General features: G+C 46.5%; 1 protein-coding gene and 1 long non-coding RNA gene across 6 annotated transcripts; one reads left to right on the plus strand and one right to left on the minus strand.

Annotated features, from left to right (window-relative positions):
• Positions 1-16,248: 16,248 nt before the first annotated feature.
• LOC123102340 (uncharacterized) lies at positions 16,249-22,415 on the plus strand. 2 transcript variants are annotated; one of them, XR_006448916.1, is made up of 6 exons: positions 16,249-16,906; positions 16,991-17,935; positions 18,065-20,423; positions 20,641-20,731; positions 21,495-21,608; positions 21,754-22,415. XR_006448916.1 is itself a non-coding variant. In XM_044523650.1 (3 exons), exons 2-3 carry the CDS (start codon positions 17,506-17,508, stop codon positions 18,596-18,598), a joined length of 942 nt encoding a protein of 313 aa, XP_044379585.1. In that variant the 5' UTR covers positions 16,269-16,906; positions 16,991-17,505; the 3' UTR covers positions 18,599-18,851. The 2 variants fall into 2 exon arrangements, 1 of the variants encoding a protein (XP_044379585.1); XM_044523650.1 differs by lacking the exons at positions 20,641-20,731; positions 21,495-21,608; positions 21,754-22,415 and having other exon boundaries at positions 16,269-16,906; positions 16,991-17,913; positions 18,065-18,851.
• Positions 22,416-22,499: 84 nt separating this feature from the next.
• On the minus strand, positions 22,500-28,164 carry LOC123102341 (uncharacterized). Of its 4 annotated transcripts, none has more exons than XR_006448920.1 (4): positions 27,848-28,164; positions 26,646-26,749; positions 23,592-23,766; positions 22,500-23,332 (listed from the first exon to the last, which is right to left on the minus strand). It is a non-coding gene; the product is annotated as an uncharacterized lncRNA (long non-coding RNA). The 4 variants fall into 4 exon arrangements; XR_006448919.1 differs by having other exon boundaries at positions 22,507-23,332; positions 23,592-23,763; XR_006448917.1 differs by lacking the exon at positions 22,500-23,332 and having other exon boundaries at positions 23,414-23,763.
• Between the last annotated feature and the right edge of the window lie 43,925 nt (positions 28,165-72,089).

Raw genomic sequence — 72,089 nt, forward strand, 5'->3', positions numbered from 1 at the left:
CTACCAAACGTCATAGGTGTCTCTACAGGTGTCTCCGAAGGTACTTGTTGGGTTGGTGTATTTCGAGATTAGGATTTGTCACTCCGATTGTCGGAGAGGTATCTCTGGGCCCTCTCGGTAATGCACATCACTTAAGCCTCGCAAGCATTGCAACTAATGAGTTAGTTGCGGGATGATGTATTACGGAACGAGTAAAGAGACTTGCCGGTAATGAGATTGAACTAGGTATTGAGGTACCAACGATCGAATCTCGGGCAAGTAACATACCGATGACAAAGGGAACAATGTATGTTGTTATGCGGTCTGACCGATAAAGATCTTCGTAGAATATGTAGGAGCCAATATGAGCATCCAGGTTCCGCTATTGGTTATTGACCGGAGACGTGTCTCGGTCATGTCTACATAGTTCTCGAACCCGTAGGGTCCGCACGCTTAACGTTATGATGACAGTTTTATTATGAGTTTATGTATTTTGATGTACCGAAGGTTGTTCGGAGTCCCGGACATGATCACGGACATGATGAGGAGTCTCGAAATGGTCGAGACATGAAGATTGATATATTGGAAGCCTATGTTTGGATATCGAAAGTGTTCCGGGTGAAATAGTGATTTTACCGGAGTACCGGAGGGGTTACCGGAACCCCCCGGAGGCTATTGGGCCTTATGGGCCCAAGTGGAGGAAGAGGAGAGGCGGCCAAGGGGCAGCCGTGCGCCCCTCTCCCCCTCCCCCAAGTCCGAATTGGACAAGGAGGGGGCCGCGCCCCCCCCCCCTTTCCTTTCCCCTCTCTCCTCCTTCCCCCCCAAGTCCTAATCCAACTAGGAAAAAGGAGGGGAGTCCTACTCCCGGTGGGAGTAGGACTCCTCCGGCGTGCCTCCTCCTATGGCTGGCCGCACCCCCCCCCCTTGCTCCTTTATATACGGGGGCAGGGGCACCCCATAGACACAACAATTGATCATTGATCTCTTAGCCGTGTGCGGTGCCCCCCTCCACCATAGTCCACCTTGATAATACTGTAGCGGTGCTTAGGCGAAGCCCTACGTCGGTAGAACATCAACATCATCACCACGCCGTCGTGCTGACGAAACTCTCCCTCAACACTCGGCTGGATTGGAGTTCGAGGGACGTCATCGGGATGAACGTGTGCTGAACTCGGAGGTATCGTACGTTCGGTACTTGATCGGTCGGATCGTGAAGACGTACGACTACATCAACCGCGTTGTGCTAACGCTTCTGCTTTCGGTCTATGAGGGTACGTAGACAACACTCTCCCCTCTCGTTGCTATGCATCACCATGATCTTGCGTGTGCGTAGGATTTTTTTTTGAAATTACTACGTTCCCCAACAATAATGTAACGCCCTCGATGCGGCTTTATCTCCCACGTGTCAAAGCACGACTTAGAGGCATAACCGCATTGAAAGCAATGTTGCAAGTGAGGTAATATTCACACAACCCATGTAATACATAAGCGAAAGAGAAACGTAGTTGGCTTACAATCGCCACTTCACACAATTACATGAATAAAGCATTACATCATCCAGATACACACAAGGTCCGACTACGGAACCCAAAATAAAAGAAGACTACCCCAAATTCTACAAAGATCCCCGATCGTCCCAACTAGGCTCCACTACTGATCAACTGAAAAACGGAACAACATATGAACACGATCTTCATCGAGCTCCTCCTTGAGATCGGTTGCGTCAACTGTACGGTTTCATTGGCACCTGCAAACTGGTTTTGGAAGTATCTGTGAGTCACGGGGACTCAGCAATCTCACACCCTCGCGATCAAGACTATTTAAGCTTATAGGTAGGGTAAAAGGTATGAGGTGGAGCTGCAGCAAGCGACTAGCATATATGGTGGCTAACATACACAAATGAGAGCAAGAAGAGAAGGCAAAGCACGGTCGAGAAACTATGATCAAGAAGTGATCCTAGAACAACCTACGCCAAACATAACTCCAACACCATGTTCACTTCCCGGACTCTGCCGAGAAGAGACCATCACGGTTACACACGCGGTTGATGTATTTTAAATAAGATCAACTTCAGGTTTTCCACAACCGGACATTAACAAATTCCCATCTGCCCATAACCGCGGGCACGGCTTTCGAAAGTTCAAATCCCTGCAGGGGTGTCCCAACTTAGCCCATCACAAGCTCTCACGATCAACGAAGGATATTCCTTCTCCCAAGATAATCCGATCAGACTCGGCTTCCCGGTTACACGACATCCTCGACAATGGTAAAACAAGTCCAGCAAAGCCACCCAGATGTGCCGACAAATCCCGATAGGAGCTGCACATATCTCATTCTTAGGGCACACTGGATGAGTCAGATGTCGGGTGGGCCAGCCCAGAGTTGCCCCCGGTAGCTCCGGACATCGCTCAGTTTGGGCCAACACTTAGACAAGCACTGGCCCGGGGGTTTAAAATAAAGATGACCCTCGAGATACGCGACTCCCAAGGGAAAAAGGCTAGGTGGCGAATGGTAAAACCAATGTTGGGCCTTGCTGGAGGAGTTTTATTCAAGGCGAACTGTCAAGGGGTTCCCATTATAACCCAATCGTGTAAGGAACGCAAAATCCGGGAACATAACACTGATATGACGGAAACTAGGGCGGCAAGAGTGGAACAAAACACCAGGCATAAGGCCGAGCCTTCCACCCTTTACCAAGTATATAGATGCATTAATTAAATAAGAGATATTGTGATATCCCAACAAAATATCCATGTTCCAACAAGGAACAAACTCCAATCTTCACCTGCAACTAACAACGCTATAAGAGGGGCTGAGCAAAGCGGTAACATAGCCAAACAACGGTTTGCTAGGACAAGGTGGGTTAGAGGCTTGGCTTAACAAATATGGGAGGCATGATAAGCAAGTGGTAGGTATCATGGCATAGGCATAGCAAAAGAGCGAGCAACTAGCAAGCAAAGATACAAGTGATTTCAAGGGTATGGTCATCTTGCCTGAGATCACGGAAGGAAGAACAACGAGTCCATGAAGAAGACAAACGGACGTAGTCAAACGAATCCTCACAAACGCAACGTTATCAGAACCAACCCGAAGAAGCAACACCGGAAAGGAGTAAACAACATAGTAAACAACCATCACATAACATGGCATGATGCACAATCAAGTATGATGCATGTCCGGTTTAAATGTGCATGGCAAAGTAAAGTGCACAAACAACACTACAAATTAAGTGGAGATCAATATGCTACTCCGTTGCATATTGACGAAACACCACATTCAGGTTATTTAGTTTGATCTCGTTTATGTACCCAACAATATTAAATGTTGTTAAGCATGGAAAGAGGTGAAGCATAAAGAAACTATCTATCTAGGCAAGTTTAAATGAGGCCGGAACAACAAAACAACAAGTCCGGAAAATCCTCATGTGCATATATTAGGTTTGGTAATGTTCTGCCCTAAACCATATTTTATAGTTGTTAAACATGCAAGGAGATGCCACCATGTTAAACTAGGCATTTTTCTACCCCATTTACATATAAAGTTTGTTAAGTTTGGAGCTACGGTTAATTTGTTATGAATTAAAGCATTTTAGCATGGCATTAAGTAAAAATTACACAAACAGCATTTTAAACATTTTAAACATGGATGAAAATGACATATTATGAAACTAGACAAAATTCTAAGCAAGTTTCATATATAAATTGTTTTAATCCGATGCACGGTTATTAAGTTATTATATGCATGAAGTTTAGGGACCTAACTGCAAAACAATGTTCTCTGAAAAAAAAGGAAAAACGTTCTATGTAAAAGAACACGATACGGGCCGGAACTGGTTGGCCCATCAGTGCACGGGAGGGCTTGGGGGTCTCACAGCGGGTCTTGGGCCGGACGGTGGTGAGGTAGGCCGGATTTGGGCTTGGAAGCTGTTGGGCCGCGGCTGGAGAGGAGGCCGGCCCAGGCGAGTAGCGAGGCTGCTCGGTCAAAATGGAGGGAGTCAACGCGGGCTCCGCTAGCTCGTCTTCGGCGCAGAGGAACCAGGGGCGCGGCGGCTGGGAGTCGAACTCCGGCGAGCGAGGCATAGGGGCGGCGAGGCGAGGGACTTGGCGACGGCGGCGGATTACAGGTGCGGCGGCCTGGAGCGGCAGCGAACCAGTCGTCGCAGCGGGCGTTGGAGCGGCTTGGCTTGATGCAGAGGAGGCGCGGGATGAGCAGGATGGAGAGGATGCAGCAGTGGGCACTTGACGACGAGGCAGGCGACAGCAGCTTGGCACGGCGCGGAGCTTGGCTCGGAGTCGAGGTCGCTGGAGGGGGCGAGGATGGGGCCTTGGGCGTCGCGGTTAGCAGAGGAGGCCGAGGCTCCATGGACGGAGAACGACAGCGCGGACGGGAACTTGGGGCTCCAGCAGCGCCAAGAACGGCGAAGGTGGGTGGATCCGGTCGGTCGGCGCCGGGTCCGGGCAAACGGCAGCGCAGAAGGAGGAGTTCTTGGGCGGAGCTGCTTGTGGTTCCCCATGGCGGCTCCTGCGAGGAAAAACAGCGAGAGGGAGCGAGAGATCCAGGGGAAAAATGAAGGGAGAAGGAGGAACGGGCGGTTCCTGGTGACTGCGGGTCGGTCGCGGACGGCGAGGGCTCCGATGGCCGGCAAGGGTTGGTGGAGAGGTGCTCGGGCAGGATTGGTGGGGATGGATTTTGGATCGGGAGGAGCTGTGGCGGCTGCAGAGTTGATTTGGTGGCGCTGAAAACAAGGGGAAGATGGCGGCGGCGGGGAGGAATGATGGGACAGACTCCCTAGATGTTAGGGTTGGCCTAAATATATATAACAATGAGATAAAGGGCTATTTGGACCCTCTGATTTAGATCGGACGGTCGAGATAAAAAGGTTGGTGAGTCCAAATAAAGAAACAGTGACGTTTTGTAGATGTTCGGGGGTGATCCGGACACAACGGTAGCGACAGTCCGAGTCGGGTCCGGGACAGCTTTCGGGCGCGCGCGCGAGGAGGGTCGCGGGCTGATGAGAGAGGTTAGGTAGGGCCTGGCGGTGAGTAGTGAGCTGTGTAGACGGTCTCGAGCTGAGAGAAGAGAAGAGAGGGAGCCCCAGCGACTATTTCCAGAGACGGAAAACATCCGACGTTAGACCGGCTATAATGTCGCTATAGTTTAATGGTTGGGCTATCAAACGAACTCCGAATGCGATGAAACTTGACAAGCGGTCTATCTATACTATAATAAGACCGCACGCCAACTTTCAACCCACTCCGAGAACATTTTCCGGCCACTTGTAAAATAATATTTCGGACATGCCGCGGGCGCGTGCAAGTGTGTCTGGGCTCAGAACTGACAACAGAAAGAACTGGGGGAAACCCGGACGGATGCAGGTTTTGAAAACATGATGATGCAACGCACATGATGACATGACAACATGCAACACGCAAGCAAATGACATGGCAATGACGGCGAATAACTGGAAGACACCTGGCGCATCGGTCTCGGGGTGTCACAAATAAGGACCTTCATGTATGGAAGAAAAATGGCTCCCACCCCACCTCCACCCACGCCGATAGGCTCTCCGGTGATCTCCCTCTCTAGCCACTAAACTCCCAAACCAATCCACTCATCCTCTCCGGCGTCTCCTCCTCTCTACAAGGATCACCATCTTCGATGGATCAGGGTTCTGGTTCTACCCTTGGCTTGGATTTCTCCAAGGGGCTGGTTTTTGCAAATGAGATCTATAGATCTTGTGGCGTCTCGGTTCATCCTTCAGATGGCACGGATTCTTTCATCATGGTGGTCTCATTTAGTAGGCATGATTTCCGCCTTTTAGAGGATTCGGTTGCAGCAGCTCTTGAGGCCGCTATTGGTGGATTGGCGATCGAGTTCATGGTTTCCATTATACGTGACAAGGTATTCTCCTTTCATGTTTCATGCAAAAAAGTTGGTTTCCATGTTCTTGCTCTTCGGTCTTTCGCTTGTGAGCATTTTAAGTGTTTCTTCCACCTTTGGGGCCATGGTGGTCCAAATTGGAGACGTGAGGTCTTGATTTGGAGAAAAGAGTGTGATGCTGAATGGATTTTTGTTAGTCCTACCAAACGTCGCGCTACAATGGGTATGATGGCCATGCATAAACCCCCTGTTAAATCTTCTTTGAAGTCTGGCCCTAGTTGCAGGAAGAAACTTTCATTTGCTACTTTTCAAAACTATCCTGCCTGCAAGGGTTATCAATACCCTGCCACACAAACATGCATTGACACTGTCCAGGATGTGGGTTATGTTCTTAATCAACGTGAGCGTGTCATTATTCATTCTCCTCCGGCATCGGAAGTCCGGTGGATAGTGGCCACCCCACCAATCTGTTTTGGTACGGTTCCTCCGCCACCCGCTCGATCGGCGTCAATCTCGCCTGAGCTGGTTCCTCAATCTTCGGAGCATCTGTTGGGCGGGTCTGGGATTTTTTTCAAATCACCACCTTCCTGACTTACCAGCAATTGATGGGCCCATTGTGTCATCTAGGGCCGTTCCTGCCCAGCCCAGCAGCCCACCTTCTGAGACATGCGTAAGCTCTCTGAACCCAGTCAATGCCGAATCTCCCAGTGCATGGCAAGTCAATCAGAATCGTAACTTATCGCCCACCCGGATTTTGGGCCAGTCTGTTAAGGATTTGGATGGATTTTCTTCTATGGTTGATGAAATGGCGTTTAATGTCTGGAAATGCCACAACTGCTTTTCTATGGCACATATCACCTCCAGTTGCACCAATCAAACATGCTGTCACCGTTGTTTTCGGCCAGGCCACAGGGCAAAATCTTGCACAGGATCTGCACCGGCAGGAGGTTTTAGGTGGGTCCCGCGCGTCATTGAGAGTCCATCTGACAGCCCACCACCGGTTTTACGGCTTGACGCCTCGAGTTCCCTCCACCCTACCGCTGCAGCCTGCCCATTGATACGTCCCATCGACAAGTTACATCTAGCTTCGTCATCAGATCCTACTTCGCCTCCACCTCCGCCACCCCCATTACCTCCATCCCCTCCAGCTCCGCCTCCGCCACCACCATTACCACCATCTCCCCTAGCTCCACCATCCGCCCCGTGACCAGATACGCTGCCACCTCCAATCACAACACCTCCATCATTGTCGTGCACACCATCAGCACCTTTGCTGAAGATGGCCAACTTTGAGCTGGATCCTCTACCGTACATGCCGCCGGGCTTCGAGATCATCGATGGAGGGCCGCTCCGTCTCCCTCGCACCTTTTTTGCTCCAGCTGCTGCGCCGGACAGAAGACATGAGGAGTATGCGATTGGCATCGTCGAGCCAGCGCCGCTGCCTAAGGAGATTCAACTCTACTGTAACATGGTTAGTGACTTTGTTGTTAATCGGCTGGAGAGAGACGTTCTTGATGTTCAGCCATGGATTCAGGGAGTTGGATTGTTCCGATTCCGTAGTGCAATCTCTAGGCAAGTTATGGTGGATCATCCACCCTTTGATTTAGGCAACGATCGCTTTGTTCGTTTATTCCGCATGATGAGGGACCAACTACAGAGTTGTTCAGGGTTTTCGCCATGGTTGGGTGATGCTCTTGGGAATTCCTCTGGATTATCGTCGGCCGCAATATATTGCGGATGTGATTAGCACCTTTGGCCGTTTTCACTATTGGCATCAGGCCGATCCTCTGTTGGTGCGGACTCTGGCATATGTGTCCTTCCCTGCCCCTTCTATGGTGCCTCGAGGTGTGGTTTATCGGGAGTTCGGAGATTTTGGTGGTACTAGGGTTTCATGGTCTGCTCCAGTTTATGTTCTGTCTGCGGATTTTGCGGATGTGTTGCCTGCAGATGAAGATCCAATGTCGTTCGATGGAAATCCACATCCCCTCCCTGGCCAAATGCACTTCAACAATCACAACTGGGTAATGCCGGAGTTTCCTAAACAAGGATGGAATGATGTGCCTCCTCCTGTTGTTGACAATGACAATGTGCAGCATGATGCCGTCCCTAACAATGCTGCAGCACCTGAGGAACTTGTCGAAGTTCAGTCTCAAGAGTCCATAGTGCTGCAAGTTTCGGATGATTCAGTTAATAATGACAATGGCCCTGCTGTTGTACACAATGCTAGTATTGTGCCCCTTCATCCCGAAGCTCAACTTCTAGCTCAGTAGGTTCTCCATATTGGTCAGGTTCTAACGTTTTTTGGCCCAATTTTGCCCCCACAGATGCAGTGGACTCGTACTTTTTGTAAGTACATGCAGCAATTTGATTCGACAGTCATCCCGTGACCTTTGCAGATGCCTCTGTTTAACTTGATCAAGCAATCGTTGAGTCATAGCCTCTCTATTGGAAGTTTGGATCTTAGTTTGTTGCCTCCTCCATCTGCTTCTGAGGTTTTCTGTCAGCTATCACCAGTCAAGCGCCCAGTTGCTCGTGCACTCTACTTCGATGAGCCATCTGAACTGTCTGAACCTGTCTCGGAGAAGTTTCAGTTCTCCGCTATGCCTGTTATCAGCAATAAGAGATCTCGTAAATCTTCTTTTGTTGGGCCGATTCTTCTGGATTCCCAGGTCCGTCGTAGTGCCCGACTTCGCGCCTTGCGTAATGGTTTCTGTCAGGCGCCCCCAATCAGCCCACAGTCTGTCAAGCGCACTAAGAAGCGCAAAACCAGTGCCCGGCCTGTCCAGTCTGCGCCCGCTCCTGATGAGCTAGTTGTGCCTCCTCCAACTGCAATTTCTGACCTTCAACGCATTGGCGCACGTCTGCGGATTGCCCCTGAGAAGATCACGGCGGAGAAGCTTGTAGCTGATCCTTCTGAAGCCACTCCTTCCAAGAATTCTGACGATGAATGAAGTCTGCCACAACATGGGTCGCTGGCGAACCCATTTAATCGCCACTTATCTTTGCTTTTGTTATCTGATGTTGAACTTTATGATGATGTTCGGTCGATGTTGTAGGTCATTGTGTGATCTACTTTTACTTTTCTTCTCTTTAGTTTGTAATGAATCAGACAATCTTTAGAGACTAGAAGATATTGTGTTGGAATGTGCACGGTCTTAACTCTGAAGCGAGGCAACTTGCAGTTAAGCAGAAGATAGATGAAAGTGGGTGCTCTATCATTTGTTTGCAAGAAACTAAATGCATGCATATTGATCAGCGTTTTCTTGGGAAATTTTGTCCTTGACGCTTTGATAATTTTGTGTATATGCCATCGTCTGGGGCTTCTGGTGGTCTCCTGATTATTTGGAATTCGGCTTTCTTCTCTAGGAAATCAATTGGAACTCATTCCTATGGCATCATTGTGGAATTTACATCTGCACACACTTCTGAAGTTTGGACTGTAGTGTCAGTTTATGGTCCATGTCAGAATCCTGCTCGAGATGAATTTGCTCAATGGTTATATAACCTCAACATACAAATTGATGAGAAATGGCTGCTTCTCGGTGATTTTAACTTCATGCGTTCTTTGGAAAACCGTAATTTACCTGGGGGTAATGTTAATGATATATTTCTCTTCAACGAAATTATTGGGCACCTGGGTTTGGTGGAATTACCAATAAAAGGAAGACAGTATACATGGTCCAATATGCAAACAAATCCTCTTCTTGAGGAGATTGACTGGTTCTTCACCACGATATCTTGGACCTCAGATCACCCTAATACTATGGTCATGCCCCTTGCGCGGACAACATCGGATCATGTACCTTGTATGGTTTCTGTTGCCACTTCTATTCCGAAAGCCAAAGTCTTCCGTTTTGAAAACTATTGGGTAAATCTCCCAGGTTTTGATGAATGTGTTTCTGAAGTTTGGAACATGCCTGTTCAGAGGTCTTCTGCTGCTCGTACAATTTCGGCCAAGTTTAAAGCCCTCCATTATGCTCTCAAGAGGTGGCACGTAAGCCTTTCGAAGGTTAAAGCCCTAATTGCTGATTGCAACAAGGTGATCCTGCACTTTGATAGTTTGGAGGAACTCCGGGCGCTCACTTGGCCGGAGATAAATTTTCGTAAAATCGTTAAGCTCCATCTTGAGGATATCCTTCGTTTGCAATTTATCTACTGGAAACAGCATTGTACCATCAGATTTATCAAAGCGGGCGAGGAAAACACGAAATTTTTCCATGCCATGGCTACAGAACGATACCGAAGGAATACCATCACCTCCATTAAAAATGTTGCGGGTGAGGTCGTGACTGATCGTCATCAGTTAGTGATATGGACTGAACCTCGATGGCGAGATCCGACCCGTTGTTGCGGCCCGACCTTTCACGACACTCCACCTTCAGTAGCAGTAACCTCTCGCCCGCGCACGCGATGTACATGAAGTAGAGGGTTTGAACCTTGCGGCTCAGCATGAGAGAAACAATCTGTACGATGGCACCTCACGCGCAAAACAATTTCCTTGCAGAAATCGCAACAAAAAGGTTTTCTAAAGTTACCTCAAAAACTTGATACGGGTTTCTACCCTCGAAAACACATCTCTATTTCATATAAAAATAACCTACTTTTACATTGACCATACTAAGGCTATTTATACTAGTATAGCCAACCCATCTAACAAAGATTAAATGCACGCAAGCTTTCCAAAAGTACTGGACTCTTACCTGATTTAAACTAGATTGCCTTTTACATCTCGGCATGTACCCAAAAGACCTACTCAAAGTAAAGTTGGACTTTATTACTTGTGCTTTGGTTAATTTAGTTTTTCTAGCTGGTGGCCCCCATCCCGATTCCTTTAAACAGAAGATCTTCCACGTGAGAAACTTCTTAGTGCATGTAACTCTTGGTCGTTCTGGTGGTCGGGGTCTCCCAAAAAAATAATCAACATGATTTATTCCTTCTGAGTCTGGAACAAACTCTTGCACGTTCACGTAGTACGTAACTTGATGGCTTCTAATTAATTTTTTGCTGGACCCACTTATACGCACGCGAGCTCCTTCATGTCCTGATTCAACTATGGTATGTTTGCACGTAATGCCTACTAATGCATCCTCACACCTTGGAACATGTATACCATCGACTTTAGGCCAAACAAGAATGATCTCAGTAATTAGATGATGGGTGGTCGTATCAGTTAGCTTCCATGTTTTGGTCTGATTTCAAGCAGCGCATGGGTCAAGCCAAGGGTATTCGCATGAACTTTGACCTTAATAGCCTCCTGAATAGAGTTGATGGACTTGAGGCTTTATCCAGGCCATTCACTGATGATGAAGTGGAGGAGGTAATTAAACATTTACCGATTGACCGTGCCCCTGGCCCGGATGGATTTACAGGCCTTTTCCTGAAGAGATGTTGGAGTGTTCTTAAGACAGATTTTATGAAGTTGGTTGCAGAGTTTTATGAGGGAAAATGCAGCTTGGAATGTCTCAAAACCTCCCTCATTACCCTCATCCCTAATAAGTTAAACCCTGAGTCTGTTGGTGACTTTCAGCCAATCTCTTTAACCAATACATGCCTTAAGTTCTTAACCAAGCTCCCGGCGAATCGATTGCAGAAAGTAATCCTCCAATACATCCACCAAAACCAATATGGCTTCCTCAAGTGTCGCTCTATCCAAGACTGCCTTGCATGGTGTTTTGAATATATACACCAATGCAAAGCTTCAAAGAGGCCCATTGTTTTATTGAAGCTGGATTTCACTAAAGCGTTTGACATGATTGAACATGATGCCATTCTTAGAATTCTTCAGTATAAGGGCTTTGATGATCGTTGGAATGGTTGGGTCACTAACCTTCTCTCATCTGGTTCTTCTGCGGTCTTGTTAAATGGAGTTCCTGGCCAACATTTTCAGTGCAAGTGTGGTGTTCGTCAAGGCGATCCTTTATCACCTCTTCTCTTTGTCATTGCAGTGGATCTTCTGCAATATGTGGTGAATGATATGTGCAGTCATAATATCCTCAGCCTACCAATCCCAACTAGGTCTAATGACTATCCGATTGTTCAGTATGCGGATGACACACTGATAGTTTTGCCTGTGGTTGACAGCTAATTGATTGCTCTCAAGGATATGTTACACAACTTTGCTGAATCCATGGGTTTGCGGGTCAACTTCAGTAAATCCTCCCTCATCCCAATGAACATATCTGAGGAAGAAGGAATTCGTATTGCTGCTTTACTTGGATGCTCTGTTGGATCAATGCCCTTCACGTATCTTGGTTTACCCATGGGCACCTCTAGGCCAACCATTTACGATCTACTGCCTCTTGTTGATCGCATTGAGAGAAGATCATCTGCAACCTCTTGTCTCCTCAACCAAGGCAGTAGGCTTCAACTCCTGCAGTCAGCCCTCACGCCCATGCCCATTTACTTTCTCTGCTCCTTATCTATACCGCAAGGTATCCTCAAGCAGATTGAAAGGATTGAACGACAGTGTCTTTGGAGGGGGAATACTGAAACTCCTAGACAATCTCTAGCTGCATGGGAGTTGGTTTGTAAGCCAAAGAAGTATGGCGGGCTGGGAGTCACTCATTTGGGAGTGCAAAATGAAGCTCTTCTGATCAAGCATCTGTTCAAGTTTTTCAATAAGAAAGATGTCCCATGGGTTCAACTTATTTGGGATTCCTATTATCATTCGTCAGCCCCACAAGTTACTAAGCTTTGTGGCTCCTTTTGGTGGCGTGATGTGCTCAAGTTGTATGAAAAGTTATGTTTGCTTGCCACACCACACGTGCATGCTGGAGACATTATGGGCTTTTTGGCTTGATCGTTGGCAAATTGACAATAGAATGATTGCTCTTAAGGATCGATTCCCTAGACTTCATTCATTTGCCATTGATGATATGATAACAGTCAAGGACTTCTTTTCTTACCAGTCGGCTGTTGAAGGTTTTCATCTACCTTTCTCTTCGGAGGCATATCTGGAACTAGCTCAGCTCCAGACTTTGTTACAACCCATCAGCTTGCATCCAGATGAGAAGGATGTTTGGAAATGGCCATCTAAATCTGGAGAGTATCAATCTAAGCTCTACTATGAGTTCACCTTCTCTCATTTGAGGATTGACCCAATTTTCAAGTACATTTGGAAATGCTCCTGTACCCTCAAAATCAAGGTTTTTGGTTGGCTTTTATTGATGGATCGCCTTAACACACGGGACATGATGCAGAGAAAGCATTGGAATATCCAGGATGATACTTGTGTCTATGCCAGTCTTCCTTTCATGAAGATAGAGTCCACCCTTTTTTCTCTTGCAACTTTAGTCAAAGAGTTTGGAATTATCTTGGGATTTCCTGGCCAGCAGCACCCAACCAGTCTACTTTCATGATGGCTTCAGCTTCTAGGAAGGATTTCAATATGCCTTTCTATTCTGAGGTGGTTTTTACTGCAACATGGAACATTTGGATGCAGAGGAATGGCAAAATCTTTATAAATGTGACTCCTAGTTTTAGAGCTTGGAGGAGGAATTTTGTGCATGACCTTTCATTATTAGCTCACAGAATCAAATGTAAATATAGGGACAGTCTGTTAGCTTGGATAGCTTCTCTCCCCTAACTCTCTTTGTAAGTATGATAGCTCTCTTTGTAAGTCTTGTATTTTCTTTCTTTTCTCCTTAGTTGTACAGAGAACCTGTTGTTTTATTGATTTGAATAAAGGGCTGTGAGGCTGTTGCCTCGCAGTATATAGTCAAAAAAAACATATGTTGTTATGCGGTTTGACCGATAAAGATCTTCGTAGAATATGTAGGAGCCAATATGAACATCCATGTTCCGCTATTGGTTACTAACCGGAGACGTCTCTCGGTCATGTCTACATAGTTCTCGAACTCGTAGGGTCCGCACGCTTAACGTTTGGTGACGATCGATATTATGAGTTTATGTGATTTGATGTACCGAAGGTAGTTCGGAGTCCCGGATGAGATCGGGGACATGACGAGGAGTCTCAAAATGGTCGAGACGTAGAGATTGATATATTGGACGACTATGTTCGGACATCGGAAAGGTTCCGAGTGATTCGGGTATTTTTCGAAGTACCGGGGAGTTACAGGAATACGGGGAAGAAGTATTGGGCCTCATAGGCCAAGTGGTGGAAGAGAGGAGGCAGGGCGCGCGGCCCCCCTAGCCCAAACCGAATTGGACTAGGGGGTCGGCCCCCCTTTCCTCCTTTTCTCCTTCTCCTTCCTTCTCCCCCCTTCCTTTCCTCCTCCTAGAAAGGGGAGTCCTACTCCTACTAGGAGGAGGACTCCTCCTCCTGGCGCACCCTAGGAGGGCCGACCGGCCTCCTCCCCTTGCTTCTTTATATACGGGGGCAGGGGGGCACCCTAGAACACACAAGTTGATCATTGATCCCTTAGCCGTGTGCGGTGCCCCCTCCATCATAATCCACCTCGATCATATCGTAGCGGTGCTTAGGCGAAGCCCTGCGTCGGTAGCAACACCATCACCGTCATCACGCCGTCGTGCTGACGGAACTCTCCCGTGAAGCTCTTCTGGATCGGAGTTCATGGGACGTCATCGAGCTGAACGTGTGCTGAACTCGGAGGTGCCGTGCGTTCAATACTTGGATCGGTCGGATCGTGAAGACATTCGACTACATCAACCGCATTCTCATAACGCTACCACTTACAGTCTACGAGGGTACATGGACGATACTCTTCCCTCTCATTGCTATGCATCACCATGATCTTGCGTCTGCGTAGGAATTTTTTTGAAATTACTATGTTCCCCAACAGCCGCCGCCGTCTACATGCCGAGAAGCCTGTAGAAGCGGGTGTAGTCACCGCCATCGTCGTCATCGTCGTCGCCATCATCGCGCGGCTGGCTTGGGCCGGCGACATCGCTGCTGCAAGCCTGGCCAGGGTCGGCGAGGCGCGGTGGCGCGCTGGACGACCCGGCCTCGTCCTCCTCGTCGTTGTCGAGGACGATGACACCGCCCTCCTCATGCCCGCGGCGCCGGGCCTGGAGCTCCGCGTACGCCCGGCGCTGGCGATGGACCTGCTCACGAACGTAGTCCTCCTTCGCCCACTTGAGAGCGGACTCGTCGTCGGGGGCTGCCATCTCGACGTGCTCCGGCTTCATCGGGAAAAGCCCCGGCTCGGGCTTCGGCCGGACCAGGCGGAGGGAGTGCCTCCCCGGAGCCAGACCAGGCGGGGAGGGCCGGGCACCCTCGTTGATGACGAGGGCACCGCTGCGGGTGCGGCGCCCGAGCGGCGTCTCCTCCGGCTCGGGTTTGACGGGGCGGAGTGCGGCCGATGAGCCAGAACCCGACGACGAGGACGACCCCGACTCCATTCGCCGCGGTGTCCAAGAGCTACCACGACGGTGAGAGAAGGACGGCCGTTGCGGGTACTCAAGGAGTGGCACGTTGCCGGTCTTGATGTGGTCGAGGACAACCTCGAGGGTGCGGCCTGGCATGCCCCACCACCCGCGTCGACCGTCGGCGTTGAAGCGGCCGCGGGGGATGACGCCGTTGGTGGCGGCGATCTGCTCCTCGAGGCGGCGCTGAAAGTACATGGTCCAGAGGGTGTGGCTGTCGGCGGCGTAGCGCGGCTCGTCCCTCTGCGCCTGCGTCAGGGAAGAGCGGATGCGGGCGATCTCGGCACGCCGCGCCGCTCCTTCGGGCACCAGTGGCACCGGTACGCCGCCGGCGCTCAGCCGCCACGTCCCCGGCACCCGCATGTCCGGGGGCGCCGGGTACTCGGCCTCGTAGAGCAGGCGCGCCTCGTGTTCTTGGAGGTGGCGGCGGCCGAAGCCGTTCGTGCCGTCGCCTGGGTACCTCTCGACCATGTTTCTCGTCGGCGGGAAGAGAGGAGTGTTGCTATCTACGCCGGAGAGGGGAAAATGAGAGCCGTGGCGTCCATTGGCGGGGAGGTCGCCTTTTATAGCCGTAGCGGGGCGGTGATGGGCTGCATGCCGGGCACGCGTGGCTGGACGCGGGTCGCAGCGCGTTCACTGTGCCGGCCGTGAGAAGTATCAATGGAGGCTGGCCGGCGCGGCAGCCTTCGCATTGATTCCCGCGGGAACCGAGACGATGAGGACGGCGAAGCGGCGTCTCGCTGACTCGACGTGCCCATTCGCTTTCATGCCAATACCACTCGCCTCGGTGACCTCGGGCGCCCCAGCGCGCCGGGTTCGATCTGGATCCACCGACATCAATTTCGGCCTTAAACGGTGAAAAACGGGTTTCTGAGGTCGCGACTGGGCCGATTTTTGACGCTGACGCGATAAAAATGTACGAGGAGTGCCTGATGGAGGCGCGGCACGGCTGGAGATGCTCGAGTAGTAAGTTCGAAGTTCGACTCCGGGTATGTGCGCAATAAAACAGCAGCTTGGCTGGACAATTAAAGAAATAGAATCGGTGGAAAAAAGTTGTCAACTATAGGGCCACAAATAGGGATGGCATCATCTTAGACAGACCCTGAGTTTAGTACAGCAGCCTCGCCAGAAGAGAAAAGAAACCCTAGTTGACCCGATCCCCTCCGCGCCTTTGGGCAGGCCGCCGCCAGCTCTCCTCATCGCCCTTGCGGCCGCCGGCGACAACCACTCCCCGCCGCGTCCTTGCCTCCTCCGTCCAGGGGTATGTCCTTTTTGTGTTTTGGGCAGGCACGGGATTCCTCGTGTAATCGTGGGCCGATTTCGGTTGGGGGTTCAGATCCCAAGCGGACTCGACTCGAAAAGGAGCTCTTTTTATTCAAATCCTCGACCTGAGGGAGATGCTCTAATCAGGATTGGAACCGAAAATCCGTCCGTAAATCCATAGAATAAAAAAAGGCAGCCTCAGAGGAGCAACCAGGCCTTGCGCAATCGAAAGAGAAGAAAAGGAGCCGTTTATTTTTATATTTATTAATAGCAAAGTTTGTGTCACGAGATATAGTCAGTAATCATTAGGATGTGATTCTCCTATTCTTGTGCTGCCCTTGTTAGCGGACTAGCCGCAGGAGGTTTCGACTTCTTTGATCCATCTAATGAGGCTATCCCTGGCCAATGAGGGACTTTGCGGGAGATGGAAAACAATAATGTAAGTGTCTTTTTTTTTCATGTTTTCTCCTCCTTTGTTCATGCCCATGAGGCTCATTTTCTTTCCTTGATTAATGCGATGCAGAAAGCCAAAGCTCGCTGCCACGAAGCAGCTTCGGATGAAGCTGAAGTTGATAGGCTTAGCAAGCTGCCAGATCACGTTCTACTCAACATCCTGGAGAGGGTTCGCACGATAGATGCCTTGAGAACCTGCATCCTCTCTAAGAGAATGCTCAAGCTTCCCCCCATGCTCTCGCTGCTTGATATAGACATTGGTTCCCTTGCGCGTTACATCAAGCCCAAGGTCGACACCACTAATCGTATTTTTCAGTACAACACTGCTGTGGCTGCTATCATTGAGAAGGTCCTGAGTGTGAGGAATCCTGAGATCCCCATCCGCAAACTGAGGGTCAGGTTCTGTTTGAGGCCTGATGAATGTCTCTCCATCAGCCAAGTCGTCGCCCATGCCATGGCAACCCAAAAGCTCGATGTTGCTGAGTTTGTGGTCCTCACGGAGACGATTTGTTTGAAATGCACTGAAGACCATCTCCTCTGTTATGCCCCAAGCGCTTCAATAGTTGGCTTGGTGATTGTCCTGCCATGTTTGCTGGTCTCACGCGCCTGTGGCTGCGCAATATGAGGTTTGGTGAACTGGACATCCCCAACATCCTCAGCGCCTGTAAGAGGTTGGAATCACTGCGTCTCTCCTATTGTGACGCAGGGGTCCAATCTGTGCTTCAAGTAGAACATGCTCAACTTGTTGAGCTCCACATCGACTATGGGGAATTTGAAGCAGTCCAACTCAGCTGTCTACCAAAACTCCAACGTGTCAAATATGTTGGTTGGTCTTACCAAGAAGATCCCCTGATTTTTGTTTCTGTCCCGCAGCTTTCAAAGCTAACACTCGAAAAAGATGGTGTTAGCTCAACTAGTAATCTCCAGTTAAGTCAGCTCCTTGCTAATGTACCCTGGATAAGCGACCTCCATCTGGATTTTAGAAGTGAAAAGGTACTCAGTAGCCGCCACCTATGTATGTCTCATTCCTTTAATTGCTTATAATAGTACTTACAAACTTATGTTAGTCATTTCTAGCTCTTGAGGGTGTGATGTAATTTGTTTGCCCAATTGTTATTAATTTGCTTCTTGTGTGCCGTGCCAGATTTGGGTTCTACCTGAATGCCCCAGACTGCTTGTGCATGTGCTTGGCAAGCTACAGATTGTGAATCTGGACAATCTTCCGCAAGGATGTGATATCGCTTGGACCATGTTCATTCTTGAAGCGGCAAGCTCCCTAAAGGAGCTATGCGTCACGGTGTGGGATCATTTGTGCAAAATGGAGACAGACGAGGATGTCCGTAAGGAACTTGGTTACTGTGAGAAAGCAAATGTGGAGTACCAACCATCTATAGTTCATTTTAAGCACAAGAATCTGATTAAGCTCACCGTTTACGGCTTCCAACCTGAGGACAACTTTGTGCGATACGTTAGGCGTGTCATGGAGATTGCAGTGAACCTGAAGGAGATATCTCTGTATGACTGGCAGGTCTGTAAGCGCTGCAGGGACTTGGATCCCAGTATCAAGGTCTGTCCTTCTCGGTATCCACGGACCAGTGAGCAGAAGGATATGTTGAGGGTGGAGATTACTAAGGAGTTGGTCATGGCTTCGCCTGCTGTGATTCACTTCAGGTCCTAATTAATAATTGAAAAATAAGATGCATGGCGTCATCAGTAAAATCTAGAGTCCATCTGTCCATGTAAATCATTCATGGCATATGTACTCTTATTTATCGTCTATGTAGTTTCAAGGAGCTTCGGTGCTCTCTCCATAATTCAGTAGTCACTGCATTTGTATTCTTATTTATTTATCCCTCAACCGAAGCTTGTACTGATGCCTTAGGGCAAAAATAGTTATTAATAAATGTTTTGAATATCATGATAATTATCTATGCCACCTCTTACAAGTTTGATAGGTTTTTGGAGAAATTTATCTTACAAGTTGTAAAGCAACTGACGCACTTGTGTTTTCTGCTTGGTCTATGTTATACGCATTATGGGTACGGTGTTCAAATGTGTTAGCCTGATGCATACTAAGTCCTTACTTGTGGTTGACCCAGCCAGACCTCAGGTCTCCAATCTTCAGATTTATTATCAGCCTGACATATGCAGTATATATATTTACAATGGTCAAATGGTAGAAAGGTTGGCTTAATGTTTTTTTTCTGTAATAAAGTATAAACTTTCTTGCTCTCAACTAAGTTCTGTCTATTTTGAAAGTGGTAAAGATTAAATTTAGGTCTGCATAAGCAAACTCTTTTTGACTCAGTAATGTTAAATGCATGCATGGAAATTGTTTTTTTAAGGGTGCATCTCCTATTGTTGTGCTCATATATATTGAACTATTGATATGTTTATCGCTTATTTTCCTATGTTAGCATGAATATGTTTTTCTCCGGGTCTTAGGTAGAAAATAGGAATGCTGTGTGTGCCTCATTGTTGTCATCTTGGCTCTTCCTATTTTCGAGGATTATGCTGTACTATCAGTCATGTTCCTTTCAGTAAATTACACTTTGGATCACGTATTTCGACCCGAGTTGCAATTCTGCCACATTAGATAAAATAGATATTACAGATAGCTTGGCGCCCTGAATTTAGAGTCAGGAAGTTCCATCCCTTTTCTTTTTCCAGGATGGGTTCCATGAAGCTGGCCTAGAAGCTGGATGCTTTCTGGAGGCTGGGCCAAGCATGGTATGCTCTTCATTTCATTTCCTTCTTGTGCCCTTTAGTCTTGAGATTCCTATCATGTATGTATGTGTGGAAACTGGAAGCTTGGCTGACATTAAAGAATTGATTGATTGTGCTTGTCCTGTTCCTGCTGTTAGCTTACTAGTAGTCTGGAATATGAAAAAAGGGGAAGGTGATCTTTTTATTTATATGAATACCAAAATTGAATTGCTAGAGCTAGATGCTATATATGGTAGTCAGAAACAATCATAGTGTGATTGTTCATCAACACCGCTTCAGATGCATGTACCAAAATAGCAGAGATGGGTCAAGGATGAGGGTCTAGTTATTAGTTGTGGCAGTCCCTTCTGAGAATCACTTGCTTGGAAAATATTTTCTCACATGCATGTACCAAAATGTAATATTGACAAATGTACGTGCAAGCAAGTGTACATATGTTGAGGGAAATTAGCTAGCTCATAAATGGTTCCTGGAGAAAATGTGAAATGTCTGAAGTTACCAACCAACAGCAGCAGCCGGCAAATATGAGATTTGGTCTAAGGTTTCTACTAGTGTCGATTGTGCGAGGCTATCCCAGGCCCAAGTTGAGCCAGTCGCGGCTCCCTGCGAGGGATCATCACCGGCAGCTCACCTCCTCTTCAGCTATAGCAGCGTAGTCGTGGTGGAGGCCGCCGCAGATCCTGATGGCGCGATGGGCGCGGGAGGGTGAGGAAATGCTGGACCAGCAGCTCCAGGCAACCTACATGGCCTACCAGTTGCTAACCTCTACTCCCTAGGTAAGCTGGCTCTATATATATCGCTTATACGAATTTCTGCTCCTGGTAGTTAGCTTGCAACCTCAAATAATTGTAATATGTTTTAGTAACTTGTTATTGTTGCTTGAGGCTTATTAATGCTACTTGTGTTGTGATAGTTGCTGAAGATTATTAATGTTGCTTTTATTGACATTCCATTCTATGTTTCTAACCATTCTTGGTCACTTATATCTGCCAGCAGCCAACTCCTCTGTACAAGTGACCTTGACTAGCGCCCTCTTCAAGCTGCTTGCCGTTGGCCACTCGGCATCTGCCCTCCTATGTCACAGGTTTGTTTCTGTTAAATAGGTGCTCTGGAACATGACAGTACCATTTTTTATGTGAACTAATGCTTATGATGCGTCCTGATTCCAATTAAGTTTCATAAAGTTGAGCTCCAAACCAGCTTAGATGGTGTTTACTGCAACCTGCAAATTAGGCTGTCTATCGACCAATTTTAAGTTGCCTAAATTTTCTATTTCAGGGAATTAAGTTGCATAACTCTAGTGCCTTGGATATTTAAGCAACTCAATAGTAATGTCGGGCATCACTTGTGTTAGTAACTTGAAGCAATTAGGTGATTCTTTTTGGCAGTGTTGGGTGATTCAGTTTGTGACACACAAACTCTGGTTACTATACTGCATCAGGGAAAAAGTAGACCAATAAAGAAATGTGCTGTTAAGGTGACTGACAGCAAACCAATAGATTCGGCTGACTTTGTGAACCTGTTGTTTTACCGATGTCACACCTAATTTCTGCAAGATATGGCTTTGCTGGTCTGAGTATTGTTATCACTTATTTGTTGGTGTTCTTATAGCACATTTGCTGATTTTTTGTCTATATGTATGTGCTTCCTTTTAAACTGACGAAATTGTTCTAAGCACACTTCTCATCCAACTATCCTTAATCCAAATATTCTTTCTCTACTAAAGTGAGAATCCAGTTATCCTTTATCTTCTCGAAAAAGATATTTGATTTATTTGCTTCTTGTATCAACCTGAAAATTTTCTTTTTTTATCTTCTCGTAAACTATCTTTCTGGCTCACCTGGCAGATCTCTGAAGTTTGGTCATTGACTATTCTGAAGGAGAATGCTGGTGTTGAGGTTGAGGTTCACCGTCTTGGATGTCACCGCCATTTTGGTCCCGCTTGCCGTTGACAACACCAGGTATGATCTGTTTCCTCTATTCTTATATTCGTCACAACCAATTGATCCACACAAACATGCAGTAAATGGCTGGACTTGAGCTCTGCATCCCCGCCATTCTCCACTCTAAAGTGCAGGTCTGATTCCCCGTGTGTTCCCTCTCCAGGTTCAGCACCAAGGATCTAGCTTTGCTCACACCACCATTATCTTCTCCGCCCTGTGTGTGGTTCTTCGAGCTCTGAGCAGTCCGATGGCAGAGCTGGTGGCCACCAGTGGTTGGACCGCTGCTGTCCATTGTGAAGCAGAAGGTATCCAGCTACCTGCTGGAGAAGTACAAGGTGATGGAGGAGCGAGCGGCACAGGGTGCTCAAGCGCAAGCTGCGCACCTTCCTGGACGTCATCGCTGATGCCGAGCAGGCTGCACCTACAAGGCAAACGAGGTCTTCGACAAGTTCAATTGCAAGGCGCTAGGCCAAGAAGAATGGGCACTACAGTAAGTTTGGCTTGGATGCAGTGAAACATTTTTTTTGCCCCATGTGTTTTCAATGAAATGATTGGAATTTGTAACTATGGGCCAATTTGCCTGCAGTTGGTAAAGATCATAGAATGGTAAAGCAAAATCAGGCTCTGGTGGAGCCTATGCAAACAATGATGTTTGTTACTAGAGAGAGAATCGTCAACTCTAGATGTTTGGTTACTTGGGTATATAAATGGCAGAAACCATAAGGGCATGTACAATGGTTGATAAGACAATTTTATCTTAAGTCTTACATGTAATTTAGAGATGACAAAAGAGTATGTTTACAATTGGTTCTATCTTAGCTTTAAGCCATGTACTCCCTCCGTTCCAAAATAGATGACCCAACTTTGTATTAACTTTGTACTAAAGTTAGTACAAAGTTGAGTCATCTATTTTGGAACGGAGGGAGTACAACGGTGCTATCTAAGGAGTGCCACGTAAGATAAATGATGAGGTGGAGGAGAGAGAACTCATAATAGAAGGTTTGTCTTTTTTTTATTTAAAATAAGATAAGAGATGATCTCTTAGCATAATATGTCTCACCACATTTTTAGGAATTGCTAGTTATTGAAGATAAGGCTAAGAAATGACCCATTGTAGACATTTTTTTTGTCATCTCTAAATTACATGCAAAGCTTAAGACAAGACTATCTTATCAACCATTATACATGCCCTTATCTTTAATAACTAGCAATTCCTTAAAACATGGTGAGACAAGTTTGCATAAGACAAGACTATCTTATCAACCATTGTACATGCCCTTATCTTTAATAACTAGCAATTCCTTAAAACATGGTGAGACAAATTATGCTAAGAGATCATCTCTTGTCTTATCTTAAATAAGAGAAGACAAGCCTTTTTTTATGAGTTCTCTCTCTTCCACCTCATCATTTATCCTATGTGGCACTCCTAAGATAGCATCACTGTACATGCCCTAATCATCTATGGACGTTGCTACACAGCGCCCGCGCGCTATGCGAGTGGATCTCGCGGCCGGCACTTAAGAAAAGTGTCCCTATCGGTCCCCCACCCCATGTGCTAAAAAAGGCAAGTCCAATTTCCCTCGCTTGTTGCCACGTCTCGACAACCAACCATCCTTTCCCTCACGTGATCCTCCCCTCCACCCACCACTAGAAAACCCAACGCCCACCAGCCCAGATCTCCTGTGCAACTCCTTCCCCAGCCACCGTCGGATGCCATGGCGTAGCGTTGGGGAGCTCTCCTCCTACATCGAAAAAACAGAGTAAAAATAAGGGCGAAAACAACAAAGCAAAAAATCATGGGAAAAAAAATTCTGAAAACGCAATTGTGTCTGCAACTCTTCTTGCTTATCAGGCAAAAATTCTGATGAATTATGGGCAAAAATATTGGCAGAGTTGGGCATGTTTCTCCCATTGAAACAACAAAGGGTAAAAAGGTTGTTCCAATTATTTTGGCCATGAACTTCTTTTAGTTCTAGAACTAGTGTATTTTCCACTCTGTACCTTCCCCCCTAATCTTCTAGTTACAAAAATTGCCCCATGTACCAAAGTGTTTGCAGAACATGACTTGGATCTTGTCCCCTGTTCTTGCATCCCCGTACCCTGTAGAAATGGATGCTAGATAAAAGTTGCTAAATCTTGAATTGTATCTTCTGTATTGTCTTGCACCTTGCTTCTGCTAAAAAGAAAAGAAAAGAAGCAGAGTTATTTGTGTTATTAGTAATCTGTGTATAGTAAAAACTAGTCAATAATTTATTTGTAGTTTCTTACAAAAAAAACTTGTAGTAAATTCTAGTTGCTTACAAGAACACCAAGTAGCCAGGCGAATAAAGCCTGGAAACTACTAGTAGAAAAAAATTCCTGCAACCCTGTAAAGGCCGCTCACTGAGTTTGGTGTGCTTTTGGTGATTAGTGGAACCTTGTAAAGCAACTACACCTTAGGTACAAGCCTTTCAAGTTCAGGATGTGCTTCCTCAAACCAGTTATAGCAACAAAAGAGTAAACTATGACTCTCATGCAATGTAGAAATCACGGTACTTGTGCTGCGGAAACCTCTCCAGGCAATTCACAATGAAATTGTATGAATCACGAGGTTCTGTAGTAGGTGGACAAACGGTATAACAGAATCACAACCTCTTTAGTCTTTGCCCATATGAACACTTAACACTATCTACATACTCCAATTATTTACTAGGATGCCAATGGCAAGGTTAAAACAGGAGGCAACAACATTCCAAAGGATTTCTCATGGAAATTAAATCCACCATAGTGCTGACAGCCTTCCATGCCGATGTAAAAAGAAAAAGAAAAAAAAGCCTTCTACGTCTTTAATAAAGCATGTCGCGGCACTGTGGAGAACCAAAAAAATGGCAGCATTTGACTTTTACTTCGCCATTCATGTCACGAACAAGATTTATTTCACAATTATAGTCATAAGTCAGCTCCTGTAGTGGTGGAATATTCTCAGCAGCAAAAAAATGATCGTAGACCGAGTTGGTTTTACCGGCTTAGGTCGATTTCTGATGGGTGTGGAGGTGCGTGTGGGCGAGTAGGTCGCCGGATTAGGCGACCTAGCACGCCGTGGGTAGGCGATTTGATATTGCCAGCTTAGGCGATTTTCGATGGGTGTGGGGGTCCCGTGTGGGCGAGTAGGTCGCCCGGTTAGGCGACCTAGCACGCCGTGGGTAGGCGAGTTGGTATTGCCGGCGTAGGCAACTTTTCGATGGGTGTGGGGGTCCCGTGTGGGCAAGTAGGTCGCCTGGTTAGGCGACCTAGCACGCAGTGGGTAGGCGAGTTGGTATTGGCGGCTTAGGCGATTTTCGATGGGTGCGGGGGTCGCGTGTGGGCGACTAGGTCGACGGGTTAGGCGACCTAGCACGCTGGTGGTGGGCGAGTTGGTTTTACCGGCTTATGTCGATTTCCAAGGGGTGTTGGGGTCCCGTGTGGGCGAGTAGGTCGACGGGTTAGGCGACCTAGCACCCGGGGGTAGGCGAGTTGTTATTGCCGGCTTAGGCGGGTTCCAATGGGGTCTGGGAGTGCGTGTGGGCGACTAGGTCGACTGGTTAGGAGACCTAGCACGCCGTGGGTAGGTGAGCTGGTATTGCCGGCTTAGGTTGATTTTCAATGGGTGTGGGGGTGCGTGTGGGCGAGTAGGATGCCGAGTTAGGCGACCTAGCACGCCGCGGGTAGGCGACTTGGTTTTACTGACTTAGCTCGATTCCTGATGGGTGTGAGGGTACGTGTGGGCGAGTAGGTCATCGGGTTAGGCGACCTAGCACACCACAGGTAGGCGAGTTGGTATTGTCGGCTTAGGTCGATTTTCGATGGTGTCTGTGTGTGGGGCGGGAGGGTGCATGTGGGTGATTAGGGCGACTAGTTAGGCGACCTAGCACGCCGGGGGTAGGCGAGGTTATATTGCCGGCTCAGGTCGATTTCTGATTGTGTGTGGGGGGGTGTTGGCGACTAGGTCGACTGGTTAGGCGACCTAGCACGCCGCGGGTAGGCGAGGTGGTATTGCTGGCTTAGGCGATTTCCGATGGGTGTGGGGGTCCGTGTGGGCGAGTAGGTCGACGGGTTAGGCGACCTAGCACGCCGTGGGTAGGCGAGTTGGTATTGCCAGCTTAGGCCAATTTCCGGTGGGTGTCAGGGTGCGTATGGGCGAGTAGGTCGCCTGCTTAGGCGACCTAGCATGCCGTGGGTAGGCGAGTTGGTATTGCTGACTTATGCGGTTTTCCAATGGATGCGGGGGTCGCGTGTGGGCGACTAGGTCGACAGATTAGGCGACCTAGCACGTCGATGGTGGGCGAGTTGGTTTTACCGGCTTAGGTCGATTTCCGAGGGGTGTGGGGATCCCGTGTGGGCGAGTAGGTCGACGGGTTAGGCGACCTAGCACCCCATGGGTAGGCGAGTTGGTATTGCCAGCTTAGGCGATTTCTGAAGGGTGTGGGAGTCGCGTGTGGGCGACTAGGTCGACGGGTTAGGCGACCTAGCATGCCGGTGGTGGGTGAGTTGGTTTTACCGCCTTACGTTGATTTCTGAGGCGTGTGGGGATGCCTGTGGGCGAGTAGGTCGACAGGTTAAGCGACCTAGCACGCCGGTGGAGAGTTGGTTTAACCGGCTTACGTCGATTTCTGATGGGTGTGGGGATGCGTGTGGGCGAGTAGGTCGACGGGTTAAGGGACCTAGCACGTCACGAGTAGGCGAGTTGGTATCGTCAGCTTAGGCGATTTCCGAGGGGTGTGGGGTGTGTGTGGGCGAGTTGGTTTTACCGGCTTACGTCAATTTCCGAGGGGTGTGGGGATGCATGTGGGCGAGTAGGTCGACGGGTTAAGCGACCTAGCACGCCGCGGGTAGGCGAGTTGGTATTATCGGCTTAGGCGATTTCCGAGGGGTGTGGGGTGTGTGTGGGCGAGTAGCTCGACTTGATTATGAATAAATTCCCTACTGAAATAGTCTTCTTGGTTTTTTGAATGATTCTTTACTTTGCCTAAGACATGGCAAAATGTTGTGGAAAAAAAAGAACGAAGAACACAATGTAAAAATGTGTGTGGTTTATACCTCGCCATCGTATTGATCTGGAGAGTCCTCCATCTTAAAACCTGCCGAGCCAGGGGATGGCGGAAAAGGTTGTCTAGTGCCTAGTTTCCACTATTTTCTGTTGCCTGTAGATAAAGAAACAAAAAAAAGTTTAAAGTCCACAATTAAGCTCCCTGCTGAAAACTATTCATTTCCCACTCAAACAGAGAAAAGCATATCCCTGATTGCAAAAACATGATTACTAGAAATCATGTTCATTTCCCACCCAAAACACCAAACATGATTTAGTAAAAAAATGCAGGGGGGTGGGTAGGTCATGAACAACACATGATTGCTAGAGAACATCAAAAAGGAAAAAAAGGCATAAATTAACTGATTGTTAGAGGTTATCAGTAAAAAGGTTCAGAGTTCTACAGCGGGCATGGCACTCAACTATAGTGTGAAGAGCATTGTAATCATCTGGAGCAAAAAGGCAAGGAAATGACAGGACATTTCATATCTAGAAACAAAATGTGTGGTTTCTATAAACATAATAGGATTAGAAAATGCTACATGATGGTTTGTTCAGAAGAGGAATAATCTCAGGATGTAGCATGTATCATGGGGTCAAAACCTGGGACTCTATTGTAATTTGATTTTGATTATTAATTTTTCTGTGAGCACATGAATCACAATATTTGTGTTGTAGTGAACACAAACTGATCACATTCCCCCCATGTGAAAACACACACAAAAAAGACCAAGTAACCTGACAAACATTAGCCTTTTACAAAAAAGGACCAAGCAACAATTCAGATTACAGTACTTAAGCTTGCCTGCAAACACAGAAATCGACAACATATATTTGCCTACAGAACAAACATAGATGTTGCCTACAGAAACCTTCGTCCAGCTTAACTACTGTGTGAGTTTGCCTACATATATACAGGATGAGTACTTGAGTTGCCTACAAACACATAAATGGACAACGTATATTTGCCTAATATGCAGGCAACAGAGATGAGGTTTTGCTATAGGCAACGTAATTAGGCAACCAACACAATATGCAGGCAAACAGAGATGAAGTTTTGCTCTAGGCAAACAGCTTTGCGCGATTTTGGTTTGAATCGCCGACGAGGACTACGATTTCGCCTCCCCGTTCACGATTTTAGTCTCCAGTTTGCTCCCCTACCCTTCTTCCCCAGAAACGACGAGAAAAAATGGAGAGCCGCCGGAAAACTGACCTGCGGTTTGTAGATGTGGCAGAGACGCGTTGGTTCCTTGTAGGCCAGCCGCCCACGCGCGCCCCCTTCCTCTCTTCTCCCCGTCGCGTCCGCGGCGCAGCATCTCGCCCGTCGGTCCACTTGTTGGCCACGCACGCGGTTCCCCTCTGCCCCGATGTGGGTGGTCGTTCCAACTGGAAAGGCTCTCCCCATCGGCGGTGGACTCTCGCCGGCTACGGTGGGTCGAATTCCGGCGGCTAGGGATTGCTGGATTCTATCGACCCGTGTGGAAAGCATGAGGGAGGGGAATGGGAGATGGGGAAGAACCGGAGGGGAGCGTTTCCAAAATTCCAAAACGACAAAAGGCACCGCATCTCGGTCGGATTCTCTCCTCCACGTGTGGTGTCCTTGTTTCTGATGGACGGTCGTCGTGCGGCCACTCCAGCGTTCGGGAGAGCGCGCGGGCGTCAGTCAGCGTTTGGGATCATCTATATATATGCACAAGCAGATGCATTTTTTTACATAATCTTTATGAACACATAGCAAACTCATTAGAAGTCACAGAAAAATGTTTGCTGGTGCGATTCTCACAAATAATAACCACCGGGGATGGAGAAGTACACAGGATGGATGGAAAATAACTCAATCGGTCCACACCCAGAGTACAAGTCCAATCGGTCCACAAATGTAGGATGTGCCCTAAGCACACTCCTTTTATATTAGTAATCAGAGAGGATAATCACAGCGCCACAAACAAATGAACACAGACAATCCGACAATCAGAGAGGGCAAATGTTTTACTGCAAACCGACAATCTGATACATTCCAAGCAAGATCTGAACCTGAGCATCCATAACTTAACACTACCAAAAGCAATATCTAAACCTCAGCATCCATAATTTAAGGTTCCAACAACGAAAAGATTAACGGAAATGTTAACGCCCACACGTGTGGGCGTCTGGCAACTCGACCACACGCATCCATCACCGTTCAACAGTTTCTGCACGAATCTTGGCACGTTTTGGCTGATTTTGTGTGCCACGTAGGACAAGTCGTGTGTGTGGTGTGTGAGAGTGTTCGCCCACACGCTGGTTGCCCCCCGCGGTTAACGGTTGCCACTCGGAGGCGTGCGGTGGAACTGCTCTGTGCCCACGCCACGCCCGAACTGCGGTTGCCGTCAACCACGTCGCGCACTTTGCCCCCTCCCCTCACGGTTCCATTTACTCTCCACTTCATTACTCACCCAACCCATCCCGCAGTTCATTCGATTGGAAGAGAAGGCGAGAGGAGAAGGTGACGACGGAGGCGGAAGAGTCGACGGAGTTCGCGGCCGTCGGTGGTGCTCGCCGGACCGGAGAGGCCTCGCCGGAGCGCCTACAGATTGAAGGTAATGCTCGCTCCCACTCTCACAATCATTGCCTGCATTTTCCCCCCTTCCCCCGGTGTTCGATGCTTCGCTCGAGATTCGTAGAGATTCAGGTGATTTGGCGATGCGCTGGCGTTGCCGCCGCCGGCGGAGTCCCATGCTTGCCGTTTTCGGTGGCACTGGGCAGTTTCGTCGCCGCCGCGGTGGCGGTCTCGCCGGTGTGGTTCTGCCTGTCCGGAGACACACACTGGTTGTGCCTTGGGATTGGGCCGTTGTTTTCCGGTCTGATAGTTGCGCATTGCTTCGAATTGGTATTTGTGATCAGTTCGGGGAGAATTTTGGGGATGAATTTCAAGTCATTACAATTGCCATTGAACTCTAGTGTAGTGACCAGACCTCAAACGGTCCAATCTCTGTGCTCCGGTGTCATCCCTGGATCAGTAATGCTGACACCACACAGTACTTGAAGGATTTATAGTAGAGTAGCAATCACACACTTATTACATCGAGTGTCTCAAAAGAGAACTTATTACAATAAATATGGCTTAAGGCCATCTAATAATGATAACAGCGGAAGGCTTGGAAGATAAGTGAGTCCATCAACTCCAACGGCATCACTGAGTATAGAACCACGACCTAAAACTCCTTAATCATCGTCTGAAAAGTCTGCAACATTAATGTTGCAGCCCGAAAACGGGTTAGCACATGGAATATGCTGGCAATGTAACACATAGAGAGTAATGGAATGAAACAACTATTCTATATGCATATTTGGCTGGTGGAAAGCTCTATGGTTACAGTTTTGCGTAAAGCCAATTTTTCCTACTGCAAAGGAATAAATTTATTTAACTATCATGGTGGTTGTTAAACATTGAGAACGGTTGACAGCATTCTCAATCCCAATTAAACAACATCATTAAACAAACCTAGCAAAATTAATTTTTAGAGTAACATGTTGAGATTCACATGATAATCCAGGTACTAGATACTCAAGATGTCCATAACCGGGGACACGGCTAACCATGATTAGTTTATACACTCTGCAGAGGTTTGCACACTTTTCCCCACAAGACTCAATCTCCTCTGTTGGATTTCTCGCACTACATGGTGTTTGAGAAACGGATGATCGAGACATAGTCTTTCAGAAGCACTAGCACCTTACGATGGGTAGACCGTACCACCTACATCCCCTACATCTGCTAGTCTACCACTGTAAGAGTTCGCACGATTTAGTCAACTATGCTAGAGCCCATAATAGCTTGTGGCTGCACACGGAAGTTTCTAGCATGAATAATCTCATGATCCCTTTGAGCCTGGGTGGCGGTCCAAAAGAAAACAGGCAAATCCTGGAATACCCAGGTGCCTCAATCCACCCATATGTGTGTTTAGGTTGCCACCTTAAGTAAACCGTTAATTAACAAATCTCACATCTGTCATGGATACACTCACCCAATCCACGTCTACTAGCATAGCATAGCAATAATAAGCAAACGTAGAGTAACTCCCAAAGGTTTGATAATGAACAGGTAATAGGTTCTACCTCAACTACTCCCCAAACCCACAATTTAATTAGATCTAAAACATGCAAGGTGTGAGGATTGATCTAATGCAATAAAATTGGGTAGTAGGAGGTATGATCAAAGTGTTACTTGCCTTGCTGATGATCCGAGAAACCTAGTGTTTCGAATAACAAGCGGCGCACTCCGGGTACTCTATCGCAAACAAACAAGCACACAATAAGTACTCGACTAATGCACAGGTAAAACTCAAATAAGAGATCTAACCAGAAAGTTCAATTTAAGAGCTCCGGTTGGCAAAAAGAATCAAATCGAACGAAGCAACGAAAGACAACGGCAAAAGAAACAGGCTTCGTTTACTATTCTGGATATAAGGCAATTTTTACAATGGCAAAAACTTGTTTAAGTTGGTTAAACGGAAAGAGAGTTTTGAGACGAAACTCCAGGCGCTTGAATCGCCTGATTCCAATAAACGAGCGAAAAGATATACTAAAACGAAAATCGGATCAGAAATCGCGATCAGAAAAATCGCGGATTTAATCCGAGAAAAAGAAAAACGACGAACGTTCGTTAAAACGAACGAACGGACGAATGCTCACTATTTAAATAAACCGGAAAACCGATCTATTAAAAAAACCGAAACTAAAAAAAGATAAAACCGTCGGAAAACCGAACAGTTTTTCTAAAAAACGGCGGCGGGATCGAGGTAAACCTCGGGCGGCGGTGGCTCCGGCGGCGGGCGGTGGCGACGGCAGCGGTGGCGCGGGGCGGCGCGGGGCGAAGGCGGCGGCGGCGGCGAAGGCGGTGGCGGCGCGGGGCTAGGGCGGCGCGGTGGCTAGGGTTTGGGGGTGGGGGGGCTTCCGGCTGGGCCTCCCCGGCTTTTAAAGCCGGACGGGCCTTAGTGTCCGGGTCGGACACGGCCCGTAGGTCGGTTGCGCGTTTTTTTGTAAATAGTTACTCCCAGAAAAAAATACAAAAGGACTACTAAACGGACTCCAAAAATCCCGAAATAAATTTTCCCCGACTTCTAAAATCAAGCCGCACAGGATGAACATTTATTTGGGGCCTAAATGCACTTTTTAAAAACGCACATTTTTTCCTAAATTCAAATAAAATAGCGAATAAAACCCAATAAAATCTTATTTGATTTTTTATTAAATCCTCAATATTTCTTTATTTTGGTAAATTCATTTTATTTCCTCTCTCATAATTTTTATAATAGAAATAATTGAAGATAAAATAAATAAAATCAAATGATCCTATTTTTCAAAATTTGAGACAACTCAAATATGAAAATAACGAAATCCCCAGCTCTCTCCGAGGGTCCTTGAGTTGCGTGAAATTTCTAGGATCAACCAAAATGCAATAATTATGATATGCAATGATGATCTAGTGTATAACATCCCAAATTGAAAATTTAGGATGTTACACCTAGATCTAGTTAGTTGTTTTTCAAAACTACAGTATGAAGGCAAACGTGGTGGTTTGAGTAACTATCATGACTGTATGGCAACTAATTTCCTGAATGACTGTCATAGTTGCCACAAACATGCTTTTTCCATGCGGCAACTATTTTCTTGAATGACTGTGATAGTTGCCACAAACATTCATTCCCATGCGGCAACTAATTTCCTGAATGACTATCATAGTTGCCACAAACATGCTTTTTCCATGTGGCAACTATTTTTTCCTGACTAATTGTGATAGTTGCCACACAGTAGGAATGGTAAAGTACAGTAAATCGGTAGTCACTGCAGTTTCAGTAACCAATTGGACTGGATGGAAACTAATCTGCACATCAACTATGCATGTTGCCACCTGGATAGTATATTCTTGTGGCAATAGAGTATGAACACACTGTGGCTGTTGCCATGTTGTAGACAGGATAATGTGGCAAATTGGCTACATAACATGGCAACTAATTTGCACATCAACTGTGTCAGATGCCATATATATGCTTTCCATGTGGCAAGTCTTTGTCTGAACACAGCATGTCTGCTGCCATGTTACAGTCAGTACAATGTGGTAAATTCATTGTACGTCAGACACAATTTTCGTGTTTCTGCCATGTTGACTTGTGATATCTGAACATAATGTGGCAATTTTCAGGTTGTTCATTAGATGTTTTTCATCGCTTTTGTGCTATCTGAACACACTTGTGATATCTGTGTTGCATTTTAACATGACAATTTCAACCTAGCACATTTTTGCCATTGGAACACATGGCAAGTCATTTGTTGTACGAGGACAGGGTGTGAGCTGCCACATGTTAGGTTTCTGCAGTGGAGGATTTTGTAACTTCCTTTTCGTACTATCTTGTGCTAACATGCCAACTTCAACATTTTTGTTTTTAAGTGTATTTACGATATGTACATTTTTTTTCAAATGTAACCAATGTGCTTAATTACCATATTTATGTTTTCGACAATCATAGGGGGGGTGCGTGCGTGTTCATGTGATATTTTTGCATTCACTATTTGACATTTTTTTCACTCGAGCCCATGCGGCAAGGACATTCTGTTAGGTGGCAACTGCTTACTTCCTGCATTTTTCATTTCCACAGTGACAATTTGGTCTGTTCTTACCTCAGCAGAATGGCTCGCGGCGATCATCAAAATGATGATGATGATTTCATGGATCCACCACAGCGGAATCGGGCAACTGGACGGCGAAAAGAGGGCGACGAGGTAACTGTCCACACACCCTCTTCCTCCTGCATATGTTATTGGTTGCCACCTCGAGCTTTGCAGTCGTCTGTCATGAACTAAAATTTCATGACAGTGAAAACATGACAACAACTGATCATTTGTCTGTTTTTGCAGAAGAAGAAACGTACTCGCAACAGGGCCTCCCAGGAACGGCTGACTTCATTGACTGACAGATTTACTAACGATCAGAAGGGAGCTGCTGCTGAGATGGGTATGCAGGCTATGATGAATGTCCGGTGCACGAATCTAGTCAACCCTGTGTGCGACTGGCTTGGTGAGATTTACGACCCCCTCCAGGGAATTTGTGATTCCGGGACGTGGAAGACTGCCGTTGAACGAGGAATCCGTATTCTGCATTTTGTGTGTGCCCCATGGACAAATCAAAGTCCCGTATGAGGTTAATAACAAGATCGAGGAAACGTTGTTCCCCCGTTTGTTTCCTGGGTTGGAATCCATGCCGAACACGTCTGTACTAGCAGATTCGCTGCAGGCCATGACAACCCATGGCGACGTTTTTAAGATGAAACTACTCATGTACCTCATCTCAACTGTTTTCGCGCCGACCACTTCTCTTCGCCCAAGCAAAAAATGCTTCCCCATCCTGGTGAATGATCTATCTTTACTACATTATTTTTCCTTAAATTTTTTTGCTCCAATGTCATGTGCAAGCTAGTCACTGCCAGTGTTTTTTGATGTTTTTTCCATTTGATTTTCTGATGCGGCAACTCATTGTCCTGAATTTTGTGTGGTGCGGGCGAATCTGAAAGATGTGAAGAACATGAATTGGTGTAAGTTCATTGCGGACTTCCTGCATGATGCATTCTCAAGCAAGATGTACCAGAACGGTTGTTGACTGCATTTAATGGTATTTTTACCAGTCCTTTCTGTGAACACTCTTTTTAACACCTTTTTATTCATGCATGACAACCTGATCATAACAGGATGGCAACTGCCATCATGACAATATGGCAACTGTCATCACACTATGATGGCAACTCACACATACAGATGGCAACTTGTCCTTTCTCTCTTTTTTCATGCACTTCAACTTGATGATCGTAGGAACATATATATTATCCTGCTTTTTCATAAAATACCATGATCGCAACTGATATTTCTTTCTTTTTAAAATTGTTGTACATCAGCTCATGTACGTCGACTGTCTTGATCTGTCCATCGTGGATTTCACTGGGACAGCAGGCCCGCCGCCTACACACAAGTTTTCTGTTTCTGCGTGGACTATCGATGCTATCAAGGCTGTGCTTGCTGCAGACAGGATAACTGATACCAAATATGGAAAACTGCAGGTTAGTTCTGGTTTCTTTCTCTACACGACATTCTTACAAATTTTTGCGGCATAGCATATCGTCGTGTGGCAACCGTCTGTGGTTAACAAGAGATGACTACCTTTGTTAGCCATGGCTGTTTGAGTATGGTATCCATGTCTCACTCCACATGGCAACTCTGTTATTCGTGCTGAAACTTATATTCACGTCTTCTTTTTTTGTTGTATTTGCAACACATGAACTACTAGTCAGTGTTCATCATTCTCTCTCTTACATCCTAGCTATTTTTTTGGTTTTTTCCAGCTGATGGCCAAGCATGCTATAGACTACAATGTGTTTGGGGGGCCTCAAAACTTTGGAAAGTGGATGGACGTGCACTCAGCTCCGTCTTGCCCTACTGAGGTAATCAAAGACATATATCTATGGTTGCGTTGCAAATTTTTGATGTCGTGCTAGTGACTGTAATATGGTTGGTTACTGCTGCTTCTTTGTTTCGTGCACAGGAGAGGGCACCTGTTGAGCATCTAATTGGGCAGTTTGCATCCGGAATGACCGGCTTGCTCGGGAAGTTGGTTGAGGGGTGGACGTCCCTTAATGGCTCCGACAGCGACGCGGTTGCGAGGCAGTTCACTACATTTGTCCCAGAACGGACACATCGGCCAACTGGTTGCCGTGGCCGGTATGACTACAACAGTTCCCAAGAGCTTGCTGACACACAAGATGAACTAGATGGAGACGCTGGTCTCAGCAAGGATGACGATGATGACATGGAGAACGCGTAACAGGACACCGATGATGATGAACACGTTGAAGTTTGTGCAGGTGGTAAGAAGGGCAAGGATGCATGAGATGTCCCCCCACCGGAGAAAGTCAAAGAACATACGGCTGTGAGAGGCGAGGGGGTGTTGCCATCAAAGAGGGGGAGGGCTCCAGAGGATGTTGCGCATGGTTCTCCTGGCAAGTGGTCTAGGACTGATCCCGTAGCTGCTAGGAGGAGGTTCGACTTTAATTTTAGTTTTTTGTTTTGTCTACATTTTTGAAATAGACTGATCCCTTTTTGCATTTGTTGTTGCTAAGCGCGGCAACGAGTTTGCTGTCTGACAATTGCCACCTCTTATTTTCCTCCATCTTATACGTGCAGGGAGGCAACAGCTGGTGGACGAGCAGTTACGAAGAAATAGGCACCAACGCCAACCCGTGTTTCTGCTCGGTTGAACAAAGGTGCCCCCATTGCTGGTGACACCCCTTCCACCAGGTCATTCCCTCGTACGACGATGTCCAACACTGGGGATCCTGTCGTGCTGCCAGACCTGAGAAAGCCAGTCAAGAAGTAGGTTTTCCATGTGCTTTCATTGACGTAGTGCTATATTTTTTGATTTTTCAATGTATCCGTTCAGCTTGCCACATGGGCTTCTGTCATCGTCCCCACATGGGGCAACTGCTGTTTTTTCAAATGATTTTCTTCCTTTTTAAACTGCATGGCAACTCCTGCTTGTTTTTACATGGAAACTGTTATCTAGGTCAAATGGCAACTCTTTTTGTACCTACATGGCAACTGCCATCTTTCCATTGACTAGTGTGCTCATCCCATACCTAGTTTTGAAATTGCATTCCTGGCAGATCAGACATATCTATCATTCTTCAAGTTGGCTAGCATGACAGCTTTGCTGGAATTGCATGGCAACTGCTAAATATGCCACATGGCAACTCATATTCCCCTTACATGGCAACTACTAGTTTTTCCACCTATTTTTCATTTTTTTAGATTTTATACCATGGAAACTATTTTTTGTTCATTTTTAATAACTTTTTCACGTGCTTTTCTTTTTTTAGGGGTGAAGAAGACTACTTCACGCGGGGCCAAGCATATCATTAGGGACCCACTCGAACGCCTTCATTCAAAGTTGTCAACAGGGGGAAACTCAGATGTTCACGAGGCGCCAGTCGACAAAACTGCTGCTGCACGGTCAACTGTTCCCACTAACTCTGACGCAAGTGGCCGACCATCTCTGCCGGTTGCAGATGTGCAGGTTAGAACAACAGGCATCCGTACATCGGGGAGTGACGAGTCGGTATCTGCCAGGACAGCTGAAATATTGCCAACTCTTCTGGCAATGAAGGACGCTACTGTGAGCCATGCCACCCCATCAGCAAGCGTTGAAGTGGATGCTCCCGAGACCAACCTAAGCAAGGAAGATTCCCGCTCATCTGACACTGATTCCAAGCGCGTGCATGCTGGCACTCCTGTGTCCATGACAGAAGTGGCTGAGGCGGCAGTTCATAATGATGTGCCATCTGTAGGTGAGAGTCTTGGCACAACAGCTCCAGCTCCTGTCGGTGTAGATACTGCTAAGGCGACTGTTTCGCGTGCTGGTCTTCCACCAAGGCGTCGTAGCCCCCGCAAGCAATCAACAGACATACCCAACGCACCAGCTGTAGCTAGGAGCAGCAGAGATGAGTCTGGTTATGTTCCTACGTCCACACTGTTCCCGCCACCTGCCAAAAGCAATGTGATGGAGAAACCGAAAGACCGGAGCACAACTGATGCAGGTGTCAAGCCGGGCACGAGTGACGCAGGTGAACATCCGGAGCAGACCGCGCCTTTACCCGCAGTGGAAATCCCTAACTTAAATCTGCGCACTTCTAGGCTCCCAATCAATGTTGGTGTCCCCTACAGCCCAAACAAGAAGATTGTCAAGGAAGTTGCGGCTGATATCGCTGACAACACGCCCCGCCCTACAAATAAGCCCGATCATTCTGTAGCGGCCGATTTAGATATGTTTGTTGATCTTTCACCCTTGGATTCTGCCCCGCAAGTTGTTCGCGGTCCGGCTAGTAGGCATGAGAGGCACCCAATGGCCTTCACCCCACCGAGCTTCAGCCTTGGCATCAGTCAAGATCAACCAGTGGTGGCGCATCCAATGGTTGATGGCAGGAAGGCTGTCAAGTTCACAGAGCCGATCATCCAAGGTACATTTTTCTTATGTGCTTTATCATTTTCTTGTATATATCTGTGTAGTCTGACTTTTGCCCCAAGCATTTTTTTGGGTTTCTCACTTGTGATGGCAACTGTTATGTGATGACATGGCAACTGGATTTGCTTCACCATGTCACCTACATTTTTTTGTTGCCATGATGCATTTTACATTTGGCAATTCACATGGCAACTGAAGTTGATTCAACATGGCAACTATAGTTGTTGTCACATGGCAACTACAGTGCAATACACATGGCAACTGGATTTTCCGCACCATGTTACCTGTAGTTTTGTTTCCATGCTGCATTTTTCATTCGGCAAGCACATGGCAACTAGAGTCGACACAACATGGCAACTATATTTGCTGTCACATGGCAACTACAGTGCACTACACATGGCAACTGGATTTTCCTCCACATGGCAATTCCCTACTTTTTGTACCTACATTTCACATCAAGCACCCTATCTTTTCACATTCCATTTGTTTTGTTTTCCAGGTATCCTAACCCACTTTTTTATCCTTGCAGGCACCCCTGAGGAGATTTCACCGTCACTTGATGAATGTTACCGTAGGATCGAGGAGGCAGCATTGCAGAGGAAGTCCTCACGAGGTCGGGGGCAATCAAGTTCCAATGTGCCTGCAGATACGGTATCTGAGGATACCATTAGGAGTGCCACCCCTGGTTCTGTGAGGCAGCAGAGGGTAGTTCACCCACCTCTCGCGGAAGACTACGAGCCCGATGTCAGGGCCACAAAGGAACAGACCCAGCTGTACAATATTGTCAAGCGATTTGGAAATGCGAGGGTCAGCAGCAAGCACATGAAGGGGCTGAAAGCGTAATGACCACATTTTGCTTTGCTCTTTCTACCATTCATATTTTTTTTCTACTTTCTATATATGATCCGCTTACCTTATAGTTCATCCTTTTTTTACTTAGTAGACATGATTCTTTCATGTTATATCATTTTCATACAGCTCATGTTTGGACAGAACCAAGGTCATTCAATGCGAAGCGACGTACGTCGACCTGGGTGATCTTGCCGAGTCCGTGAGGCCAAACGGTAAAATGTCGAAGAATGTAGTTGCATGCGGGATTGACTACATCAACAAGCATATGGATATGTGTCCCGACAAAACAATCATGCATTATAGTGTGACCTGCAAAATATGGGATGGTGACTTCCATCACAAAATCCCGAGGAAGAATTTTGCTCAACACGGAGAATTCAAGCTCACACTGAAGAAATATGTGAGTACTCCATCCCTGTTTGCACTTTTTTCACATGGTATTGTTTTTTTGGCATTATCTGCACTCTGTTTATGTGGCAGATGTTTCATGCGGCATCAGCTGCCGTGCAAACTGACTTTTTGATTTTTGCATCCCGTGCAACCTATGTGGCAACTTCAAAGTAAAATACACGGCAAATTTTGTTCATACATGGACAGCAACTTTCTTCCAACTACCCACTACAACTAAACATTCTACGTGATTCTACTTTTTTGTCCCTTTGCTGTTCTTCATGTGAACTCTGCTTCTCATTTTTTTCTTCACTTTTACATGCAGGTCATGTTCCCCATGTTCCAGGAGCTTGCACCACACGACCCAGACGACAAGTGTGGTCACCACTACGCGATCTGTCTTGACCTGAAGAACCAATGCTTTGAGATGCTTGATTCAATGCGTTCGGCAGCTGATGCAGACCTTACTTCACATGCTGAATTCTTCATCAACAACGTCAAAGAGACATGGAACCGTCACTACGAAAACTCAGAGGTCTAGATCAGTCATTTCCCGATTGAGTACGTGTCGACTATGAAATAAGGGAACACGTAATTTCCTACCCCCCTTCATGTGCCATTTTACATCAATCCCACCCCTCTTTGGTGTTACATATGAATTGAATTTTATCATTGATATGTGTGTCCTTTTTGCGAGTTCACCTGACTCTTTTTCTTTGTGAAGGACGAACTGTGGCTTTCACATGTTGGAATACCTTGCAAAGTGGGAAGGTAGACTTGTTCCCGCTGTCAATGCTGCAACGGTCGTTGAGCTCTGGAAATTGTACACATGGAACTGGTTGACGAATGAAGATTTCAACAAGCGGTCCGGAGCATGCGAGTTCGTGGAGGAAGCTGTCAAGAAAGTCTTCAAGAAGTACAAGTGATCACGTGGCGTTACACACCGGACACATACCTTACATTCTGTTGCCGAGGAATGTAAGGTACTACCTTTTATCCTTCTCAAAAACTATGTCCGTGTGCTATTCTATGACCGCAACCCCGAGTAGGCTAGTACGCAGTGGTGGTTCGTGAGTGACATTTGAATATTTTCTGTAATATTTCGTGTGGATGTGAACCTATTTCAGGCGTGTTAGTAGATACATTTTATGTTTATCATTATTATTTTTGGTTTCATCGTTTGCACCACCAGGTTGCTGCTTCGAATGCGTGCACTATGTTCTAAAACATAGCAACTGTAGTTCATCAAACATGGTTATTAAAAGTCATCGTCGTTTTTTCATTTGGCTGTTTTGCTTCTTCTTTTTCATTACTAACCGCACTGGCTACCATGGTAGTTTTGATCATGTAGCCGTAACCTTTTTTCCGCGGTTGATGCACGTTACGCTTTTTCAACTTTGTTTCCCATATATTTGCACACAACACAGCATGTGTGACTAAAGCGTGTCGAATTATCATGAAAATATACGCGTTGTAGAGTCATTACAAATAACATGGCATTTTTCAGTACAGCTAACAGGGCAGATTCAGTACAAAGAACACGACAGATTCATCAACAAACAGGATGGTAGACCCAGTATATTTACCATGATAGATTTAGTATAAAATATCATGGCATATTTAGTACAAAATAGCATGGCAGATTAAACACATATAACATGGCAGATCAAGCACACACAATATGGCAACTGCAGTTACCCATTCAATGCATTTTTCCTGCAACTTCTGATGCCCCTCAAGAGTCAGTCTCCCATTTCTAGAAAAAAATTCACAATATCTAGGCTACAAAACAAAATGTCCCCAAGGACCATGTCACAGCGCCCCAATTTTTCTTACGGATTGCCCGTCCCTTTCTTCATTTTCTTGTGTTTTGCTTGAATCTCCAATCCCGATTTGTACCTTATCTCTTTTGGACGCCCCTTTGTGATGGAACGGGGAGGGTTCCTGACCTGGGTTTGTGTGCTTACTGTTCCAGATCCTATCTCCGAGTTTTCAGATAATGGCCCCGTGGACGAAGGCACACTTGATGTGCGGGGGAACCTATGTAAGGCTTCCTCAGCTTTCCTCTTCTTCATCTCATCAAGCTCTCTTTTCAAGGCCCTCCTGTGTTTTTCTGCGACTCTAGCTATCTCATCACTCTTGCACGCTTCATCAATTAGCTCAGCATAGTTCTTTGTCAGCACAACGTGCCTCACGGCTTCCATGGTTGATTCAGGTCTCTCGTCATGCACAGCTAGAACTGCGTTTGTTGTCTGCGGCGCCAACGCGTCGTCAGCGTCCCAAGTCCATCGCCGCCTTATGAAATGGTGGGGCATCCATGTCACAGTGTTCATGTCCATTACTTTTAGTATGTGACAGCACACAATGCCGTCCCGTTCAAACTTGCAGCATTGGCAGTAGTATTCGCCTAGGCCGATTGAGGCTTTCATGAAGTAGTTCCTTCCTTTGTCCGGGTCTTCAGGTTCCGAATCTGACATGCCCAAAATAGAACACACCTTGAACGTATGTTCATCCACCTGGAAAGCCGTGAACATGCTGGCATGCTTTATTTCTTCCTAGAATCTGCAAGTTTTGTGTGTTTTCTGTTAAACTATCATGCGCTCTTTTTTTGTAGCACCTTATGTTGTCATGGAAATAGAAATACATTTTTGTTTGAACATGGCAATTATAGTACATTGAACATGGCAAACATATCACCTTGAACATGGCAAATATAGTACATAAGACATGGCAACTGTAGTACATTAGACATGGCAACTGCAGTACATTAGACATGGCAGCTGCAGTACATTAGACATGGCAACTGCATAACATTTTTCAACTGGGCATCGTCATTTTCCACACCAACATTCCCAATGGAAGCACATTGCATAAAACATGGAAACTGCATTTTATTAAACATGGCAACTACAGTTTAGTAAACAATGGCAATTGCATTTCAGCAAACATGGCAGTTGCATTTTAGTAAACATGGCAATTGCATTTCAGTAGATATGGAAACAACATAACATTTTTTCAGTTTGACATTGGCATTTGCATACCAACATGCCCAATGGAAGTACAGTGCATTAAAACATGTCAACTGCATTTCATTGAACATGAAAACTGCATCCGGGTAAGCATGGCAAATAGAATTTCCATTGAACATGGCAACTGCAGCTGAGTAAGCATGGCAAACAGTATTTCATTAAACATGGCAACCACATACCATGACAACTGCATTGCATTCTCTATGTCACCTACTGCATTCGTGCTTTGCTCAAATACGACCGTAACGCAACTGACTTACTTGTTAAAGATCTTGTTGGTGTATATCTTGCTCATTTGCCTCTCCATTGGTAAATACGTTAGTAATTTTGGCTGCTTTAGCGCGGTGTTCGCTTCTTGCTGTAGCTCAGATCCCAGTATTTTTTGTTGCAAAGCTGTGTACTACTTGGCAAACTGTAGCAATGAGTTGCTAGGGCTCATGTACCGCTTCAAAACAGTATTGAACCCCTCGCTACGCTGCGTAGTCTGCAGAAACGGGAAGAAGCACTGCATGAAGTAGGCCGACACCCAGTACATTCGCTTCTCCCACAGATTAACAAGAGTCTCATTGTCTGCGACTTGATATGTTTCAATCATGGCCACCCAGCTCCTTTTAAACTCCTCCACCGTCAAGCTGTGGTCCACGCACAGCTCGAATGCCTTGTGCAGCTCTGGACGGTCAGCAAAGAACGGTCCTAGCATCTCCTCAGCCTTCTTTATAATGTGCCACCTGTAGTGCCTGTGCACTGCCAACGGAAAGACCTCATCTATGCCTGGACGCATGCTAAAATCCTGGTCTGTTATTATGTTCATCGGAGCAAGTCCATCCATGCACTCCAAGAAGGTCTTGAACAGCAAAACGTACCCATCCATGTCTTCGTTCCGAACAAGCCCGCATCCGAACTGCAACGACTGATTGTGGTTATTTATTCCTATGAATGGAGCGCATGGCATCTTGTACATATTAGTGAGATACGTCACGTTGAATGAAATGCAATCTCGGAAATGTTTGTAGGCTCTCCTTGCAGCACCATCCACCCAATACATGTTCCTGACACGGTCCTCATCGTCCAACCTTATCCTGTAGAAGAAATCTGGATCTTCCTTCGCTTTCTCATCGAAGTAGGCCATTGTGGCCTCTATGTCAGCCAACTTGCTCTCTCTATGGTACTTTGCCTTTAGGTTTGTGACGTCAGCTGGTATGTAGGGCATGCTACTCAGAGTCCCGTTTTTGCTGTGGATAAGTGATAGTATCTGGACCATGATGGACCGAAGTTACAATCATGTAGCAGCTTTATGAATTTCTTCTCGAGGGGGGTGAATCCCCTGTGGGCAGTCAGAAATTTCACCAGGTCAAACTTCTTTATGAGTTTGTGGTTGTGCTCATCAAAATATTCAGTGACCACCCACTATGCTCCATCTACGTTTAGCTTACACCGGACAGGGTATTCGGTCTTGAGAATGATACCTCTCTTTTGTTCCGGAACTACAGGCGCAACACCTTTCCCCTTCTTGTTCCTTCGTTCCTTGTGGCACCTCATCTCACCTCTGCTGTACTCGTTAGTTTTCTTATTTTTCCTATGGTATTCGGTGTTGACCGCAAACCTATGGAACTTTGCATATGTCTGGTAGAATTCCTTTGCTTCTGCGAATGATTCAAATCTGTGCCCAACGTACGGTGGCTGAGGTACCATGATCTCCGATTGCCCACCATCTTCATCCCCTTGTGCTTCGTCATCAGTTTCATCATTCACTTCAGTATCGGCGGCAGTTTCATCTACCTGAGTGTTGCCGGTGCTTGTGTTCAAAGGGGTGCCTGTCGGCATTGCTGGAATGATTGCCATTTCCGACTCTGACTCAGCATTGTTTGCGGCATGATTGTTGGCTGGCTGGTGGAACGCGTCCTCCGTGCGCTCAGAGCTCCCCGCAGTAGATGTCCCCGCGCCGCTGTTCACTGTAGTTGTAGGCCCTGTAATAGAAAAAACAGGTACGAGAGTAAGATTTTCTTGAATAACATGTTTTTTTTGTAACAGATCACATCAACTTCAAGTGATTTGGCATGGCATCATTCAAACAGCAAGCCGTGAGTCTGCGTGGAGACATGCATGGCAACTGTAGTTGTCCAGTCATGGCAGCTACAGTCCAACAAACATGGCAACTGCTGTTTGCCAATGCACGACAACCAACTCCTTTTTAGTACGAAAACTTGGATTCTCTATGCATGGCAGCTGCAGTCCTGCATACATGGCAAATACTGCTACCAATACATGGCAACCAGTGTGTTCTAGCATCAAAACTTTTCATTCTAGGCTTGAGCTCACTAGGCAAATGCGATCAACCATTAGTGCTGCACACATGCTTCTAGCAGTTGGCAAATTTCCGAAGACAATATATGACTCATTGCACACAACCACTTTGTTAGCATTTTATGCTTGATTTTTGCCCACCATCACTGATACAATCTTCTTTTTTCGTCACGTGCTATTTTCCACAAAAACAAATGTAGTTCTCTTTTTGTGGTCCAATTTTTTCCTTACCTTGTTGTGCTGCATGTGCCCATCTTGTGTGGTCTGTCACACCAAATTGACATGCTCTATCTCCAATCTGTGAAGCTTGCCACGAGACGTTTGCCGGGTACCACCACCATAATAACCTGTATGCATCGTAGTAGTTGGTCAATACATGGCAACTGCAGTTTGTGCTGGCATTGCAACTGCAGTTGTCCTGGCATGGCAACTACAGTTGTTCCTCCATGGCAACTACAGTTGTCGAGGGAGGGCAACAACAGTTATCCAGGGATGACAACTGCAGTTATTCATTCATGGCAATTGCAGTTGTCCAGTCATGGCAACTGCAGTTTGTCAACTATGCTCCTTGTGCTAATTCACCGTCCGCAACTTCACTTTTTATGGACTCACTTGTGTATGACGTTGATGGCAGGTACATGGATGATGCCTGCCGCCACGTGCTACATGAAGGCTTTGCATTTCCCCCTGACATAACTCGTGAGTCTTTTGCCAACCTTTGCAAGTTTATTTTTCATGTCCAGACCAGTATGTGTTCTTTTTCGTATGCGTTACCTTGATTAGCCATATTAGCTAGTTGAAGTTGGCTGCCCATACATTTGTCAGTGTTAGCGCCCTGCGACTGAACTTGCCACGGAGCCCCCGTGAGTGTGGTTTGGTCATAAGAACTTGCGAAAAAATGACAGTGTAGGACATAAGTAGAATGCCATCTTGATCATCACAAACATGGCAAATGTTCTTTTCTTTTGTTATCACGCATCATACCAATGCCTGCATACTGTTCTAGTAGTGGTAGCAACGGCCCTGTAGAAATGAGTTGATTGTACTCTGATGCATCCCAAGGGGGCGTTTCTGGTCTTTGAGAACCCCAAGTATCAGCGCCATCTTCGTGATTCATTCTTTTCCGCGTCTCGTTTCTGCCAATGTGCTCTCAATCACTGCATGAACAAGAACGCATCAACAATCCACAAAAAATGTATCCTTGTGTTGCTTGCATGTAGAAGTTAACACGTTAGTGTTATCACATTTTCATGCATAGGCAACCAACATATCATGGCTAGTAGGACATGCACATCCACTATCTTTTTCTAAAATCTGGGTGCTAGCTATCTGTTTGATTCGATGGCATCAGCCTCTACAATTGGATGGCAAGCAATAAGTTGACATGGTGGCAGTTGACGCCAATGATAGGTGGCAATTCACGTTAGACACCAGTGGCAATTATTATTCAAACCCCCCATTATTCCAAATTTCTCAATTTTCTCTCCCTTTTTATGGATTCCTACACATACATTCATTTTACCAACTATGTGCATCAATCTACCGAGAACTTACGGTTATATCTAGCGTAGTACATGGCAGATCTAGTGCATTCTGCTTGGCAACTACGAAGACACACAACCTATGTAGTGTCTTACCCCTATAGGATGGATCTAGTTGCCACCTTCGTTGGTAATTTTGCAATTTTCTGCCCAGAAGAAGGATGAGAAGCAGTAGGGAGGTCGGGAGATTCACCTGCTTTTAGCTGGTCGTCTTTGGAGGGCGTTGTTGGAGTGGGAGGGTGGGGGGAGATAAGGGGTGTGGTTTGCGGTGGGAAGGCCCTACGGATCTGCTCTATGGATCTGCTCTAGTTGCCATGGCTACCAGAGAAGTCCGGCGATGGAGGTAGGGGTTCGGGAGGTGGGAGAAGATGGCGGCAGTCGGGATTGTGGATCAATCAGAGGCCGGGACGGTTGGGTCGTGCAGGCTGCTCGGTCCTGTGGCTCGGACGTGCGGGCGGGGTTGCCACACACCGGACGTGCGGGCCGTGCCTTTGCGCACCCGGACGCGGTCGTGCGGGCTGGTTCCTGTCCAAGCCACACAAGGCGTGTGGCACAACTACCCGATACACCACACGTGTGGCAGTTATCGGCGTCCAAGATCAAAGTCACCCTGATGACTTGGCGCTCACTTGTTGACACGTCGACGACGGCCGGATGGGATCTCCTAGTCATCCACGAACTCTTCTATGTCTTCGATGCCCAGAGACTTGATTCCCTCTCCGATGTCCGCTTCCATGCTTTCGCCTCGCTTGTCTTGCGCAGCGAGCGCCTTCTCGCGCTCGGCGACGGCCCTCTCCCTCTTGGCGACGACCCTCTCCCTCTTGGCGACGGTCTTCTCCCGCTTGGCCACCGCTGTAACGCCCTCGATGCGGCTATATCTCCTATGTGTCGAAGCATGACTTAGAGGCATAACCGCATTGAAAGCAATGTCGCAAGTGAGGTAATCTTCACAAACAACCCATGTACATAAATAAAGGGGAAAGGTACATAGTTGGCTTACACTCGCCACGTCACACAAATACATAAATAAGTCATTACATTCATCCAATACACTCAGGGTCCGACTACGGAACCAAAATAAAGATCAACCCCCAAATGCGACAAAGTCCCCGATCGCCCCAACTGGGCACCACTACTGATCATCTGAGAAAGACACGTAGTAATGACGAGAGTCTTCATTGAACTCCCACTTGAGCTCGGTCATATCATCTGGAGCGGCATCATCGGTCCCTGCATCTGGTTTAGGAAGTAATCTATGAGTCATGGGGACTCAGCAATCTCACACCCTCACGATCAAGACTATTCAAGGCAAAGGTATGATGTGGAGCCGCAGCAAGCGGCTAGCATATATGGTGGCTAACAAATTCGCAAAAGAGAGCGAGAAGAGGAGGCAAAAGCACAGTCGAACAACTATGATCAAGAAGTGATCCTAGAACAACCTACGCCAAGCATTACTCCAACACCATGTTCACTTCCCGGACTCCGCCGAGAAGAGACCATCACGATTACACTCGCGGTTGGTGCATTTTAATTAAGTTAAGTTTCAGGTTATCTACAACCGGACATTAACAAATTCCCATCTGCCCATAACCGCGGGCATGGCTTTCGAAAGTACAAATCCCTGCAGGGGAGTCCCAACTTAGCGCATCACAAGCTCTCACGGTCAACGAAGGATATTCCTTCTCCCAAGACAATTCGATCGGACTCGGCATCCCGGTTACAAGACATCCTCGACAATGGTAAAACAAGTCCAACAACACCACCTGAATGTGCCGACAAATCCCGATAGGAGCTGCACATATCTCGTTCTCAGGGCACACCGGATAAGCAATCCGTACAACTAAAACCAACCCTCGAGTTTCCTCGAGGTGGCGCTGCAAGGGGCTCTAGTTTGGACCAACACTCAGAGGAGCACTAGCCCGAGGGGTTTAATAAAGATGACCCTTGGGCTCTGGAAACCCAAGCGAAAAAGAGGCTAGGTGGCGAATGGTAAAACCAATGTTGGGCATTGCTAGAGGAGTTTTATTCAAGGCGAACTGTCAAGGGCTTCCCATTATAACCCAACCGTGTAAGGAACGCAAAATCCGGGAACATAACACCGATATGACGGAAACTAGGGCGGCAAGAGTGGAACAAAACACTAGGCATAAGGCCGAGCCTTCCACCCTTTACCAAGTATATAGGTGCATTAAGATAAACAAGGTAATATGGTGATATCCCAACAATAAACAAGTTCCAACAAGGAACGATCTCCAATCTTCACCTGCAACTAGCAATGCTATAAGAGGGGCTGAGCAAAGCGGTAACGTAGCCAAACAACGGTTTGCTAGGACATGGTGGGTTAGAGGTTTGACATGGCAAATGGGGGGCATGATAAGCAAGTGGTAGGTATCATAACATAGGCATAGAAAAAGAGCGAGCATCTAGCAAGCAAAGATAGAAGTGATTTCGAGGGTATGGTCATCTTGCCTGCAAAGTTCTCAGAGTTGCCTTGATCCTCATAAGCTAACTCAATGGGCTCCTCGATCACGTACTCGTCTCCCGGCTCTACTCAAGCAAGAACAACAAGCAAAAGGAACACAATCAACCACATGCAATGCTCAAGCAACATGATGCAAACATGGTATGATATGCGGGATGCGGTATGTGATGCATATGCTAGATTTGGAAAGGAATGATTGAACCTGGCCTCAACTTGGAAAACCAAGAGTTCCACTGGAAAGGTGAGATGATTTCGGTCGAAATCAATATAAAGATCACCGGAATCAGATGCACGGTTTGGAAATGGCAAGCAAAACAAATATGGCACCGATCTGCGATAAACAGCAAGTAGCCTCCTAAATGCATCAAGAACGACATGCTACAGGACTCAACCATAGCAACAAAATATATGGCAGGGATCCACTCATGATGCTTGACAAAAGATGAACACTGAGATACGGTTAATTCACTCATTAACAGGTTCAAACAAGCATCACAAAATTGCAAAAGATAACAGGTTTCAGACTTAGTGAAATTAACAGCATGTCAGGAATTTATCATAAGGAAGCAATCTTTAGTGTATGAAAACTACATGCTACAGGAACTTATCATGGCAAGGCAAGGCATGGCATGAAGCTACTCTAAGTATATAACAAAAGTCCCTTCGTGACCATGAGCCAAAAGGGACCGTAAAATACAATTGCAAGCATGTGAACATAGCAAAAACATAAACAGATTCAGACTTAGTGAAAAACTGGAGCATGCAAAATAGATTAACAAGTAGGCATGTTTACGAGCTCGATGCACTCACCACGAGGCATTTCATGACAAGCTAAGCATACACCCAGCAAATAGACATGGCAAGAACAACAACATAGCATGCACGGATCAACAACAACAAGCTTGGCAAAATTGCTAAACATGTTAACAATCTGCCAGGAACATTTTATAGCAAAAGTAGAGCTCGATTGACTCAAGCTAGGGTGCTCCATAATTGCAAACAAAGACATGGATGGATAGAGCACCACAATATCTACAAAACATCCTTACTAATCATCCTCAAAAGAGGCATGGATCACTAGGAAACAACATGAACATATGGCATAAAGACAATAACAGGACAAGGACTTGGGGAAAATTCTAAGTCCCTGAAATCAACATCATTGAGTAAGCTACTTTGCATGCTTGTGCTAGTCACCATGAAGATCACAAAAATACATGGCATACACCCCTGTAAAGATGGTATGGCATTCATCAAAACACATGTAGAGCTTAGGATCATAGCATGCACACATTAATCATGAAAAAAATGACAAAATGCCATTTGCTGAAACAGATCTGACATAATCATCACATAGCCCTATTTCAACAGCATTTCGGGAATCTAGATGAGCTCAAATGAAAATGATGCAATGAGATGAAATGATGTACTCGTCGAGACGAACATTTTGATATGCTACACGCACGAATCGGAGCAACGGTTGCAGAGTTATGGCATGTCAAAGTATTCAAATAAACTAGGGTTTAGGGGGAAATCTCAGATCTGGATCCGGCCGGAAACACTGTAGATGCACGGAGTCTGATGTTCGCCGGAGCTGTCGGAGATCGTCGAAGGGGGGTCGCCGGACTTGGTCGGAGTGGCCGCGGGGGCGTGCCGGAGTTTGGGGACGCGGTGTCCGTCCGGGTTGAGGAGGAGGACGACGGTCGCGGGGCACTGTCACCGGACAGCGGCGTGGCGGCGGTGGTCGGCTGGCGGGCGGCACCGGCGGAGGGGAGGCCGGCGGACGCCGGCGCGGGCGGCGGGGAGCGAAGGAGGCGGCGCGCGGCTTCGGGCCCTTGGGGGCTCTCCCTGGGCCTCGCGGGCCGCGGTGGTGGGGAGGTCGGCCAGGACACGTGGCGGCCCCCTATTGGCTCGGGGCAGCGGCGCGTCTCGTCCGGCGAAAAACGGACATTGTCCGGCAGCGGCGGGGTAGGTTTTTAGGGTTTCGGGGAAGGAGACCCGAGATTGAAAAAGAAGGGTCTATTTATAGAGGTAGAGGGAGCTAGGAAGCTCCAAATGAGGTGCGGTTTGCGGTCACGCGATCGTGATCGAACACTCTAGATGATGGGAGAGGTTTAGGTGGGTTTTGGGCCAGTTTGGAGGGGTGTTGGGCTGCAACACACACGAGGCCTTTTCGGTCCCTCGGTTAACCGTTGGAGTATCAAACGAAGTCCAAATGGTACGAAACTTGATAGGCGGTCTACCGGTAGTAAACCAAGGACGCAGGACAAGTCTCGGTCCAATCCAAAACCGTTTAACACCCGCACACGAAAAGAGGTAGAAAGGGACACCGGAGGACATAGGAGCACCGGAATGCAAAACGGACAACGGGGAAAATGCTCGGATGCATGAGACGAACACGTATGCAAATGCAATGCACATGATGACATGATATGAGATGCATGACAAAGACAAAACACGCGGAGACAAAAACCCAACAACGAGGAAAATAGAATAACTTAGTGCCGGAAACGGCAAGAGTTGGGATACAATTAAGGTAAATTACATCCGGGGTGTTACAAAACTCCACCACTACGAAAGGATCTCGTCCCAAGATCTAGGACTGGAAAAACTCCGGGTACTTAGAACGGAGGTGATCCTCGTGTTCCCAGGTGGCTTCACGGTCGGAATGATGTGACCACTTGACTTTGAGGAATTTGATTGACTTGTTGCGAGTCTTGCGCTCAGTTTCTTCAAGAATAGCAACGGGGTACTCACGATAAGATAGGTCTTCTTGGATATCAATGTCTTCGAAGTTGATGGTGCGGTCAGGGGTCTTGAAGCACTTGCGGAGCTGAGAGACATGAAACACGTCGTGCACGGTTGCAAAGTTGGAGGGAAGCTCAAGTTGATAGGCAAGATCGCCTCTCTTGCTGACAATCTTGAAAGGACCCACGTATCTAGGGGCAAGCTTCCCTTTGATACCGAAGCGACGAGTACCTTTCATTAGAGAGATGCGGAGGCAAACATGGTCTCCGATCTCGAAAGCCAAGTCACGATGCTTTCTATCATAGTAAATCTTCTGGCGCGATTGCGCGGCTTTGAGATTATCATGAATGACTTTGCAGATCTCTTCTGCCTCTCTGATCAAGTCATTGCCAAGAAGTTGACGTTCACCAGTCTCTGACCAGTTAAGAGGAGTACGACACTTCCTGCCATAGAGAATTTCAAATGGGGCCTTGCCCGAACTTGCTTGAAAGCTGTTGTTGTAGGAGAACTCGGCATATGGAAGACAATCTTCCCACTTCATGCCAAAAGAGATGACGCAAGCCCTGAGCATATATTCAAGAATCTCATTTACTCGCTCGACTTGGCCACTGGTTTGGGGATGAAAAGCTGTGCTAAAATGGATGTTGGTGCCCATGGCCTTCTGGAAATAATCCTAGAACTTGGAGGTGAAGATGCTGCCATGATCTGAAGAAAATCAACTACGGAATGCCGTGTAGAGAGACAATCCGAGAGGTATATAGCTCTGCCAATTGAGCTGCTGTGATAGATTCTTTGATAGGCAGAAAGTGAGCCACTTTAGTGAGCTTGTCGATGACAACGAAGATAGTATCATTGCCACGCTTGGACTTTGGAAATCCAGTCACGAAGTGCATCTCAATGTGGTCAAACTTCCATTCTGGAATGGCAAGAGGTTGGAGGAGACCAGCTGGTCATTGGTGTTCTGCCTTCACTCTTCTGCAGACATCACATTCATTCCCGAACTGAGCAATTTCACGCTTCATTCGAGTCCACCAGTACGATTGCTTGAGGTTATTGTACATCTTTGTACTTCCAGGGTGGATAGAGAGGAGTGAATTGTGAGCCTGGTTCATAATGACTTTACGAAGGTCACCTTTAGGCACAACAATGTGATCCTCGAAGAATAGAGTATCCTTGTCATCAAGACGATAACACTTGTACTTGGGTTGACTCTTGGCAATCCCAATCTTCACCTTCTTCACCATAGCATCAAGAAGTTGAGCCTCGCGAATCTGATCTTCCAAAGTAGGAGAGACTTGGAGGTTTGCCAGAAATCCTTGAGGAACAACTTGAAGGTTGAGTTTGCGGAAAGCTTCACAAAGCTCGGGTTGGTATGGCTTGAGAATCAAACTGTTGCAGTAAGCCTTCCTGCTCAATGCGTCAGCAATTACATTGGCCTTGCCGGGAGTATATTCGATACTCGAATTATACTCTTGAATCATTTCGACCCAACGAGTCTGCCTGAGGTTGAGATTAGGCTGAGTGAAGATGTACTTGAGACTCTTATGATCGGTGAAGATGTGCACTTTTCTTCCCAATAAGAGATGTCTCCAAGTTAAAAGAGCATGCACAACTGCCGCCAACTCGAGGTCATGAGTGGGGTAGTTCTTTTCATTGGGCTTCAACTGGCGAGAGGTATAAGCCACAACTTTCTTCTCTTGCATCAACACTGCACCAAGACCTTGAAGAGAAGCATCACAGAAGACCTCAAACAGTTTGGATTCATCAAGAGGAGTCAGAACTGGAGCAGTGACTAATTTCTCTTTCAGGGTGTTGAAAGCGATGTCACATTCAGGAGACCAAACGTACTTTACGTGCTTCTGGAGAAGGTTGGAAAGAGGCTTCGCGATCTTAGAGAAGTTCTCAACGAACCTTCGACAATAGCTTGCGAGCCCAAGGAAGCTGCGGAGTTGCTTCACATTCTGAGGTGGTTCCCAATTCACAATTGCAGACACCTTCTCAGGATTCACCGCTATGCCCTTGGCAGAAATGATATGCCCAAGGTAGAGAACCTCATCAAGCCAAAACTCACACTTTGAAAACTTGGCATAGAACTGATGTTCTCTGAGCTTATCCAGCACCAAACGCAAGTGCTTGGCATGATCATCCTTGTTCTTGGAAAAGACCAAAATGTCATCGAGGTAGACCAAGACGAAGTCATTTGTGTAGGGGTTGAAGATGAAGTTCATCATGCGAGAGAATGTCGGAGGAGCGTTGACTAGGCCAAAAGACATGAAAATATATTCATATGAACCATAGCTTGTTCTGAATGCTGTCTTAGGGATATCTTGCTCACGAATGTGAATCTGATGATAGCCCATACAGAGATCAAGCTTGGAGAAAACTTGAGCACCTTTGAGTTGTTCAAACAGCTCGTTGATGTTGGGAAGTGGGTACTTGTTCTTTATAGTCTTCTTGTTCAATGGACGGTAGTCGACACAATGTCGGTCCGTTCCATCCTTCTTCTTCACAAAAAGAACTCCACAACCCCATGGAGAAGAACTTGGTCGGATGAGACCCATTCGCTCTTGAATATCGAGTTGCTTCTTCAGCTCTTTCAACTCTTCAGGTGCAAGCTTGTAAGGACGTTTGCAAAAAGGTTCCATGCCAGGCTCAAGATCGATGGCAAATTCAACTGGCCGGTGTGGAGGCATTCCTGGAAGCTCTTCTGGAAAGACGTCTTGATATTCATAAATGACTGGAATTTTAGAGATGGCATCCAGCTCACCCTTCTCATTGAGAGAAAACAGACGAATGGTATCATCCCTTGCGGCAAAGACAATTACATCCTCAGACGAATGAGTCAATTGAATCTGCCTGGCAGCATAATCAAGCCGAGCCTTGTGCTTAGAAAGCCAATCCATTCCAAGAATAAGATCAATACCCGAGTTACCAAGGACCATTGGGGAAGAAAGAAACTTATAGTTGTCCAACGTGATAGTAACATCTGGAACCTCCAAACTGGCAGTCAAACGTTTCCCGGGAGAAACGATATCCATTGCTTTGCCCAAATGAGAAGAAACGAATTCATTCTTGGCAAAAAATGGCTTTGACATGAAACAATGTGATGCACCAGTATCAAAAAGTACTTTTGCAGGAACATCGTTAACAGGAAGGTTACCCATGATGACATCTGACGAGTCCTTTGCCTGAGGTGCATTCATCAAGTTGACCTTGGCGTGCTTGGGGTTATGCTTGACCACTGCATTGCTAGTAGATCTCACAGGAGGAGGAGGAAGGCGCCTTTGATTGAAGCATATGTTGGCATAGTGACCCTTCTATTGGCACTTGTTGCACGTGACCTCTGAAAGCGGACGGTGATACGGAGCACTTGTTCTTGGAGCTTGAGACGAAGTCTTGTTCTGAAAGCCTGATTTGGGTGGGTGGGAAGATCCATTGCCACCTTTGCTCTTCTGCTAATAAGGCTGACGGAACGAAGGGCGAGGCAGCCAATACTTTTGCTGCTTAGCCACTTGAGTTGAGGAAGAAGGAGTTGCATCTCTGACTCGCTTCTTGGAAGCATCGCACTTGAGTTGAGCAGTCTCTTGTTTCAGTGCCATATTGTAAAACTCATCGTACTTCTGAGGCTCGAAAAGCACGAGAGCAAGTTGAAGATATTCTCTGAGGCCACCCCTGAACTGATAAATCATGCTCTTCTCGTCAGGGACGTCCTGCTTGGCAAAACGAGCGAGCTTCTGGAACATGATGTTATACTGGTAAACAGACAAGCTGCCTTGCTTCAAGTTGCGGAATTCCTCACGCTTGCTTTCAACAACACTCTGAGGAATGTGATGATCTCTGAAGTCTTGACGGAATTCACTACTGGAATCTGGCACTTTGCCATCTGCCATGGCAGATGGCAAAGGCATGGTCGGCGGATGGCAAAGGCTTTGCCATCTGCCAACAGATGGCAAACAATTTGTCTGAAACCCTGCCGGCAAAGGCTTCTTTGCCGTATGCTGGCTGATGGCAAAGAGCTTGTGGCTTTGCCATCAGCTGGCAGATGGCAAAGCCTCTTAACGGGGTTATCCCCGTTAGAAGGCTAACGACATACTTTGCCGTCAGCCAGCAGATGGCAAAGGCTGCAGGCTCTTTGCCGTCTGCCAGCAGATGGCAAAGTATGCAGGATCTTTGCCGTGCGCCAACGGATGGCAAAGGCTGCATGCTTTGCCGTCTGCCAGCACATGGCAAAGAGCTTTGCCATCTGCTAGCAGATGGCAAAGAGCCCAAATAGGCCAGCCCAAATTTTACATGTAGATGACACGTGGCCTCTTTGCCATCTGCCAGCCGATGGCAAAGTGACTATATTGCCCCATTTAATTTTGTTTTTTCTTATATCAATTCATTTTCACAGAAATCAAACACAAATATGTTAATATGACAAATATAGCATATTCAACACATATTACCAATAGTCATGAACACATATATCCAATACATGTTACCAATAGTAGCAAGTTTCATCCGTACATATACATAGTTTCATCAATATTACACAGTTTCATCCATAGGTAGCAAGTTTCACAAGGTCAAAACAAAAACTAAATACAAGCACTCCATCAACCCAAGCTTTCGTGATCTTAAGCAAATCTGTAAAATGGGAAAGAAGAAAGTTAGAAGAAGAAGACTAGAAGAAGAAGATTATTATGATGCAACTAAAATGTGAAGATTATTATGATGCAACTTATATCTGTAAAATAGGTCATTTTGGAGCTAAGTATGGTTATTATGTCATTTTTGAGCTAGCTAAGCATACTAAGTCATTTGGTGTAAACCATGCTAAGGTCATTCTAGAGCTAAGTAAGGTTATTATGTCATTTTGGAGCTAGCTAAGCATGTGAAGTTATTTAGGAGCTAAAATATGTTCATCCAAATAAGCAGATATTACAAACTGCTTGCCATAGTTTACAATTTTTATGTGTTGTGGCCTTCTTGATTAGTTTGGCAACCGACATATTTGAATGCCATCCACATGTCCAAAATTGATTACTTCATCTCTGTCCAAACTAAAGTTGTCAATATAGATCATGTCTGTGAGTTCTTTCTACCCTCGACTGTCAACTATTTTGAAACGCAAGGAGTAGCATCTAATTTCATCCTATAGATGAAACCATGTCAGAAGTCACGATGATGGGTGCAGAGGAAGTCAAGATGCAAGTGGACATGTTCGTGGGGTGTCCACCATCATCCGCACCATTCACGAGGGCTAATGACGGAATTAATTAGCAGGTGCCCACGTACCAAAGTGTTCGCCTGGCCGCAACACCGAAACATGCTACGCAGCCACTCCATTCTTGTTTATTTTTTGCAAATTATAAGAGCTGCTTTTTTTCTTTCATGTACACTCATGGCGAAGCAGAGGCATGAGGCTTGTGCATGCTAATGTTGTCATCTACTCTAGTTAGCACCAACAAACGAAACAAAGCGGGTTTTAGTCTCAATTTGCCTACTTTTCTTCTGCTCAATTTGCCAACTTTTCTAGGAGATTGATCACGATAACTATGACGATGGTGACGTACATGCAGTCATTTTCTTTAATGCGGGTTTTACTCTATCAATCAACTAAGCCGACCAGTTGTAAGCTGTGTGCTATACGCCGAGTGTAACACTTGGCGTACAGTTCGCCGAGTTTGAAACAGCTTTTGCCGTGTATGAAACATACACAGCTTACAAAGTTTTTCCTGTAGTGAGATTGCTATAATGTATATCCATGTAGTTGCATGAAGCAAACACAACTTCGATGTGCATGTCACTTATTTTCAAATACTTTACTGAATGCGCCATACTGTAGTTGACTTCTTATATAGGGAAAAGATGCGGAAGATCCTCCACGTGATTCCACTGTACGTTTTAACACTAGGTTGAACATGTTGGTTTGGCTGCTTCAGCACATGCACTGACAGGCATAAGCATCACGTGTGTAAACTGAAAATTCAGTCTATCCTCATGCTAAATTAGCATAAGCTTCTAACTTATTAGGACAATGATACTAGGATTCAACTCAAAAGGTATACGTATAAAGGGTATTTTAATTTTATTGCCTTAAGAAATTATATATATATATATATGTGTGTGTGTGTGTGTGTGTGTGTGTGTATGCATGGCATGTCTCTTGCGTAATATTGATTGTACCTTGCTGAAATCATATTTTTTTATATTTCCGTGTCAGGTGGTATCAAGCTTGATCATGAAATCTTGGAAAGTATAAACACCATTCTGGCATGTGTCTGAACTTACATGCAAACTCACCCAAGGTGCCAGGTACAATGATTTTTCACCAACCAGTTCAACGCCGCCTTCTTGACTGTTATTGGGAGTTTGGGACATATTCAGTACTGAAACCTAGATGAGTTCACATGCAGGTTTTTCTTTCAGATTGCTTTGTATGTGTTGACTTCTACCCAGCTGCTGGGATGAACTTCCAGCCAAGACATTTCAACTTTTTATAAAGATGCATCAAATATATTTTCCCAAAAAGGTCTACCATCTGCTTCTATTCATGCATTAGTAGTAGTCGTAATTTAGTTCACCAACTTACAGGATTTGTGAAGCATTCTAACTAATTCACGAGTGCTCAGCCTTGCTTTGTTTCAATTTTCGAATCAAAAGTGTGTTAAATTTCCATTCCAATTAAGAGACATTTGCATGGATATGGGTAACCAATTGGTATACGTATGACAAGACAAAAACAAATCATATTGTTTGATTCATATAGCTGAATTGTTTCGGAGGGAAGTATTCTGGTGACTCTGTAATCTGCCTGTGAACATGTTGTTTAGTTATGCATATTTACTCAGATGCGGTAGTACCCTAGGAGATAAAAAAGGAAAGAGATCAGGGCATATGCTGCATTCTTTGATGGATTTGACATTAAGTTGGGCCTATAAAGATGAAGTAATCATTGAACTATCACACATGTTGCAAGGTGCTATATTATCCCAGGGAGTTAGGTACGCAAGCTATAGGAAGAGGACATAGATTCATAATGAAATAATCTTCGTGATAACATTATTTGTGAGAGAAAACAAAGTTCAGTCAACAATAACAGGGTGCAATCATCAAGTGTGCTTATGCACCGCTCTGCATGCAGCAATAAAATCTGTTGATTATTCAGCTCAATCGATTCTTGGTTTGTTACAGAACAATAACAATAGCTGCGAAGGATCATAATTTGTATGTACCTCTGGATTTCATATACTGTTGTTGATATTGACAAGAACTATGTTCTGTGACGGGTTTTTTTTAATATTTTTTTGCTACATCAGTAGGTATAAATTTAAATCAGAACAGTCAGAAGTTAGCAGATGGAGGCAATATAGGTTAATTCTTTCAAGCATGGAGTTTTTGCACAAGAGTTTAAATGCTCCCTCATGTACTGTAAAATCAAAATAAATAGTACTAAAAAACAGGAAACACATAATTGTGCACGCCGTGTTCTACTAAACTCCAGAATCTCTCTTATATCAAAAACTATATGAGCAGAAATGGCATGAAACTTATGGATTAATTTTCTTTTTGCATACATGCCGAGCTGGGAGTCATAGGGTATTAAACTGTATAATCCCTCTTATAAGAAAAAATATGAGCTGAAATGTCATGAACCTAATGGATTAATTTTCCTTTTGCATACATGGTGAGCTGAGAGATCATAGGGTCTTATAGGACATTGATTGTTTGTATTCAGTCCAACTAGGACACATTTTTGCCATGTTATGTCCACTACTCACCTTCGCTAGCTCCTTCAAGGATGTTTTGACCTATACTCCTTTGTTATCTACAACGGGGTAGTAATCCATCAGAGGCCATTCACTTTCCTTTCAATAAATTAAAAGGTGGATCTCACCTTATTTTCAACAAATGTCAAAACAGAGAATCTAAAAATAACTTGGTCAACATGAAAAAAATGAAAGGGTGCCTCATTCAGGTTTAACTATACTTTGTTGATATTCACACTGAACATTGTTGCCATTTACTTATAGTCTAAACCATCTGAATGATTTGTTGTTGTTGTTTAGGAAAATAGCTAGCTCATCCAAGTTGCATGAGAAGAAATAGTGGTATTGGTACTAGTGTGATCATCGATGGTAAGTACAGTTTGGGTTGAAGATTTGTATTTGATGTAAGTACCTCGAGGAGGAGGTTGCGGGGGAACTGCTTGACGGAGAGCACGTCGGCGACGATGGTGTCGGGGCGGAGCTTGGCGAGGGGGATGGCACGGACGACGGACTCCGTGGAGAGGATGGAGCTGCAAACTAGTAGCCCGTCCGGCTGCTCTTCGCACATCGCCTCCAAGCTTCTGTTGTTGTCAGCATTTCACAGCATGATCGATTGATCCCCTTGCAGTTGCATCCCGACCGGAATTGAAGAAAGATAGGTTCGTGGGTTGGTATGGCTGGTCACCTGAAGAAGCGAATCCCGTGGGCGGAGCAGTAGTCGGCGTAGTCGGATCTGGAGGTGGCCAGCACGGCGTGGCCCTGCCGCTGGATGCCCCTGGCGATGAACTGCCCGAAGTTGCCGAACCCAATGATCCCCACGCACAGCGCCGCGGGATCTTGCGCCTCCATCGAGGACACCGATGGTGACGGCGACGGCTCCTCGTAGGCGCCGCGCCACGAGGAGGCGAGGTGCTGCTCCTGCTCGGTGGAGGTCGTGGCGTCTCTCGGGGGCTTGGCGCCGGCGGCGGTTGGCCTGACAAACAGTTAGGCCGGGGGAGGGCCGGCGACGGGGCGGGGGAGCGACGGCGACGGGGCGGGGGAGCGACGCGGCCGGCGACAGGGCGGGGGAGCGACGGGGCCGGTGACAGGGTGGCGGGGGAGGGCCGGCGACGGGGTGGGGGAGGGCCGGCGATTAGGAGGGGGAGCGACGGCGATGGGGCGGGCGAGTGACGCGGCCGGCGACAGGGCAGGGGAGCGACGGGACCGGCGACAGGGTGGCGGAGGGCGAGCCTAGAGCGCCATCGACGGGGGCTGTTCGGTGTGTGGATGAGATGGGAAGGTCGTTTCCTTTACCTGGATGGGTGGGGAGAGAGAGGGAGGGGATAACCCCACCGTTTTTTTACCTGGAAAAAAATAACCCCATCTCTTTGCCATCTACCAGCAGATGGCAAAGAATCTTTGCTGTCTGCTGGCAGATGGCAAAGAGGTGGGGCTGGTACGCCGTTACACGCTTGACGGCCACAAGATTTGCCAACCTCTTTGCAATCTGCTGGCAGATGGCAAAGAATTGGCTGATGGCAATCATGTTCTTTGCCGTCTGTTAGTTCTTTGCCATCTGTTTTTTATAAGCAGATGGCAAAGACGTTCTTTGCCATCAGCTGGCAGATGGCAAAGAGCTGGCTGATGGCAAACTCCCTGTTTCCAGTAGTGATTCATCCCAGGTAATCACACGGCCTCCTCTGGAATCTTTGTATTGCTGAAACCATTCTGCAGCTTGGTCTTTGAGTTGGAAGGAGGCAAACTTGACAAAGTCCTCAGGCCTGACATTACTGCACTTGAAATGCTTGCATATATCCACGAGCCAATCATCAATGTCTGAGGCCTCGACACAGTTGCTGAAGGTCTTTGGCTGGTTAGCGAGGAACTGGTTGAGTGAAACAAACTGATTCTGATTGTTGCCACGGCCTTGGTTGCGCTCTTCCAGAATTTGCATGATCAGCCGCGTGTTTGCATTGGTAGCGGCCATCACAGCTTGCCATGCCTCCGAAGGTGGAGGTGGTGGTGGCGGATCCTGATTCTGATTCTGACCCTTAGCAGGAGCCATCCTGAAGAGGGTGACATCCGTTAGCATCTTGAAAGACAAATATTTAAGCTGAATCAAATGGATTGAAATAGCAACATAAAGTCTTCACATCCGAACAAAATGAACGAATGCATTCCAATTGAAATGGTCACATTTCCATAAATTGAGAAGCCACTTAGATAGAGGAAGAAGAATAAAACAACAAGGTACGGACAAGAACAAATACTCGGTAAGGATTACCCAATCACAAACCAAATATGCGCGGAAGAAGAACTAGAGCTACATGAATTCCCACCTATGAAACTCCCGAACCTTTCCGGTTATGCAATCAGGTGTTGGGGATACAGGGGAGGCATAATATCTCACCCAAACCTAGCAAATCCTACATCCAGCTGTATCCATCCTTTAACACATAACCAAGAAACCTTTGGAAATCATTTACCTCAACCTTCGAAAACCATTCGTTATACGGGTTATGGCAATACTCCCGAACTCCCGCCCCAGTACTGGGTGGCATCGAGGTTATCTCACCAACAACTGCATAAAAGAGATTTTCGATGTCGGCGAAACTCAGGTATTCCAGAATCTCAATGATAAAATTGTGACGACAACACCTCGGAGCTCAACTCCCCAGGACACTGTCACAACCCCTAAATGTCAGGAGGCACCAAGGACAATGTTCTCGTCACAAAACCATCAGAACGATTCCAAGATACCCGCGTGATCCTAATTTTTTTAGTGAAATTTGAGAAAAGAAGAGTCAAAACTCTACGTCAGGATGCCTCACCAGAGCGACGAAGGGACTGAGGAGTTAAAAGAATTCCTAACACTCCGATATATATAATCCTAAACGACTCAAAACATTTTTCTAGACTCAACAACGCCAATGATTCGATCAAGCAGGGGGCTCCTAAGGTCGGGGAAGGCTCTGATTACCAACTTGTAACGACCTCGATGCGGCTATATCTCCTACGTGTCGAAGCACGACTTAGAGGCATAACCGCATTGAAAGCAATGTCGCAAGTGAGGTAATCTTCGCAAGTGAGGTAATCTATGTGTCGAAGCACGACTTAGAGGCAATAACCGCATTGAAGGCTCTGATTACCAATGTCGAAGCACGAACTCTTCTTTGTCTTTGATGCCCAGAGACTTGATTCCCTCTCCGACGTCCGCCTCCATGCTCTCGCCTCGCTTGTCCTGCGCCGCGAGTGCCTTCTCGCGCTCGGCGACGGCCCTCTCCCTCTTGGCGACGGCCCTCTCCTGCTAAGCCACCGCTGCAATGCCCTCGATGCAGCTATATCTCCTACGTGTCGAAGCACGACTTAGAGGCATAACCGCATTGAAAGCAATGTCGCAAGTGAGGTAATCTTCGCAAACAACCCATGTACATAAATAAAGGGGAAAGGTACATAGTTGGCTTACACTCGCCATGTCACACAAATACATAAATAAGACATTACATTCATCCAATACACTCAGGGTCTGACTACAGAACCAAAATAAAGATCAACCCCCAAATGCGACAAAGTCCCCGATCGCCCCAACTGGGCACCACTACTGATCATCTGATAAAGACACGTAGTAACGACGAGAGTCTTCATCGAACTCCCACTTGAGCTCGGCCATATCATCTGGAGCGACATCATCGGTCCCTGCATCTCGTTTAGGAAGTAATCTGTGAGTCATGGGGACTCAGCAATCTCACACCCTCGCGATCAAGACTATTTAAGCTTATAGGTAAGGCAAAGGTATGATGTGGAGCTGCAGCAAGTGACTAGCATATATGGTGTCTAACAAATTCGCAAAAGAGAGCGAGAAGGGGAGGCAAAAGCACGGTCAAACAACTATGATCAAGAAGTGATCCTAGAACAACCTACGCCAAGCATTACTCCAACACCGTGTTCACTTCCCGGACTCCGCCGAGAAGAGACCATCACGGTTACACTCGCGGTTGGTGCATTTTAATTAAGTTAAGTTTCAGGTTATCTACAACCGGACATTAACAAATTCCCATCTGCCCATAACCTCGGGCATGGCTTTCGAAAGTACAAATCCCTGCAGGGGAGTCCCAACTTAGCCCATCACAAGCTCTCACGGTCAACGAAGAATATTCCTTCTCCCAAGACAATCCGATCGGACTCGGCATCCCGGTTACAAGACATCCTCGACAATGGTAAAACAAGTCCAGCAACACCACCCGAATGTGCCGACAAATCCCGATAGGAGTTGCACATATCTCGTTCTCAGGGCACACCGGATAAGCAATCCATACAACTAAAACCAACCCTCGAGTTTCCCCGAGGTGGCACTGCAAGGGGCTCTAGTTTGGACCAACACTCAGAGGAGCACTAGCCCGGGGGGTTTAATAAAGATGACCCTTGGGCTCCGGAAACCCAAGGGAAAAATAGGCTAGGTGGCGAATGGTAAAACCAATGTTGGGCATTGTTGGAGGAGTTTTATTCAAGGCAAACTGTCAAGGGGTTCCCATTATAACCCAACCGTGTAAGGAACGCAAAATCCGGGAACATAACACCGATATGACGGAAACTAGGGCGGCAAGAGTGGAACAAAACACTAGGCATAAGGCCGAGCCTTCCACCCTTTACCAAGTATATAGGTGCATTAAGATAAACAAGATAATATGGTGATATCCCAACAATAAACAAGTTCCAACAAGGAACGATCTCCAATCTTCACCTGCAACTAGCAACACTATAAGAGGGGCTGAGCAAAGCAGTAACATAGCCAAACAACAGTTTGCTAGGACATGGTGGGTTAGAGGTTTGACATGGCAAATGGGAGGCATGATAAGCAAGTGGTAGGTATCGTAGCATAGCCATAGCAAAAGAGCGAGCATCCAGCAAGCAAAGATAGAAGTGATTTCGAGGGTATGGTCATCTTGCCTGTAAAGTTCTCAGAGTTGCCTTGATCCTCGTAAGAGAACTCAACGGGCTCCTCGATCATGTACTCGTCTCCCGGCTCTACCCAAGCAATAACAACAAGCAAAAGAAACACAATCAACCACGTGCAATGCTCAAGCAACATGATGCAAACATGGTATGATATGCGGGATGCGGTATGTGATGCATATGCAAGATTTGGAAAGAAATGATTGAACCTGGCCTCAACTTGGAAAACCAAGAGTTCCACTGGAAAGGTGAGATTATTTCGGTCGAAATCAATATAAAGATCACCGGAATCGGATGCATGGTTTGGAAATGGCAAGCAAAACAAATATGGCACCGGTCTGCGATATACAGCAAGTAGCCTCCTAAATGCATCAAGAACGACATGCTACAACACTCAAACATAGCAACAAAATACATGTAAGGGATCCACTCATTATGCTTGACAAAAGATGAACACTGAGATACGGCTAATTCACTCATTAACAGGTTCAAACAAGCATGGCAAAAATGCAAAAGATAACAGGTTTCAGAGTATGAAAACTACATGCTACAGGAACTTATCATGGCAAGGCAAGGCATGGCATGAAGCTACTCTAAGCATATAACAAAAGTCCCTTAGTGACCATGAGCCAAAAGGGACCAGAAAATACAATCGCAAGCATGTGAACATAGCAAAAACATAAACAGATTCAGACTTAGTGAAAAACTGGAGCATGCAAAACAGATTAACAAGTAGGTATGTTTACGAGCTCGATGCACTCACTACGAGGAATTTCATGACAAGCGAAGCATACACCCAGCAAATAGACATGGCATAGAATCTAGACATGGCAATAACAACAACATAGCATGCACGGATCAACAACAACAAGCTTGGCAAAATTGCTAAACATGTTAACAATCTGCCAGGAACATTTTATAGCAAAAGTAGAGCTTGACTGACTCAAGCTAGGTTGCTCCATAATTGCAAACAAAGACATGGATGGATAGAGCACCACAATATCTACAAAGCATCCTTACTGGTCATCCTCAAAAGAGGCACAGATCACTTGGAAACAACATGAACATATGTCATAAAGACAATAACAGGACAAGGACTTGGGGAAAATTCGAAGTCCCTGAAATCAGCATCATTGAGTAAGCTACTTTGCATGCTTGTGCTAGTCACCATGAATATCACAAAAATACATGGCATACACCCCTGTAAAGATGGCATGGCATTCATGAAAACACATGTAGAGCTCAGGATCATAGCATGCACACATTAATCATGGAAAAAAAATGACAAAATGCCATTTGCTGAAACAGATCTGACATAATCATCACACAACCCTATTCCAACAGTACTTCGGGCATCTAGATGAGCTCAAATGAAAATGATGCAATGAGATGAAATGATGTACTCGTTGAGACGAGCATTTTGATATGCTACACGCACGAATCGGAGCAACGGTTGTAGAGTTATGGCATGTCAAAGTATGCAAAATAACTAGGGTTTAGGGGGGAAAAGTCAACCGAGGGGGAAATATCAGATCTGGATCCGGCCGGAAACACTGTAGATGCACGGAGTCCGATGTTCGCCGGAGCTGTCGGAGATCGTCGGAGGGGGGTCGCCGGACTTGGTCGGAGTGGACGCGGGGGCGCGCCGGAGTTCAGGGACGCGGTGGTCGTCCGGGTTGAGGAGGAGGATGGCGGTCGCGGGGCGCTGTCGCCGGACAGCAGCGTGGCGGCGGGGAGCGAAGGAGGCGGCGCGCGGCTTCGAGCCCTCGGGGCTCTCCCTGGGCCTCGCGCGCCGCGGCGGTGGGGAGGTCGGCCAGGATACGTGGCGGCCCCCTATTGGCTCGGGGCGGCGGCGCGTCTCGTCCAGCGAAAAACGGACATTGTCCGGCGGCGGCAGGGTAGGTTTTTAGGGTTTCGGGGAAGGAGACCCGAGATTGAAAAAGCAGGGGTCTATTTATAGAGGTAGAGGGAGCTAGGAAGCTCCAAATGAGGTGCGGTTTACGGTCACGCGATCATGATCGAACACTCTAGATGATGGGAGAGGTTTAGGTGGGTTTTGGGTCAGTTTGGAGGGGTGTTGGTCTGCAACACACACGAGGCCTTTTCTGTCCCTCGGTTAACCGTTGGAGTATCAAACGAAGTCCAAATGGTACGAAACTTGACAGGCAGTCTACCGGTAGTAAACCAAGGCCGCGTGACAAGTCTCGGTCCAATCCAAAACCGTTTAACACCCGCACACGAAAAGAGGTAGAAAGGGACATCGGAGGACATAGGAGCGCCGGAATGCAAAACAGACAACGGGGAAAATGCTCGGATGCATGAGACGAACACGTATGCAAATGCAATGCACATGATGACATGATATGAGATGCATGACAAAGACAAAAAACGCGGAGACAAAAACCCAACAACGAGGAAAATAGAATAACTTAGTGCCAGAAACGGCAAGAGTTGGGATACAATTAAGGTAAATTACATCCGGGGTGTTACAACACTCCACCACTATGAAAGGATCTCGTCCCAAGATCTAGGACTGGAAAAACTCGGGGTACTTAGAACAGAGGTGATCCTCGCGTTCCCAAGTGGCTTCACGGTCAGAATGATGTGACCACTTGACTTTGAGGAATTTGATTGACTTGTTGCGAGTCTTGCGCTCAGTTTCTTCAAGAATAGCAACGGGGTGCTCACGATAAGATAGGTCTTCTTGGAGATCAATGTCTTCGAAGTTGACAGTGCGGTCAGGGGTCTTGAAGCACTTGCAGAGCTGAGAGACATGAAACACGTTGTGCACGGTTGCAAAGTTGGAGGGAAGCTCAAGTTGATAGGTAAGATCGCCTCTCTTGCTGACGATCTTTAAAGGACCCACATATCTAGGGGCAAGCTTCCCTTTGATACCATAGCGACGAGTACCTTTCATTGGAGAGACGCGGAGGCAAACATGGTCTCCGATCTCGAAAGCCAAGTCATGATGCTTGCTATCATAGTAACTCTTCTGGCGCGATTGCGCGACTTTGAGATTATCACGAATGACTTTGCACATCTCTTCTGCCTCTGTGATCAAGTCATTGCCAAGAAGTTGACGTTCACCAGTCTTTGACCAGTTAAGAGGAGTATGACACTTCCTGCTATAGAGAATTTCAAATGGGGCCTTGCCCGAACTTGCTTGAAAGCTGTTGTTGTAGGAGAACTCGGCATATGGAAGACAATCTTCCCACTTCATACCGAAAGAGATGATGCAAGCCCTGAGCATATGTTCAAGAATCTGATTTACTCGCTCGACTTGGCCACTGGTTTGGGGATGAAAAGCTGTGCTGAAACGGATGTTGGTGCCCATGGCCTTCTGAAAATAATCCCAGAACTTGGAGGTGAAGATGCTGCCACGATCTGAAGAGAATGAACTGCGGAATGCCGTGTAGAGAGACAATCCGGGAGGTATATAGCTCTGCCAATTGAGCTGCTGTGATAGATTCTTTGATAGGCAGAAAGTGAGCCACTTTAGTGAGCTTGTCGATGACAACGAAGATAGCATCATTGCCACGCTTGGACTTTGGAAATCCAGTCACGAAGTCCATATCTATGTGGTCAAACTTCCATTCTGGAATGGCAAGAGGTTGGAGGAGACCAGATGGTCGTTGGTGTTCTGCCTTCACTCTTCTGCAGACATCACATTCATTACCGAACTGAGCAATTTCACGCTTCATTCGAGTCCACCAGTACGACTGCTTGAGGTTATTGTACATCTTTGTACTTCCAGGGTGGATAGAGAGGAGTGAATTGTGAGCCTCGTTCATCATGACTTTACGAAGGTCACCTTTAGGCACAACAATGCAATCCTCGAAGAATAGAGTATCCTTGTCATCAAGACGATAACACTTATACTTGGGTTGACTCTTGGCAATCCCAATCTTCACCTTCTTCACCATAGCATCAAGAAGTTGAGCCTCGCGAATCTGATCTTCCAAAGTAGGAGAGACTTGGAGGTTGGCCAGAAATCCTTGAGGAACAACTTGAAGGTTGAGTTTGCGGAAAGCTTCACAAAGCTCGGGTTGGTACGGCTTGAGAATCAAACTGTTGCAGTAAGCCTTCCTGCTCAACGCATCAGCAATTACATTGGCCTTGCCAGGAGTATATTCGATACTCGAATTATACTCTTGAATCATTTCGACCCAACGTGTCTGCCTGAGGTTGAGATTAGGCTGAGTGAAGATGTACTTGAGACTCTTATGATCAGTGAAGATGTGCACTTTTCTTCCCAATAAGAGATGTCTCCAAGTTAAAAGAGCATGCACAACTGCTGCCAACTCGAGGTCATGAGTGGGGTAGTTCTTTTCATTGGCCTTCAACTGGCGAGAGGTATAAGCCACAACTTTCTTCTCTTGCATCAACACTGCACCAAGACCTTGAAGAGAAGCATCACAGAAGACCTCAAACAGTTTGGATTCATCAGGAGGAGTCAGAACTGGAGCAGTGACTAATTTCTCTTTCAGGGTGTTGAAAGCGATGTCACATTCAGGAGACCAAACGTACTTTACGTGCTTCTGGAGAAGGTTGGAAAGAGGCTTCGCGATCTTAGAGAAGTTCTCAACGAACCTTCGACAATAGCTTGCGAGCCCAAGGAAGCTGCGGAGTTGCTTCACATTCTGAGGTGGTTCCCAATTCACAATTGCAGACACCTTCTCAGGATTCACCGCTATGCCCTTGGCAGAAATGATATGCCCAAGGTAGAGAACCTCATCAAGCCAAAACTCGCACTTTGAAAACTTGGCATAGAACTGATGTTCTCTGAGCTTATCCAACACCAAATGCAAGTTCTTGGCATGATCATCCTTGTTCTTGGAAAAGACCAAAATGTCATCGAGGTAGACCAAGACGAAGTCATTTGTGTAGGGGTGGAAGATGAAGTTCATCATGCGAGAGAATGTCGGAGGAGCGTTGACTAGGCCAAAAGACATGACAATATATTCATATGAACCATAGCTTGTTCTGAATGCTGTCTTAGGGATATCTTGCTCATGAATGAGAATCTGATGGTAGCCCATACAGAGATCAAGCTTGGAGAAAACTTGAGCACCTTTGAGTTGTTCAAACAGCTCGTTGATGTTGGGAAGTGGGTACTTGTTCTTTATAGTCTTCTTGTTCAATGGACGGTAGTCGACACAAAGTCGGTCCGTTCCATCCTTCTTCTTCTTCACAAAAAGAACTCCACAACCCCACGGAGAAGAACTTTGTCGGATGAGACCCATTCTCTCTTGAATATCAAGTTGCTTCTTCAACTCTTTCAACTCTTCAGGTCCAAGCTTGTAAGGACGTTTGCAAACAGGTTCCGTGCCAGGCTCAAGATCGATGGCAAGTTCAACTGGCCAGTGCGGAGGCATTCCTGGAAGCTCTTCTAGAAAGACGTCTTGATATTCGCAAACGACTGGAATTTGAGAGATGACATCTAGCTCACCCTTCTCATTGAGAGAAAACAGACGAATGGTATCATCCCTTGCGGCAAAGACAATTACATCCTGAGACGAATGAGTCAATTGAATCTACCTGGCAGCATAATCAAGCTGAGCCTTGTGCTTAGAAAGCCAATCCATTCCAAGAATAAGATCAATACCCGAGTTACCAAGGACCATTGGGGAAGAAAGAAACTTATAGTCGCCCAACATGATAGTAACATCTGGAACCTCCAAACTGGCACTCAAACGTTTGCCGGGAGAAACGATATCCATTGCTTTGCCCAAATGAGAAGAGACGAATTCATTCTTGGCAAAAAATGGCTTTGACATGAAACAATGTGATGCACCAGTATCAAAAAGTACTTTTGCAGGAACATCGTTAACAGGAAGGTTACCCATGATGACATCTGACGAGTCCTCTGCCTGAGCTGCATTCATCAAGTTGACCTTGGCGTGCTTGGGGTTATGCTTGACCACTTCATTGCTAGTAGATCTCACAGGAGGAGGAGGAGGAGGAAAGCGCCTCTGATTGAAGCATTTGTTGGCATAGTGACCCTTCTGTTGGCACTTGTTGCACGTGACCTCTGAAAGCGGACGGTGATACGGAGCACTTGATCTTGGAGCTTGAGACAAAGTCTTGTTCTGAAAGCCTGGGTTGGGTGGGTGGGAAGATCCATTGCCACCTTTGCTCTTCTGCTGATAAGGCTGACGGAACGAAGGACGAGGCAGCCAATACTTTTGCTGCTTAGCCACTTGAGTTGAGGAAGAAGGAGTTGCATCTCTGACTCGCTTCTTGGAAGCATCACACTTGAGTTGAGCAGTCTCTTGTTTCAGTGCCATATTGTAAAACTCATCGTACTTCTGAGGCTCGAAAAGCACGAGAGCAAGTTGAAGATCTTCTCTAAGGCCACCCCTGAACTGATAATTCATGCTCTTCTCGTCAGGGATATCCTGCTTGGCAAAACGAGCGAGCTTCTAGAACATGATGTTATACTGGTAAACAGACAAGCTGCCTTGCTTCAAGTTGCGGAATTCCTCACGCTTGCTTTCAACAACACTCTGAGGAATGTGATGATCTCTGAAGTCTTGACGGAATTCATCCCTGGTAATCACACGACCTCCTTTGGAATCTTTGTATTGCTGAAACCATTCTGCAGCTTGGTCTTTGAGTTGGAAGGAGGCAAACTTGACAAAGTCCTCAGGCCTGACATTACTACACTCGAAATGCTTGCATATATCCACGAGCCAATCATCAATGTCTGAGGCCTCGACACAGTTGCTGAAGGTCTTTGGCTGGTTAGCGAGGAACTGGTTGAGTGTAGCAAACAGATTCTGATTGTTGCCATGGCCTTGGTTGCGCTCTTCCAGAATTTGCATGATCAGCTGCGTGTTTGCATTGGTAGCGGCCATCACAGCTTGCCATGCCTCCGAAGGTGGAGGTGGTGGTGGCGGATCCTGATTCTGATTCTAACCCTTAGTAGGAGCCATCCTGAAGAGGGTGACATCCGTTAGCATCTTGACAGACAAATATTTAAGCTGAATCAAATGGATTGAAATAGCAACATAAAGTCTTCACATCCGAACAAAATGAACGAATGCATTCCAATTGAAATGGTGACATTTCCATAAATTGGGAAGCCACTTAGATAGAGGAAGAAGAATAAAACAACAAGGTACGGACAAGAACAAATACTTGGTAAGGATTACCCAATCACAAACCAAATATCCGCGGAAGAAGAACTAGAGCTACATGAATTCCCACCGATGAAACTCCCGAACCTTTTCGGTTATGCAATCAGGTGTTGGGGATACGGGGGAAGCATAATATCTCACCCAAAGCTAGCAAATCCTACATCCAGGTGTATCCATCCTTCAACACATAACCAAGAAACCTTTGGAAATCATTTACCTCAACCTTCGAAAAGCATCCATTATACGAGTTATGGCAATACTCCCGAACTCCCACCCCAGTACTAGGTGGCATCGAGGTTATCTCAGCAACAACTGCATAAAAGAGATTTTCGATGTCGGTGAAACTCAGGTATTCCAGAATCTCAACGATAAAATTGTGACGACAACACCTCGGAGCTCAACTCCCCGGGACACTGCCACAACCCCTAAATGTCAGGAGGCACCAAGAACAATGTTCTCGTTACAAAACCATCAGAACGATTCCAAGATACCCGTGTGATCCTAAATTTTTTTAGTGAAATTTGAGAAAAGAAGAGTCAAAACTCTACGTCAGGATGCCTCACCAGAGCGACGAAGGGACTGAGGAGTAAAAAGAATTCCTAACTCTCCGATATATATAATCCTAAATGACTCAAAACATTTTTCTAGACTCAACAACACCAACGATTCGATCAAGCAGGGGGCTCCTAAGGTCGGGGAAGGCTCTGATTACCAACTTGTAACGACCTCGATGCGGCTATATCTCCTACGTGTCGAAGCACGACTTAGAGGCATAACCGCATTGAAAGCAATGTCGCAAGTGAGGTAATCTTCGCAAGTGAGGTAATCTATGTGTCGAAGCACGATTTAGAGGCAATAACCGCATTGAAGGCTCTGATTACCAATGTCGAAGCACGAACTCTTCTTTGTCTTTGATGCCCAGAGACTTGATTCCCTCTCCGATGTCCGCCTCCATGCTCTCGACTCGCTTGTCCTGCGCCACGAGCGCCTTCTCGCGCTCAGTGACGGACCTCTCCCTCTTAGCGACGGCCCTCTCCTGCTTGGCCACCGCTGTAACGCCCTCGATGCGGCTATATCTCCTACGTGTCGAAGCACGACTTAGAGGCATAACCGCATTGAAAGCAATGTTGCAAGTGAGGTAATCTATGTGTCGAAGCACGACTTAGAGGCAATAACCGCATTGAAGGCTCTAATTACCAATGTCGAAGCACGGACTCTTCTTTGTCTTTGATGCCCAGAG

This window comes from Triticum aestivum, chromosome 5A (genome assembly GCF_018294505.1).
Source record: "Triticum aestivum cultivar Chinese Spring chromosome 5A, IWGSC CS RefSeq v2.1, whole genome shotgun sequence".
NCBI classification, from domain to species: domain Eukaryota; kingdom Viridiplantae; phylum Streptophyta; class Magnoliopsida; order Poales; family Poaceae; genus Triticum; species Triticum aestivum.

Coding starts and splice junctions, on each gene's coding strand:
- LOC123102340 (XM_044523650.1), top strand. CDS start 17,506: ATGTTTGCTGGTCTCACGCGCCTGTGGCTGCGCAATATGAGGTTTGGT. Junction 17,914..18,064: donor TGGATTTTAGAAGTGAAAAG/GTACTCAGTAGC, acceptor GTGCCGTGCCAG/ATTTGGGTTCTACCTGAATG.